This window comes from Antennarius striatus, chromosome 6 (genome assembly GCF_040054535.1).
Source record: "Antennarius striatus isolate MH-2024 chromosome 6, ASM4005453v1, whole genome shotgun sequence".
Lineage (NCBI taxonomy): Eukaryota > Metazoa > Chordata > Actinopteri > Lophiiformes > Antennariidae > Antennarius > Antennarius striatus.
Window position 1 is genome coordinate 4,537,524 of NC_090781.1, and position 60,948 is coordinate 4,598,471.

A 60,948-nucleotide genomic window follows, 5' to 3' on the forward strand; every position below is an offset into this window, starting at 1 on the left:
GCTGCACACTAAATAATAAATTATGCTGTTAGATGTAGAACACAGTAAGAGGTAGTCCTCAAGAAACTAACATCTGACTTACAAACATTTGTAGATGCAAATTACGCGCCGCCATGTCCGACTACTGTAGTTCCCTTTTCTGCCACAATCCACGCCAAGCAGCCTAATAGTAACACCCCATAGATTAAGATTTTACATCATGTCAAAATAACTCAGAATGTAGAAGAATAAGTGAACAGTTTGCTCTGATGTCAGACTACATGTGGACTTTTCAGCTTCCCGTTGACATCGTTTCGTCCTTCTTTTATCCACATCTCTGAGAACTTCTGAGCAGGAACCAACACAATGTATTTACGTGAATGGGGAAGTTTGCAAAGATTGAGATTGCAATTTGGATGAAAGTGTGGTGGAATACAGTACCTCAGTGGCTTAAAGCTTGGCTTAGCCTCTACATCCCCGAGGATAAATTTCATTCAGCAAATGTAGAGATGTAAAAGTTACATTATGGTACTACAGTATTTTATTTTGTTTATGTGTTGTTTTTATGTCCTATAATTCTTTCTGGCAAGTCTTTGGGAATAGTACCTTTGTATTTAGAAGAGATATTTAAATTACATCAAATGACGATTATAGATTGAAATTTAATAAATAACAACAACCTCTCTGAACCAATTATGTTCTTAGATTGAGGCCTCCCCGTAAACGCATGATATCTATAAACCTTTCAACTTAGAAAAACACTAAACCCATTGTCAAGGGAAAAGAATATCAAAGTATTAAATATTGCAAAGTGTTTTAACCTGTATTAATTACATCCCGGTTCAAAGCGGTGACGTAATGTAATTGTCAGTGTTTGTGTGTTCGTCCATCTGTCCGTATGTATACATGTATGTCCAAATATCTTCACAACCATTGCAGAAACAAAAAGATGAAACAAAAAGGGCATAAAAATGAGACCTTAGGAAAAACTAGGTCAAATTTACATTTTTGTACACTCAGGAACCGGATAAGATATAAAGACGAGGGAGAAGGCAAGTGTAAGACCACAGATCAAAGCTAGTGCTTCAACAATGCTAGTATGTCAGAGCACTAGCTTTGATCTTTGACCTATGCAAGTAGGTCAGGGTAAAAAAAATTATTTCAGGGGTGTTGCGGGATGTTGCCGTCTGACTGCATTGGTTCTTGTTACATCCCGCTTCAAAGCGGTGATGTATTGTAATTGTCAGTGTTCATGCGTTTGTTTGTTCATTTGTTCGTTCGTATGTCCACCAAATATCTTCACAACTGTTGCAGAAAGATGAATCAAAAATCAGATTACTCCAGCGGCAAAGGGGATGAAAATGAGATGATGACCTTGACAAAAATAGGTCAAGGTTAAAATTTTAACTTTACACTCAGGAACTGGATAAGATAGAAAAAGGAGGGAGAAGGCCAGTGTGAGTAAGACCATAGATGAAAACTACTGCTTGTTTATGAAAGTCAGAGCACTAGCTTTGATCTTTGACTTATGCAAGTAGGTCAGGGTAAAATTTTGAATTCAGGAGTGTCCCGGGATCTTGCAGTCTCTGACTGTATTGGTTCTTGTTTAAACTGATACTGCCCTGGCTTTAGCTTCCTCTTGAATGTTTACATCAAATGCATATGGCTTAAAATGAGTCACCAGCACCTGGCATGTGTGCTGTTAACATTAAGAAAAAACTGAAATAAACAAGAATAAGCAGTACAAGGTGACAATCAAATAAAGGATTATTAAATTAATAACCATTCTTAACGTTAGTGTTTTTATAACATTTGGTTTGTACATGACATGACGTTATGCCTGTGGCAAAAAGCAGCATAGTTTTCTTTCATGTAATTTTCAACCACTATTATTCAAAAGCTATGCTCTTTCTCTACTCATAATAAGTTGAGCATGCACACTGCACACATGCACAGAAGCCATCTCAGAGTGAGAACACAGTGTACCAGAGGAGTGATTTATTACACAGAACTGATGATTCCCAGGACAATTACAGCCAGCAACAGGCTGAAAATGGCTCCTCAGAGTGTGTACGCAAAAACACAGAAACACAAGATGCACACAGCGCACGTGTGCATTGCTGATTCAAGCACAGACCCAAGCTGTTCATAAATGATAACCTAAGTAATGGAAAACAAGGCCTACTGTCCCTGTTATGACTCATTATTCTGATGTCAACAAAGAAATCTGCAAAGCATAAATATTAGAATTGTATGACAGTGACTGCTCAGGAGTAATGGAGACAATCAGTTTGACTCCAAAAGCAAGCATCTGAAATATAAAAATGCAGTAACTAGGCCAAAATTAGTAGTAGTGATGGGGATGAGACGGTGATTAACTGAAAGCAAAAACTACAATTAGATTAGGTTTGAAAGTAATATTAACCCAAGTCCACAAAAATGTAAAGTTACTGTGAGACTTTTTAAAAATAAAATATTGCCATTTTAAATTATTGGCATTTTGCAAAATAATCGAGTCTTGCCATACCCTCAATAAATCACACTTCACAAAGAGAGCAGGCCCTCTGGACGATGGGAAACACCCTCATTTGCTATAGTTAACATATTGATAAGATACTGTGGGTTTGGTGTTAATTGTAATGGACTTTGTCATTACATTTGACTCATAGTTAACTACTTAAGTATGATGACAAAAGACAGGAGATGGAACAAAATAAACCATTAAATGCTTGCCAGTATGGTACATCTCGCAGGGCCAATCCAGATAATAATTAAGAATCCAGATAATAATTAAGAATGAGAACTCCAATGAATGATTTGAAGAATTCCATTCCACACACTAGAATACAAGAATGTATCCAGACAGTATGGTGATATCTCTATCATACAAATTAGTGGCAAAAGACTTTTTCCTGCAACATAAACAAAAAGCTGACATGGGGATACAAGAGAACATCACATGAAGATTAAGACTGGATTACATGCTGTTTGCAAATGTAGTTGCGATTCCAGTTTTGTTTGTTTTAACGATTTCCAACAAGCTTTTCATTGAGAATCAAGAGTAACCATTTTAGTAGCAGCATCACCCAGTTCTTTGTCTATTTTGGTCAAGCAGTTAATAAAGATAAACCCCAGAGCACTTTCTTGTTCCTGAAAGTGACTACTTATTGCAAACAATAATACATGCAAATGTGAAACACATCTTCACTGGTATCTGCTTTAAACTTTTTATTTTATGAAACCCATCATGAACGCACAAGTAGGGTTGTGAATTGCAGTTCTGGAACTTTGCTTCAGTTCCGATAATTAGGAAACTTTTACTTTGCTTCTTAACAGTTCTTAAATAAACAATAAAAAAATCACTTGCTCTGAAGGTTAATGTCACTGCTTGTATAGGTGATATGCAACTTCTGTCCCACAGTTTTGATGATCACAACAGAGTGGTTTTACTTCATATTGAACAATGTTGGGTCTGCAGAATTTCAGTGTGTAAAACATTTCAGGTAAGGGAGGATTCACAACCAAAAGTAAAAACCTTCATAGTGCCCAAATCAACAAGTGTACCATTATATCACCCATCTGTCCTCACCCTCCTCTTGGTCAGCACTTGGTTAACAGCCAGCTGCATCTTTTCTTAATAATGTAAGTGAAAATCAAAGTCTATCTCACCATCGATGGGGCATTCATAATGGGCTTTAAAAATAAAGATCACACTGGACAATGTGCAGTATTTGTTCAATCAACTGCGCCATGTGCATTTGATCCTCCAGACACACTCAAGGACTCAGTATTTACATCACATAAAACTCCACTGTAAAAAAAGGGGATAATTTCAAATTGACATGGTCTGTATTATACCATATTTGCAAAGCCCATCTCTTCAATCAACCAAAACGGTGACAAATTGCTTTCAAGTAAAGAACAAATCAATACCTTTGTCAATGCTTTCCACCTACGGCCTTGCATGACATTAGTGCCATTAGACAATCAGTTTTAAGAGCTATATACATACAGACGCTTATGGACACAAACATTACTAATTAGTAACTGAATGGAAAGAGATGCTAACACAAATGCTCATTCGCTAACACTTCCAGCCATTCTGGAATGCAAGCAGCATGAATGATGAATCTGCTCTGACAAAGATCTGGGGAACAAGCGGGAAGTGACTAGAACTGTTAATTTAAAGTTTGTATATGCTAGAGGAATAACAGAACTGCATGAAATATTTATAAGTATATAAATGAGATAATGGTGCAACGTCCATGCCCTGTTTTATAATAGCAGTATGTTGTCTGACAGTGTGCACACACACATATAGGCCATGCAAATTACGTAATGCCATTGGACTTTGCTGATTGAAAATGTAAGAAAAAAAGGGCGTATAAATGAGTACACATGTATGCATTAACACTGTGCATGTATTTTGTTTAACATCTGTTTATGCTGATGGCTGTTGTTCAATTAGTTATGAATCTGTGATTCAAATTAAGATCAGCTACAGTTAGAAGTGGGAGAACAACTTGAGGCTCCATTTAAAGCTAATGTCTTCCTTACAAGATGTTTTGTCAAGTAGAGCTTGACAAAGAGGTTTACTTTTCAAGATTGGGAGGTTTTGGAGATTTTGCAGTAAAAAAAAAAAAAAAGGATTTCGAGAAAGGTCAGTACCAAAAAACATTCATATGCATCTACGCAAATGCACTTCCTCAATAAAATCACATGTTAAAGATGTGAACATGAATTATACATTGTTTTCTTCAAGTGCATGATTGTATTTGCTTAATAAGAAAAAAATGTTGCCAAATGGCAGGAAGAGAGCAGGCAAGGATGAGGAAGTGGCCATTCCAGTCAAGTTCTGCAGGGCATGTAAAAAGGGTGTTACATACTGAGCATCTGGAGCCAGGAATGCATGAAAACAATGTGTGTGTGTGTGTGTGTGTGTGTGTGTGTGTGTGTGTGTGTGTGTGTGTGTGTGTGTGTGTGTGTATTATAGTTGGAAGTGAGAGGCAAGGTGGTTTTGTGATGACATGAAGCGAGATGCAGACAACATGATCCTGGCGTTCCCACCACATACAGATAAGACAATGACGCAGCATGGCTTCGATGCTATGGAAGTGTGTGTGTGTGTGTGTGTGTGTGTGTGTGTGTGTGTGCGTGCGTGTGATGCTTGCTGTGACGGACACAGAATATCTCACACACATGCACATATACACAGACACAATCATCCTGCAGAAAAAAACAACAGGAGGGAGAGAGAAATCTGAGAACTGTGATACTGAAAGTGAAGGAGTGAACAAATGGGTAAGACTCCCCAATGTAAAGCATATATTTCATTTCTTTCTCTCTATACGTATGTTTGTGTTCATTTTTCTTTTGTATTCAAGTTAATTCCGCCCTCTCCACTTTGCTATCTATCTCTTTCCTTATGTGCGTATTATTTCTTACCCTTCCCCCTCCAAGTAGCAGTTTAGTTTGGGTTTTGAAAGACAGAAAATGCCTGTAAGGCAAATGAAAAAGAAGTAGCAGCTGCCCATGTGAGGTGTGAAACCAGTGAATGTCCTTAGGATCATCCCTTCACCCCATTCATACTTTCTATCATAGATAAAACAGACACCAATGACTGAAAGAGATAATCTATCACGTCTCTACTCACCATCATTTAATGCACAAGAAATGGACTTTAAGAAAAACCTGGATGGTGTCACTGATCGATAAGGTGTAGCACATGGGTAAATGACGAGCCCATTATATTTTGAAGATGATCAAGAGGTGAGGTGATCGGTCTATACTACATCATCTAGGCAGCTCAAAAAGGTAAAGCTCCAGCTTACTACAGAGAGCACTCATTAAAACAGCACTCTGAGAAAGCAAAATTTCAAAATTTATCGGAAAAACAAGGCATGATATTGGATTTGAAAATTTGAAAGTTTATAAGCTTAAAATATATTTGTATAGCTATATATTATTGAACATACTTTCATAAAGTACAGTAGAGAACTGGGATCGGTTATTTTGGTTCAGCCTGGAGTCAAGTCAATTCTATACCGTTTTTTAGCTTACGTTGTGTCTTCTGGAACCAATTTATACATACACACACACACACACATATATATATATATATATATATATATATACCAGTATATATATACATACAGTGCGCCCTCGTTCTTTGCGGTTAATGCATTCCAGGAACCACACGCGATTAATGAATTTCGTGATAGAGCGACTAACTACTTATCTTATTCACAGTAATTTTAAATGTTCATGAACCCTCCCCATACTGATGTTAAAACACGTTCTATCCGTTACCTTTTCCCACACTCTTATCAACTGTTTAAAGCACTTTTGTGTCTCACGTAAGTCCGAGACTCACAGAACCCAGCACACTTTCGGATGCCGTCAGCCAATAAAAATGCACATACGATATCATGTGACTGACTGCCTACCAAAAATCCGTGATGAGGTGAGGTCACGAGCTTTGATGCGCGAAAGCGCGTGGGCGCACTCTATATATAAATTTTAGTTATTTTATAAGTTACTTTTTTGGTTTTAACCAATTCCTGAGTAAATTCTCTATTTCCCTGCTAAACACACATTTTTTTCTTGGAGCACCTGTCTATAGGAGAAAGGTAGACAAAAAAACTATGAAAGTTGTTCTTAGGGTTAAGGTTAATTGTTTTTAAATTTATTTTATTTTTTATTCATACTTCTGCTCTTTCTTGAACATATGATGTGGTCTTAGTTTCAGAAAAGGCTATCCTCTCTTTAGAGTTGGCTTCTTTCTAAAGGCGGAGGATGACCTAACAGACATGCCAAAGGAAAAGGCCACTCACCTGGGTTGGAGGAAGTTACTCGACTTAAGTTCTTCACACCAAGTCTTATTAGTAACTTCTCTAATTACATTAAATGTAATTGAGGGCTCCTGGTCTATTGCAAGCTCAGAAGATCAAATAAAATGAGGACTGGTCAATCCAAAACCAGGGTAAGTGGAGGTCAACCGCTATCACATTCTACTAGACAGGTTGTGTGTATAGAGGGCATGGTTGGGGTAAGACAAAAAAATGTTTGTTTAATGGTGTGTATCTCTGAATGAGTGTGTTTCCTGCCATTCTGGCCCCAGCTGTACCCAGATGGCCTGAGAGCACAGTGTGCTAAGCTAACAGACAAGACAGACATTCACACTGAGTTAGTGAGCTGGAAGAACACTGTGGTCTGACACATAATACAGATCCACATTCCATCCACACAAGTCAGTCCCTATTATGCTCTATAGTAAAGATGTTAAGTGGGTTTCAACTTAACATCATCGGGCCAAGAGTTGTAATTAAAGCTAATCGAGTACCTTACAACAAGATCACAATGAGGTATTTAATAAAAGATCTTAATAGATGGATCACATTGGGACTAAATATTCGTTATCTCAAGCTAAACATGTCCTCACACTTAAAGGTGTTTAATAAATTGCTATATTAAGGTTCCTGGACTCTACAAGTCATTAAAAGTTATGATGCATCAAAAAATCTGAATCAGAAAATCCTACTTCATGAAAACTGCAGACATTTTGTTTTCAGCTAAATTACTTTGAATATCAGAATCATATTGTCTGAAGGTTGTTCCTCATCATTATATCGCATACAACAGACACATCATGGACAAATAGTTAATACACTTACAATGTATTTCAGCTGTATGTCCAATGTATTACCACTAAAGAAGCAACATAACCCAGCCGAGAGTAGTATCCATGCAGACATCTTGGTTCAAAAAACCTCAAGAGTTTTTAGAATGCCTACCCATATCCTTTAGTAGATTTTTAGTATATCCCTTCTCCCCTGTGATCAATCTTCTAGCCTACCTTTCCACACTCATCTTTCATACTTTCTTTTTCTCTGCCTCGTCTCCTAATCCTGCTCCAGTTTCCTTGTGTCTTTAGGTTGGTCAGTTCACCAAGGCCAAGTTACATTCCTGAAATGCCTTCTACATATGGTCCACATTCCGGTCTGCTGAGAGGCCCATTACTCTTCACCACTGTCTCTACAGAGACTAAACCAAAAGCTGAGTATAATAAAACTTTTGTAAGACTAAAATAATCTTATCTTTAGTTTAGCTCAGCCTGTTCAAGTAAAACTCAAATCCTTCAAGACATATCGGAACCTGCGCTTACACTGGATCACTTACAGACACATATCAGATGTAACGACATCATCTCATGGCAACGCCATCTGGAAAAAGTACTCCATGCCTACAATTACAAGTACATGTATGAATTTGAGGGTGAGCAACTGACAGGTTAACTGATATGTTTAAGAGATGAGACCAATTTATTGCTGGTTTTACATTTTAGATACTATGAGTATGTGGTTGAACAGGTACTTCAGGCTCTGTATGTTTTAGAAGCATCTCTGCCTGTATGACAAAAAATAATTTATTCTTGGATGAATTTGGAATGCTGTCAGCGCTGCATCACCATAAACTACATATCAAAACTTTGCTTTACTATAAACATCTCTACATCCCCCTTTCTGTGCAAGGACACACATGCAAGTGCATAGACTACACACCACTCCATCAGATAATATACACACTGCACACACAGTATGAAATCTGCCAAGGAGCTTTGGTCAACTTACCTGGGCACCAATCCCTGAAACATTTGTAAAAGTCAAAAGTAACATTTATATAATCGGTTAACAGTGCAGTAATTGTTCAAATGCATTTACACCCCCCCCCCCCTAAATTCATCAGTTATAGCTCTTTGAGACTGTCTGGGTGTGGCTATAAAATGTGCAACCTCACTGCAGCTGCTGCTCTTCTACCACAGACCCGCCCCCCCTCTCTGATTGGCCATCAATAACAGTTGATTTTGAGTCCCACTCTGTTCCGCCAGGCCACTTGACCTGCTAGTCATTCATAACCTTGAGTTTGTAGAGGAGTGAGTCATCAACAGAGACGTTTTTATATTATTTTGTTCTTAACAATGTCAGCAACCCTGACAGGTCAAAATGGTTCCAGATCTTTCTCCGATACATTTGAAAGGTTAAGGAAACTCATAAGTCAGACTTAACCCATCCCAATTTGCCAATCCACAAATGTACTTAAATCATACCTGATATAAGTACATTCACAAATTTATCAAAATAACTTTCAAGATAATTTGACATTTAACTTTTTAATTTAACGTAAAATGAAAGATTTTTTTTTTTTTGAGGAGAGGGAGAGCGAGCAAGAGACAATTACAGCTGTGAATAACAGTAAGCCCAGTCTTTCTCTGCCCTTTGTGCATTTCAATCTGTGTCTATAGGGAATGGCGCAACCGACGTCACTGCTGGATGCCTGTATCAATCACATCCAGCCACACAGTGATAAAGACTATGCTAGCTATCAATCCATTGTGGCACAACAATACAGGCCGGACAAAGCAAACACTCAAATAACATGGCAAGGACCAGCAGAGAAAGACAGAAGAGAAGAGCCCAAAGACACTAACTTCTCAGCAGGAAATATCCTTTACAGTACATAACTGGAGCGTACTTGTTGTTTGGACTAAGCCATGTATTCAAGTGAGGATTTACTAAATCAATCAATTCTTCACAGGTCAACATTAAATGCTCTTGACTTGAAATCACACATGAGGCTGCAGATTCAGTGCTTCTTTACTTAAATACCTGAGATTGGAGCATGTTTAAACTCGACAAAACTTCATGGAGTTCAAATCTCTCGGAGTTTACCTTTGGCGATGATCTTTACACATCCTTACGGTATACCAGTCTTTTAACGCCCAGAATAGAATATAGTATATCACTGCAGCTGAAGTAGTGGCTCTTAATGCCGTAACACAGCATTTGCTGCATTGAGGGTGGGTGGCACATATACTGGGCACATATTAACATCAAGAATAATTCAGTGCAACAACCTAGGGTCTGCACATTCGGATGTTTTCAGTGGCATGGACTCTAGCCAGCCAGCAGCATCATATATAATTTAATATTCATATTCAAAGCAGGGATGATTACAGAAGACTGGGCCTTCTTGATGAAAAGGAGAAGCAGAAGGGGAAGCTGAACTGAGACCTGTGCAACTAATAAGGCTGAGAAGTGTATTTTATCTGTAACATACTGTAGAAAATAATGAGGAATTTGAATATTAATTCAGCAATATAAACAAAAAACATGGTTGGAACTAGGCATCCCATTTGAAAATAAGCAGCAACGGCAGTGTCACAGGAGTCTTTCACAATACAATTCTGGGGTTAAAAATGCAGGTGATCAGCCTACAGTAATGAAAATGAGCTCAATCCAATAAATCTTGGGCTGGGGACCAGAGGGTGGCTGGTTCAAGACCCATCTGGGCCAAAATTTTGACCTGTCACCTCCCACTGCCAGTTCACCTCTAGAGCACTGCTGAGGTACCTTGAGCAGGGCCCCATCCCCATACCAATTGATCATTTGGTGCGCCCCATGCAAGGGCTCCTCACCACTCTACCTCCCATCATCTGCATGCCTAACGGCCCCTTATGTATGTGTTTGTAAGGGCCTGTACAATAAATATACATGTGAGATATAGAGTGGAATAAAGAAATTTACCTATGGAACTAAATAAATATTATTATCAGTATTGCCTTGTCAGTTGAATAACATAAATGGGTTACGGGAAGGGCAATGGTCACTAAAGTAAATATGAAAAGTTGAACCAGTCCTTTCTTTAAAAAAATGTAAGCACTCAACAGTTGTCTCCCAATTTGGACTTTAAAGCCTGAACTTTGATAAGGTGTTATATTTCAACTCAGTTCCTTCCTTATAGTGGACTTTTTAAGCCAACATTGGAAGGAAGGAAAATAAGGAAATAAGGAAAGAACCCAGAATGCTGCCTATAAAATGACATAACCCTGCTACTTAAATTCTTGGAAAAAAAATCGGTTCAGGATAACACTGTTTTAATTTGCAACAGGTTTATGAGGACAGCAAAAGAACCTGAGTAGCAGCAAAACAAATTTAAAGCAACAAATTAAACTAGAAATGCACATACATACATGTTACACAGGTCCATTTCTTGATTACCTTTACTCATTTAGATTAATTTTTTTTGGAAAAAGTCATCAATACAGAATTGCACAAGATGACACAAATGCAACTTACCTACAGCAAAAAAAAACAAAACAAAACAAAAAAACCCCTCTCTGTAGACCCCTGGATATATCCTGATGCCATGATAGAAAGTTGTTTAGAAGACAAGATGTAGGCATCTGGAGATACTGAGGGGAAAAAACCAACACAAGCAAGCTTTAGGGGAGAGGATATGAATGACGCGGAGAGAGAGAGACGGGGAGAGAGGAGGAGGTGGTGGGGGCAACTCTCCACATCCATGTTGCGCTACAAAGGGTGGGGCCTTGAAGGAATTCATTCTATCTGCTTTCGTCCCGATTTAAAGCTAATCTTAATTAGACTATGTGCTCAGTTATGACATGTTATGTTTTAAGCGAATCGGAAAGTGTGAAACGAATCCTTATATTCTCTTTCACAAGTCGAGCAGACTGCTCTAATATACAAGGAGTGTATATTCCATGCCTTCCCTGAATTTACATTTATTCAATACCCCAAACGTTTGCCGTGGTGAAGACACACCCGCTTCTGTCCTGCTCCGGTGATGTCCTCACACCCGATCAGAGACAGACACAAATACAGACACAGATTTTAGGCCTTAAACGACCGATACACCGACTCCGGTGCGAGAACATTTCGGGGTTTTATTCTGTTAAGACCGATGTGATCTTTTATCTCAAACAAATTGACAAAATGCGTTGGGGGGGTAACACCGCAGCACGCCCTCTCCTGTGAGCTTTTAAATGTCACCTCTGCTATTAAAAAAAAAAAAAAAAAAAAAAAAGTTTGCAAAATGCTATTTGAGTGTCGCACTTACTTCGGTTCGGTTAAATCCACGGGTTTCACCGACGTGCTCGTCAGTGTGGTCGCGCTACTTCAAATATGCGCAATTACTGCGCTGCGTGAACGAGATTTGTGGATTATTAGGATCTGTTCGGACTGTTTCCCCCACGCCCAGTTTGCCTGTGGCATTGAGCAGGGCTGCTTACAGTAAAGTTGCCACGTCTGTTACATTTCACAGACTTATGAAACCAAGAAGATCTGCTAAGCTGTAACACACAGTCGATTCGATTTTGCTTCTGCGTAAATAGACCAATTATCCTTGGCTAAAGCGTTACAAATAGGAAAAAGGTGCGCACATGACGATGGTAATAGATTTGTTATGTAATATGCTCCAAGATGAAAAAGACTGAACACAATCTTTAAAGCCATCGGTAGATATAAGAGTCTCAGACCCGACTGGCCTCTCTTGAGCAGATATTTTTTAACCTAGAAGCCTTAAAGAAACGCCTAAGCCACACCTTAACTCTCAAATAATTTCTGACAGCATCAGAGATTTCGACGAGCCGCGAAGCCCCTAAGTTCACCCTGCGGTTCTGCGTATTTCGCGCACGCCGGTGTTAACGTAGAAACCTTTAAAAAAGAAGCGTAAAGACGGTCCAATCTGTGTATCCGGTTGGCCGGTCCCACCCCGTGCGGCTGGTCGCTGTTCGGGGCTCCCTCACGATCTCTCTCTCCAGTCCAACTCCTCTCTACAAACCGGCTTCTCACTCCGATCAGCTGGCAGGGTCGTGACGTCACACCGCCAAACAGCCAATCAGACGCGAACCGGAAACAATTCTTGCTGACGCCCACTTTTACACGTCAGTGACAATCAGGTATTTCCACCAATAGAAACACTGACGTTTGTGAAATTAAGGCGGGACCCTGTAAAAATGACCAATAGAATCACATCCGCCCATGGGAGGTGTTTCCTCTTCTAACCTATGAGGTGTTAGCAAGTTGGCTGTTATGTGTGAAGAGTGAATAACTTTTATATATCTGCAAGGCACTTATAACATTTGATAGAGTGGAAATTAATCATTTTAGAAATTTGAACTATTGAAGTGTCTAGACGTATGGTGAATGTGAACAAAGTCGTTTACGAGTCAGCACTAGTTTATTGATGGATTAGGTCAAATGTGAAATATGTTCCTTGCTCTGTCCTGTTCAATTCAGTTTGAAGCAGCTCAAAACAAACCTTTTCTCTCTTGTGAAAGTGGTCATGCTTCCATATGTAGGGCAGGTTTGTGTTCATTCTCAGCATTCAACAACTGGCAAAGACTGACTGATCTTTGAGATTAGGCTTAAGTCTGAAAACACAATTTGCGGTAAAATAGCCACAACACCTTTATCAAACAAATCTCAAATTTTCACTTCTTTGCTAAACTAAATCACATCTGAAACAGGCATGAAATTTGAAGAGAAAATAACATCTGCAGGAATGCCATGGCTGGGGCAACATGACCTGAATTATGCCTTTGGCATGCTGGATGCAGGGCACTTCACCATAAATTGGAAATGTGGAGAATGCTCATCATTCCATGATAGTGGTTCAATGACATCCAAAGGTTTTCCAATGTGAGGAGTATGACTGCTGTAGCTGTTGTTGATGAACCTCCATTAAATGTAAAATGTTTCATATACACTGCATGAACACAGCATACCCTGCACGGAATACCCTCAGAACGGTATATTGTAAAGCTCTAACTATTCTGTCCTAGTCAAGCAAATGCCTTATTGTAACAGTCATGAGTCAGGTTCAGATAGATATAGCACTCCAATGTAAAATCAAACTTACAATTGGATGCAGGGGCTACTCAAATAGGATCTTTCAAAATCCATCTTAATAACAACAATACAATTGTTTGTTTGTTTTTTCAGAATCTGCTCCACATCTCTGAAACTGTCCTTCATGAAACATTAAGTTGCAAAAACACATCGTCCTCTGAATCTCGTCCTCAAACCCCATTTCATACCTCTTGGATCTGTTTAATTCAGCTGGTGGCCTGCCATTTTCTTTTATTTTCATAAATTTTGAAAGCAAAAGTTAGAATATTTTAAGGGTCCATTAGCGATTTACTGTGTATTTGTTGCACTGGTTAAAAATCAATGGAAGATGAAAATACCTCTAGAGGGGTTACTATACAGTATGACACTTTGTTCATTACCAAAGGGCACCAGGCTAACAGAGACTTTTTGGTTTTTACTCGTCACAGTTTCGTCTCTAAACTTTACAGCTTTGGAATAGATGCCTTTTTTGATTTTAATTATTATCCACGTCAAAGAAGCACAGCAGACTCCACAGTGTTCCAAATTCTTCTTATGTACATTTTTCCAACCTATTCAACAAGGAATATCAAACAATCAAATCACCGCCATTTGAAACTGTTTTTAAAAACGTTTAGCATGTTTTTAAGCAAACAGCATTCCCGTGGTTTGGACTGGAATGTAGTCTACTACCAAATAAGTGACTGCACTTCTCATGAAGGAAAACCTCAATTTAGAGGCTTGTTTGTTGAAGTTAGAGCAATTACACGTTTCTAAAGAAGAATCAGTGTGCCATGTAGTCTCATCAAAACCAGAGAAACAATGAGATCTTGACAACATTACCCTTGATAACGTCTGGACACATAAATATATTTTTTTAGAATTTATTGTAACATGTTTTCATGAATAGCAGGTTTATTCTGGAAAGTCTGTAAACTGACAAATAGTGGTCAACGAAGCACAATTAAAGATAATTTTCAAGCTACTGCAGTGTGTGTACAAGAGAACGCTTTTGCTTATTTTTCTCATGACTTTTGTTATGTACCTAAAATAGGAAACTGTTTTTTTTTAGATATATAGCTTGAGTTAATCAATGCTGTTGGCAGCAGTGTTGAGTGGCATTCTCCCCTCCCTTAGGAAAAGAAATCACACAGCACAGATATCAGAAAAATGCTTTAATATCAGTGTAGCAGTGCAGCATGTTGGAGGACACTCATTTCTCATTTTCTCTTTGCTGTGGCCAACTCTTCCTGTCCTCCTGATCTTTTTAAAATCCTAAATTCTGTACTTAAATAAATCTCTTAAATAGATTCTCGGAAGAAAATGGCCAATCTGCTAACTCTTCAAGGCAGTTTAATGGCTCTCCGAAGGCAAACAGAAAAAATAACACTATGCAATAGTCACAACAAGGTCTGGTATTTCTCTGTTCTGAATGAATGAAGCTGACTGTCACAGATGACATTGTGAGTCCAGAGTCAAATGTTTCCTCTGACAGGTAGCAGGAGGTATTACCAAGTCCCACACTGTCACTAAATAACAGGCATTCCAGGCCTGGATAAATCACACTTATCTTGGAGAAACTGAAATCAAAACCCCTATAGTATAACATTACATTCATAATTCACAGAGTGAAGCAGTAGCAAACTGGAATACTTCTTTATATTTGTTTGTACTTGTTTATACACACACACACACACACACACGTAAAATACTGCTCAAAAAAAATAAAGGGAACATTTAAACAACACAATGTAACTCCAAGTCAACCACATTTCTGTGAAATTGAAGTGTCCACTTAGGATGATTGACAATCAATTTTCACATGCTGTTGTGCAGATTCTGACAACAGGTGGAAATTATAGGCAATTGGCAAGACACACCCAATCCAGACCTCCATGGGTTGATTCATTCGACTGTCATTGATACATTTTTTGTGATTTTATTGTCAGCACATTCAACTATGGAAAGAACAAAGTATTTAATACAAAATTTTCATTCATTCACATCTACAACGTGTTACTTTAGTGTTCCCTTTACTTTTTCCTTCTCAACATTTCACATGCGTCACTTTTTCTGTCAGTCATCACTCCAGGATGTTGGCTACCTCTCATTTTCTGATTTTACCGACAGAATTTTCCATTAGCCCTACAGATCAAACACCTTCCTCTCTTTCCCTCTACCCTTGACTCTCACACAACTACTCTCCTTTTAAAATCATCATGACTCAATTTCTATTGGCTTCTTTGGTCTCATCCACTCGGAATGCCAGTAACACATCTGTCACATGAGAGTAAATGGAGCACTTCTGTCACTTTAAGAAATGCCTCTAGTGAATAGAAACTGATTAGTAGTTCTGGCAGCCAACCACAGTGTGCTGTGTGGAGAGCAAAGCCAATGAGAAGCCCTGCTGAGTAGAGGTTACAAAAGCAGTCTGAACTCAATGACTCAGCAATGTTGGGCGCATGTGACATGACACTACAGCAATTTAAAGGGCCAGTGTTTTAAGCCTTGTGAGGTAGCTGAAAAATGCTTTTCAAAATTAGGCCAAGTGTTCACTCCCTCTTGATTGCGCAAATCATGATCATTTATGGTAACGTTGTTCTGCTGGGTTACTGGTAGAGGCCCTGCAGAGTCACGCAACTAAAGTCACACAGACTGAGGTTCTGCCATTGCAATGATATAGATGTTTAACAGACAAGACAGGGTGATATACATACATGCGTTAAAATAAAATGCTTTAGCAAATGGTATTAATCTGAGTTCTACAAACCATGTTTGTAAAATTTTCAGTTTTTTTCAGAATGTTAGATTTACAGTAAATGAAATCTCTTTTAGTGCAAACCAACATGCGGCACAATACAGCACCTCATGGGGTTAGAGGTTATTGCTAGAAAGCCATTAACAAAGAACTCAAAGTCATCTCACTTTATAGACTGCACAATTCTTACATGCCGCCATTAGATCTGCACCACAGTGCACTGGTGCGCCCGGAGCTACCCTGCCTCATGCCCCAAGTCGGCTGGGATAGGCTCCAGCACACTGCGACAAGCGACAGCGGACAAAACGGGTATTGATTAATGAATGAATGAATTACATTTTCAGCTTGGAATTCTATTTTCCAAGGGTATTAATTTACTAAGAAATTCCTTATGTGCAATTTATTCAGAGAGACTAACAACAATTTAAGTATAATGCATTTCACACAACACTATATTTTTCACAAAAACATAACAAGAAGAAACAGATACTGAGGAAATATTAAAAACATGTCAGAAATGATAATGTACACTTCAGCATGTTCTAGGACAAAATGGATTACTGGGGGTTTTGAGTTTTTCATTCTCAGCTGCAAACAGTTACTCATTCTCCAAACCCTGAACTGCAGTGATTCACTTCTTTAACTATTTGTGCTGCACAAATTACCACTAGATACTGCAACGAGTGTGGACCCCTAATTTACCAAGTAGAGTATTACATGTTTCAGTTTGACCTCGTTTGTATTTTAACTCACTCTCTAGAGAACCTTGCTTGATAGTATTCGTTTCTCAAGATAATTTCACCCTGATCTGGATTCAAGCCACTTCCTCATCTATGACTGGAGAGGCCATCCCCACATTACACACTTGGTACACAGATATGCTGTTAATAATGACTTGGACCATTCAGTTCTGTTTCTTGATTGAATGATAGACATCATAAGCTGTTTTATCTCTGTTCCTAATTTCATTCAAATACCCCTGAGTGTGGTCAGGCATACAACAGTACCGGACCGCACATACTGTATGTGTAAGACAGTAACTATACTGTATATAAATACTGTTACTAGTCTCTTGCATCCTTGTTTATGTAACTGCAAGTAAAAAGGAGGCCTTTTGAGTTCTTTCCAAGATCAGATATTTTTGGAAATGTGTTCATTCACTTCTGAGACATGAATCCATCCATCCATCCATGCATCCATCCATCCATCCATCCATCCATGCATCCATCCATTAGTTTTCCTGTATATGAGATGATTATAATCATCACGTCTAGAGGAAGCCTATCCATGCTGACTATGGGCGAGAGGCGAGGTATATCCAGAATGCACTGCCCTGCATCGCGGGGGCGTGAATGGACATATCAGTATTAATATCTGTTAATTCAATATGAAACTGGAACCAGGAGACAGCTTATCTTATTTTTGTCAGAAGGGGGTTATTAGCTTGGCTCTACCATACAACACCTCTTTGGCCATTGGTGATCATCACAGTGCAGAGTTATGGTTAGGCAGTAGTAGGATTGAGAATGTGTGATGACGCTGTCCATAGAAGGGTTAGCTGTTGTTTTGTATGTTTTAAGGCTTCCCAGCAGCATAGATGAAAGTGTGGGGGTGTCCGTGTGTCATTACAACATTTATTTTGGCAATAGCATCTCCACAAAGACCAGGGGAAGTGAAAGCCCTCTCAACTCTACGAAGAGCTTTACAGGTTCAGGTCAGCTGACAGTGGAGTGACCCACATCCACCTGTTTGTTGTGGTAGTGATATCAACTGTAGCCAGGATTAATTTTTAAAAAAATATTCAACTGTGATCACAGTTTATTCTAAACTCTGACCTAAAGCTGCAGCAGATTTTATGGACAAAATGTGTCCTTCATCTGTGTGTGTATATCATTCTCTTACCCAATACCCGCTATTATCCACAGCAGACAGGGAACTCTGATCCTTTTGCATGTGAGGACAGCAATGTCTGATCATGCACAAATTATTGGATAACAGCGTTTCCATAAGGTTTATTTTAGTTGCCTTATGCAGGGCCAAGGCCTACTTACTGATATGATTGGACTTGTGGAAAAGGAACACATTGTCCCAAGACAGTCTGATCCAACCTCCATTCTTTCAAAACACTGTCATTGGCTAATGCTTTGAACTACTAATGATAATAGTCTGAATGCACTTCTCTCCTTTCCTAGATTGACAAAAATGACAGCATTTGAAGCAAATACTAGGAGACAGGCAGGCACAACTATGGCTCCACAAATGATGACATCACTCTGACAGAGAGATGTAAATGAGAACTGTTACTAAGCTGACAAGCCACTCCAAAGTGTTTTCTTTTTTCTAGTATTGAGCTGCCAGTGCTTGCTTTATCACACCAGCAGGTGAAATATTATCACCGTCCAAAACTTTTATGTAAATTAATTCCAAACTCTCACACTGACTGGAACAATTTCAACATGTTTTAGCACCTTCAGCAATAGTCTGGCATGTATGGTTTCCATGCTGTTACACCATGTGACAGCATTGCGGCAGAGAGGCCGGTGGAATGCCTCAGCCCCAGCTGAAACTCAGTATTTCGACTTGCACTCTCATGGATCAATAACCTCTTACATAACACTCTGGTTGGCACTAGAGGAGAGATTCCAGCTGACTGGAACATTTGACAGGGCTTTAACTGTGTTGACCCACATTTTCCCTTCCTCTTGAGAACTGCCCCTCCCCTCCCCTCCATGCTGTACGTCTCCTCTCCCCCAGCACGTTCTTCCTTTAGCCCCTAACTCACTACCCCTTCACACCCCTCAGGAAAGCAGTCATGCAGGCAGTCAGTTCCAGACTTTTAGGTGGGTCAGGACTTTCTACGATGTGCCCAGACATGTAGCCAGACAGAACAAATAACACCACACAGGGAATAGCTGGTGGCTGAGCTTTGGTGTTTCGTATGACGGATGACATGACATGTAGGACTGGTCATGGAAAAAGTTGCACTTCGTACAGTATTATGCTGAGTTTAAGCGTCGATCCCTGATTCGTTTAGTAAAATTTTTCATGTGTCTCTCTTTTCACTGCCAGGCAATAATTAGTGTTATATTCCAATTTAATACTTTCTGACAATGGTTTCTCACAATAATGGAATTATTCTTAAGGAAAATATACTGTAGCCACTAGCAGTAAATCTTTCCATTTTTCTGCACAGAGGATCAAACTGTTGCTCTATTATGGGATGTTTTCACTAGTCACAGGCATTTAGGGTGTGATAGGAAGATATGCTGCTTTTATGCTATATAAGCTCAATCAAAAAATAAGATAAATGTCCTGTTTTTCCAACATTAATGTACAGTATTTCCTAGGTAGAAACATGTTTTGAATATCTCATATTAGCTTATTTAGAGTTAGTGTCATTATTTTTATTTATGTCTCTGTAACAATAGAAGCCATTTTGTTGCAATTTTATTGACAGTTTGTGGTTCTATTCATCAAGTGAGATGAATAGAACCACAAAGTTCTAGTAGAAAAACCTTATTCTTCATATCAAAGTACATGAGGATGAAGTAAATGATACAAGATGTTGACGAGAGTTGATATTTTTTGGATGTTTGTTTAGCTTTCTCAGACTGTGTTTAAGGTGTTCAAGCTGAAGTTTCAATACACAACAGAATCTTGTTGTGAATGCAGAGGAACAGGGAGCTCATACTGCGTGGAGTGTTTGGGCAACACCCACCCACCCACAATGTGTCTCACACACACGCACACACACACACACACACACACACACACACACACACACACACACACACACACACACACACACACACACACACACATACACACACACACACACGCAAATGTTCAATAAAATCAGCTGATTGCTCTGAGCATTAGTTTTTCAAAGTCCTCTGAAGTTCTTCAGTCTGAACAATCAGACAATACTACCTGAGACAGAGCTTTGAGGTGGACCTCACCCTGGTTTCCTGCCACGTTAGCCCGTCTGTCTTTGCATTACAGTAAGCTGATTACAGCACCATGTGTCCTATTTAAATGCTTCTTTCACTAGAATGTCCTCCAGACAAGTTCCTCTGAATCTTTTAAGTTTACCATCATCAGCTTTGGCACAGTGTATGGATAATTAGTTGCACTGGACCAACAGAGTTGAGTCTTTGGGAAGTAGAAGTGACTCATGAGAGGCTTGCTTCCTGCTTCTATAAATAGCCACTAGCTTGAACACAAAGTACCAGTAAGATCACATAACCATTTATTTTATACTTCCTTCATTAGGAACTTAGCTCATCACTCCATGTATTTTCTCTCAGAAAAGAGTGGTTTGTTCTCATAAAATGAAGTATTTTTATTAATTAAATGCTTTTTGACACCAAACTTAAGGTTGAATGCAAAGTCTGAAATATTTTCTACAAAGTCCTGATCAGGGAAATTGTTGTGCTCTATTTTGTTTTAATTTTTTAGACTTTCTATCAGCCCAAATTTACTTTTTATCTTTAGCCTAAAGGAATCCGAGTTTGAGAATATTTTTTATCTTTAAATTTCCAAGGTCAGTATACCTGGTTTTCTTTGTGGATGTAAAAATAAACACATTCATAGCTATCTTATCACAACTTAGCTTGGAAAATGCTACATTTTATAAGTCTGATGTATAGATTGCTCATCCCAAGTTCACTAATATTTTACAGTTAAAAACAACATTGAAATTTAAATGAGTACATTTTAGAAAAGGTGACATTTTTAGTCCGGACTACATTTTTTAAAAAAACACTGAAATAGTTGTAGCATGAAGAAAAAGACAGGAATCTGCAGGGAGGAAAAGAATGAATGGAATGAAAAACTTGGAAAGGAGAGGGGCAGGGTGGTGGTGGTGCATAATGGGTGTGTAGCAGGAAAACCAAACGAACTGCGATGAGACTCAGTCAAGACAATGACAAAGAACCCAAGTATTTTTCCAGGGAGACTTCCTCTGTACATGCATGGACACACACACACACACACACACACACACACACACACACACACACACACACACACACACACACACACATACACACACACACACACAAACCTGTCTTGTCACCCTCTTGATCTTATTTACTCTTCCCATCCTCTTATTGGCACCAAGGGCGAGGAAACACTCTGGTGATGTCCAGTTATTGCTCACACTGTCAGGATATGTTTAAAAAGGAGGCTTTTGTTTCTGTGAATGCAGCATAAAAACATCTTAAGAAAGGTGCAATATCTGCATGCCAGCATGTATATGTGTTTGGGAAGAGAGGAGATGAGAAGAGACTGCAACCTGGAGTCCATTTTGAAAGCAGCTGCTCATAGCGTGTTCACTTATGTAAGCCAATAGGCCTGTTGTAAAACACAGCAGAACAAACTGGCTGTCCAGGACAAAGGTCCTGCCCTCACTGCTGCACTCTCAGACGTGTTTTTTTGTTTGTATGCATCACATGGACTAAAGATGATAAGGGAAAAAATGAAGAAGACAGACAAAGAACAGATTAAATCATTTGCAGGATAAGGTGCAGAAGTGTCATTGGACTAATAAACCACCTGCAGCTCTCAGACCCTTAATCTGGTGTTGCTGTGTCATACATACAGTCTTGCACAAGACTCCATGGAGAGAAAGAGAGAGAGAAAAAAAATCAAGATTACATTACAGGCAAAGGAGGTAACAGGTGAAGTCTGAATAAGATAACATGAAATCAGTTTGCTGTGTATTTGTGACCTATTGTGTGCCCTACTTTCTTATTGTACAATAAAAACCATTTTAATACACAATTTCAATCAGATTGCTAGTCTGTACAATAAATTTACCACAATACATTTTATAATGTTTATGTGGCTTACATGTCATAACATCCTGTGGTTTTATTTCTGTGAAGCAGACACAAAATAAACCAGGACTGACTCAGCTTCCAGGGGATTCCTGTGGCATTGTCGTGTTTTGAGAGATGGTTTGATGTTAATTGTTTGGGCTGTTTGCACTGCGTGCTGAGACAGTTGGGTGCACCAGGCTAGTTGTCATGTTGCATTTGCTCCTCCAACTTCAGCTGACTCCAATTTAGCCAGAAGGAGGGGTGGTTACTGATCAGCAACCTCCATATACACAGAAAGGAACATGGACAGAACTTGGCTGAGAGACATGCACTCACTGCCGTACATGCCTGATGGGCAATCCATGATCTCCTTTCTCACACGCATTCCCTCTCCTGCATCTGCTTCTAACCTTCCCTTATCCCACTAAGAAACTGGCATACAAATGCTGGTGTAGGCCTATACACAAAGTTAAACTGTTTCCTAGCAGCAGAGACTGGCCACACCCTAAACACTATAACCCATGGTAATGGGACAGTTAAGGAATTTGCTGCAGGCTAGCCACAAATTCTTGCAACCTGACTCTAAGACACTTGTACGTCACTTGTGGTGCAAAGCACATGAAAATTGCTAAGCGGGAGTCTGACTTGCTGAAAACTGTTTTCAGCATGTTGGCTCCTTTTACTTTTGCAGGTGCTAAATAAAATATTTGACCTTTTTGATATACAGTACTTATATTTATAAATGGGTCATGGGTAATAGATGTGGGAGTGCAGATCATCATAGTATCAGATCATCAAAGTATTTTAAAAATGACGTTGTACCCTATAAGCTTTTAAGTTGTCTTTGTGATACAGGTAGAGGGTTTTAATTTTAGCAAAGGTGACTGTACGTTTGTCATTGATGGAGACACAGAATTTCATGTGCCTTTTGTAGCACAGTATATTTCTGGAAGCAACTCTGATGCCATTGTTGGCTAAAGTGGTAAGAGTCAATTTTTATTATTATTATTATGCAAATGTTATTTAGTATTTTAAGTTATTCTGACTGTTACCCACCCTGCTTTGGAAATGTATGATACAGAAACCACTGGGTCACATCATTTGAAGTGTCTGTGTAGGTTCTCAGTCATCCAGGTCATGGTTATGAAGAAGTCTCTCAGATGAGAGACGAGACGTCTTCAAGAACTTTCTTAACGTCCAGTGGATCGACTCAAACAGCTTTTAGATCATTTGAAGTGTAGTGTTATCACAAAATAATATTATGCTGCACAGACACAATAGTTGGAAGCCACAATATACAGTACTATTACATTATAAATGTGCTTGTGAGTGTAAACTCACATTTAGAAACGTGATTTGTTCAGCCCAGTGAGATGAGGCCACGCTGCACCATAAGAGAAAACAGCTGCAAGAATGCAGACAATATCAAGTTTTCAAAAACATTCATTATGAAACAGTAAAATACCATATCCAGTTTAGTCTTTGTTCAAATTCCCAAGGATAGTAGAAATAACAGAGATATTTGTTCTGTGTCATCAAATTGTAGTTTTTGTTATTTTTTTGTCGACCTTGGATTTTTGTTGATTCACACAGATTTAGACTAACATAATCTTCTAACTACGACATAAAACTAGATTGTATTTGCCTCACTTAATGTAATTTAAGAATGTTAATGCTCTAATTCTGTGATAAAGAACAGTTTTGAAGATGTTCAGATTTTTTGCTCTACATGTTTAGTTTTGTTAAAAAATTCTCATAAACCCCAAGTGAGGGGAAATGTGTTATTAAATCAATAATCCATCATCTTATTGTCATAGATTTGTGAACACTCTAATGAAAAACCTGCATTAATTATTCTGGTCCTTAAGTTAAGTTTTATGAAGGTTTTGCAGTATAAACATGAAATGTACAAATGCAAACACAATAATAAGATTCCATTTTAGGATTCTTAACGGGACTTCATTGCAATTACATTTCAGCCAAATACTTAAGTAATTTAGTAAATAATTAAAGTAAGTAAATAAGTAAAGTAAGTAATTTAAATATAAAGTTGAATAAGTAAGTAAGTTATACAGGATGTACTGCCTCTACCTTACAGGCCACAATCCAAGGTGCTCACCCACACAGAGGTTCAGAGTCCAGCCACATGATGCACTAACAGCAAAGTACACAGTTCACACGAGATGATGTTGGACACATGCTGAGGACATGCTACACTAGCAACCCAGAATGTAATGATTTATATTCTGGTATTCATTTACCAGCACATAACATTCTTAAAATTGAAATAAAAGAAGAGTTAAATATACTTTTTTGTCATTTTTCTTTGGTTGTTTTTTTTGTTGCTACAATGATTTTGTGCCCTGGCCCTTAATCCCTAAGAACCCACACCCATTTATCCTTAAAATAAAAGTATGTGGGTTATAACACAAACCAAGTGGACCACATCGAACAGGGACATTCAACGTGCGTGTTACACTGGTCTCATCATGGGTTCTCTTGAGTTAAGTACTGGAAATGTTACTGTGGAGCCATATAACAGAAGTAGTCAAATAAAAGGGAAAAAAGTGTATAACCACAAGCCGTTTGCATTATAATTGCCTTGACTCTCTGCTTGTTTAATCTCCTCACTATAGGGTTGTGTGACATAAAGTAACCTTTGTAACATTTCATTTCATGGATGTTGAGTTTTTCTCGAAGTTGACCTGTCCAATTCTCTGCTTTGCAGCGAGAATGGTGCTCAATACTGAATGTGTTACACTCTGAAATCTTACTCCCTTGAGCATTTAACTCCTCCTTTGCATCTGCACAATTTTATTGGAAATTTGTGCGCTGAGTCAAATTTGTGTGACTCAGCAAATATCTATTTAAACTGTCATGTTAATTTATTCCCCATGTGCTGAGCTGTAATTTTAAACAGGGTTCTAAATATACAGACAGTTTCCAAGCCAAAAGCAGAGATAGCTGCGTCATTGTGTCCACCAGACCAGAGTCAACCCCCGGAGAATTTAGTGTGGAACATTCCAGGCATGCTGCCATCTACTGGCTGCTGCCAGTAGATGGCAGCATATCTCTCTCTCTCTCTCTCTCTCTCTCTCTCTCTCTCTCTCTCTCTCTCTCTCTCTCTCTCTCTCTCTCTCTCTCTCTCTCTCTCTCTCTCTCTCTCTCTCTCTCTCTCTCTCTCTCTCTCTCTCTCTTCTCTCTTCTCCCTCCTCTATGAGGAAGAGCAAACGTGATCATACTAGCAAATACATGACTTGATTAACATTTAGAATGTTTAATGTAAAAAGCATCTTGCTATACTCAATGTTTTTATGTCCAATTTTTTGTCGTATTGTAGAGACATATATTGTTAACTAGTTGTTAACTAGCCACTATTTTGATTAATGTATGGTCCTATGTCAGAAGTTATCTGGATGATATGTTATTTCTTCTTAGGCCCTTGTTTCTGGATAACATGCGGGTGAGTTATACAGATAACTCAAGCTGGCTTTACTTCCAATTTTCCGTGTGAGATTTTTTATTTTACTTTTTATTCTTGCACATTCTTTGTGTTACATTTTGACTTTATTTTGTCACATAAACAATGTAATATTACATGTGGCTAAGTACAGCTCAAACTAGCCTTTTCCGATAAGTAGATTTTCTGGAGGTCAACGTCTTCCAATGTGAGATTATTTATTTATACTTGGAAAGATATGATTTCAAAGTCAAGTCCATAACAGTGGCTGCAGAAGGATGGGGGTATGTCTTCCTGTCATTGTTCATTTGTATGGATGGGTTAAGTAATATTGATGTAGAAATCAATTGTTTCACCAGGCCACAGAATGCGGACAGGACTACATTAATGACTTGTGTCTGTAAAGCTTCAGTGAATAATAATGGGCTTTCAACACTGCAGAGTTTTAGTTTCTATCAATGCTCTTTGATTCAGTTCAGCCGATCTTTTTATGGCTGAAATGTGTGATTTCCTTCAAATTTGCTCTTTGTAAGTTGGGTAAATGAATTAGTTGTAGGAGTTGCACATAAAATGAAAGGAAAGGTGCACAAAACTGTGGTGAGACCAGCGATGTTGTTTGGTCTAGAGACAGTGTCACTGAGGAAAAGACAGGAGAACGGGCTGGATATAGCAGAGATTAAGATGCTGAGGTTCTCTTTGGGAGTGACCAGGAAGGATAGGATCAGGAATGAGTACATCAGAGGGACAGCACATGTTAGAGGTTTGGGGATAAAGTCAAAGAGGTCAGACTGAGATGGTTTGGACATGTCCAGAGGAGAGATAGTGAATATATTGGTAGAAGGATGCTGCCAGGCAGGAGGCCTAGAGGAAGACCAAAGAGGAGGTTTATGGATGTAGTGAAAGAGGACATGAAGGTAGTTGGTGTGAGAGAAGAGGATGCAGAAGACAGAGTTAGATGGACGCAATTGATTTGCTGTGGCGACCCCGAAAGGGAAAAGCCAAAAGGAAAAGAAGAAGATGCACTGATCTCTTAATCCTGTGTTCGCAAATGACACTGGAAAGGCCTTTCTTCCCAGTATCCACAAGATGGTGCACTTGAACAGGAAATATTATCTTGGACTTTTATTTTTTTTGAGTCAAAATTATATTTCTTAAATTTGTTTTTGAGAACAAAATTATAAATAGATAAAATTCTAAAAAGGAATCCCAACAGGACAAAATGTTTACATTTCCTGAGACAAAACAGAGGTCCTCCCACAGCCTCTGTTTTGTCTCCATCACAACCGAGGCTGCAGTACTTCTAGCCTGTCGGTACCCGGTAACTGCCTCAGGCGTCCCCAGGAACAACATGTCCCTGAAAGCCTCCTTCTTCAGTCGGACGTCTTCCCTGGCCACCACAGTCCACCACGGTGTTCGAGGGTTACTTCCCCTTGTAAGCTTTGAGTATCGACCACTCAGGTTTGATGTCCCCAGCCTCCACAGGGATGCACGAGAAGCTCCGTCAGAAGGGGGAATTGAAGGCCTCATGGACAGAGCCCTCCTCCAGACTTTCCTAGTTCACCCGCACTGCTCATTTGGGCTTATCAGGCCTATTCTAAGATTTCCCCCGCCAATGGACTAAACTCACCACCAGGTGGTGATCAGTTAACAGCTCTGCCGCTCTCTTCACTCGAGTGTCCAAAACGAACGGTTGAAGGTCAGATGGTATGATCCCAAGCTCGATCATTGACCTGCAACCCAGGGTGCTCTGGTACCAGGTACACTTATGGGCATCCTTGTGTTCGAACATGGTGTTAGTTATGAACAATCCATGACGAGCACAGAAGTCCAATAACATAACACAGCCAGGGTTTAGATCAGTGAGGACATTTCTCCCAATCCCACCCTTTCAGGTGTCTCCATCATTGCAGATGTGTGCATTGAAGTCCCCCAAAACAACAATTGAGTCCCCTACAGGGATCCTGTGAAGAACCTCATTTAGAGACTCAAAGAAGTCCGAATACTCTGAGCTGCTATACGCACAAACAGTTTTCCTTCCCACAGCCTTAGGGTACAGGGAGGCGACCCTCTCATCCACCAGGGCAAACTCCAACACCGTGGTGCTCAGCCAGGGGCTTGCGAGTATCCCCACAACCGCCCTGCGCCTCAGGTCTGAGTAAAACTAGAACCAATGCAGTTACAGACTGAAACATCCCGCGACACACCTGAATTCAAAATTTTACCCTTACCTACTTGCATACGTCAAAGATCAAAGGTAGTCCCCCAACCTACTGTCATTGATCAAAGCACTAACTTTCATCTATGGTTTTACCCACACTGGCCTTCTCCCTCATCTTTCTATCTTATCTGGTTCATGAGTGCACAAAAGTTTAAATTTGACCTTGACCTATTTTCTCAAGGTCAAGGTCAGCATCTCATTTTTATCCCCTTTGCGGCCGAAGTAATGTGTTTTTTGTTTTATCTTTCTATCTGCAACAGTTGCGAAGATATTTGGTGGACATACTAACAAACGAATGAATGGACGGACGGATGGATGGACGGATGAACAAACACACAAACACACGAACACTGACAATTACAATACATCACTGCTTTGAAGCGGGATGTAACGAGGTCCAATCCCTATCCAGGAATTTGGTTCCAGAACCAAGGCAGTGTGTGGGGGTAAGCCCCACCAGATCCAACTTGTAACGCTCCACCTCCAACACAAGCGCCGGCTCCTTCCCCGCCAGTGAGGTGACATTCCACGTCCCCAAGGCCAACTTCTGCCGCGTGGGTCTGGTCTCTCGTAATGCCTTATGGTCACTGCCATCCATATGGCAGCGCACCTGCCCTGCAGGTGGTGGGTCCACTGGCGTGGAAAAAATCCAATATAGTTTTTCATGGGGTCTTCTGAACCATTCTTTGTCTGGCCCTTCACCTGAGACCTGTTTGCCTTGGGTGACGCTACCAGGAGTACAAGACCCCCAACAACTTAGCTCCGAGGATCCTTAGGGCACACAAACCTCTCCACCACAATAAGATGATGGTTCCTTGGAGGGGAACATAATAATGTTTATCTCTCTTTTATTTAGATGTTAGACACAAGTCAAAAATCCTCTAAAATCCCAGTCCATACAGATAAAGATTTTTACGTTGACAGTCTGCTTAACTGAAATCATTACAATTATTATACTTAATTCTATAAGAGTAAATATTTTGTCCTTGGCACTCAATGAGACATGTTACTTAATGTTTAAACTGAACCATGTTGAGTTGGGGAAGTGGATCAGTGAGTCAATTGTAGAAGATATAAAAAGTTCAGTGGAGTCCCTTTCTATTCATAATACAGTGGTACCACTACTTACGAATGTCTCTACTTATGAAATTTCTCAGCAGGAAAATATTGCCTCTAGTTACGTAGAAATTTTGACATACAAAAGGTAAAAATACAGTATGGGCTGATTGTCGCAGCTCCCAAAGGTTCCTGAATGCAACATTCTCATAGCTGCTCTGCCATTGGCTATTACCTAGTATCTTCCTGGCATCCCATTGGCTAAGAGGGACCTCTGTGTGGAGCTAGATCGGTGTTTATGCAGGGAATGACGAGGACCCTGCATAAACCCTGCATAAACACATTATCAGAGCACTATCGGGTGTTCTGATAGTTTTGCGCAAATATACTGTATTAACTTTTTGAGTATCCGCTATGGACCCCAAGAAAGTGACGGAGAAAAGAGGAAAAGAAAAGACGAAGAAAAGAGTTTTTTTGTCCAGACAAACAAAACAAGAGGTGATAGAAAAGCATGAAAAAGGGATGCGTTTGGTTGATCTCACCAAAGAATATGGCCGCAATGCATCTACAATCACCACGTTATTAAAACAAAAGGATTTTTAGGAGTTTAAGGCATTGCATGGGTGTTTGGAGAAGTTCAAAAGGACTGGAATTCAGTCTGTTGTTCGGCATCGTGAGACAAGAGCTCATGAACCAAAGAGGGCACAAAACAATGAGGACAGCAGTTAAAAGGAAAATGACCATCATTTTTATTCTTTAGTCTATTCTTTGTTTTTTACATTATGCACAACTCTCATTTATTGTGTAATAATCTAATTGTGACATGTATTTGTTACATGTTCTGATACATTTTTATGCTTTATAAAACATTTATGTCTGAATTTTTGGGGGCTTGGAACGGATTAGGGCATTTGCATGGAAAACGCGTCTCTACTTACGAAATTTTCTACTTACGTAATTTCTTCCGGAACCAATTAATTTCATAAGTAGAGGTACCACTGTATATGTTGAAACAAAAATCAATTTTGGTTTACATTTTAGGAAATATAAGTACTGTATTTGCTATAATGCTTACAACAGAATCTAGAGAATCTACAGAACCTATACAGACAGCTGAGAAAATAAGAGAAAGCAGATGCCTTTCTGATGTGTAGCTGACATGTAAACGAGAGCCTCCTTAGAAGAACAATATGATCTACCGGCTCCTTGAAAGTTCATTTGATATTATTCCTTTTTTGGTTAATCTGTACAAATCTTAAAATCACAAAATTCACTTTTATGAGAGCTATGTAATAATTATTGACTGGGAGCAAGAACTTCATGGTTTTTTTCATGATAATAAACTGAACATTACAGTTCAACAAGTGGGAAGTTGGGATGATGGCAATTGCTGATTGATTACATACAGTAACTTAACTATACTACCTGGCCACACTTTCTGCAGATGGTGAAGCTGATGTCCATCTTGTAGAACCAACCAGATGATGCTAGTTTCCTAATGTGCTGTTAACCCTCTTTGCAACAAAATAAAAGAAAATCAGTGATGGTAACAGTTTTGCTGATAGTGTGCAGCAGGGAACAGTCACAGGTCCAGATTATTCAGCTCCATGGACAGATGTACATGCAGACTGACACAGATGGAGAGTGTTACCGTAGTTAGTGGCATGCATTTATTGAATGTGAATAAACAGATGAAGAGGGAGGTGCTCAGTGTGTTATGAGAGGTTCTCCCAGCAGTCTGGGTCTAGGACAGCATAGCAATGGGATGGATTAACTATAAAGTTAACTATAAGTTTATAGCAGCGTAGTTTGTCAAAAACAGAATACAATTAAATAAAAGTCAATTCAATCTAAAATGCTACTGGAAGTAAGAAAATGCAGGCGAAGTGCAAAGATAACTGAGGAGGGAGCCCTTTCCTCACCACAAGCTTGCCGCACAAGTGCCAACTTTCTTGGACTTCAAAATTATATCTAATTCGAGTGTTGAAAGTCATGTCACTGGTTCTTTTTGAAACTCCTAACTCCCTCTTTGCAAGAGCACCTCTTCAATGTTGAGGAAGTGAACTAGTACCTTGCCAGTTTGTGAACATTGAGACTGTCAACAAACTGAGTCACGTTGAAAGTTAGTGCCGGTAATATAGACGCATAGGCTACCTGTAAGAAAACTCTTGCTAGGATTTGGTTTTGTCTTGTGCTTGTTTTCTGTTCTCCCCTCACTTTTCTGGTTCTTCCTACAGGTGTTATGTAATTCACATAACAAGGACGCATGGTGCTTCCCTGGCTGAAGGCTGAGACACACCTTTGTTTCTAATTATAGTCCCTATATTAGACAAGTCTTTTGCCATTTGCACCTGTGCAAATAAGCTAAAAGTATATTTTGAGCTTGCCAGTGGGTAATTTGATCCTTTAATTCAGATAATGTGCATTCTAAACAACTATGAAAGTGAAATTGTAATCTGTTCTACTAGTAGTAGAGTATCAAAGTAAATGACCATTTGCTTGGTTATATTTGTTCATTGTCCTGCAAGTGCAGGAGACACAGTAGCAGACAATCCTGGGTCACTTCTATGACATGATTTGGTCTATAGAACAGCAATCATTTCATGTTTCTGCTTGACAGGATTACGTTTATTGGTCAAGGTACAGAGAGACAGGTACCTCAGATGATTTGATGATGAGGCTCTATTCCTTGCGACAATCTTTCTACAATATGTCATCAAGGGAAGAACCTTGACCATTTCTAGCAGTACAGCGGTAAAGCGGTTGGCCTGGACAATCTCCTCTCTTGGTACATGGGGGAACACATACATCATGTTCTCCACTTCTGCACTTCAAGGAACAAAGTAATGGAACTGAGAAATCAAAATGAAAGGGAAGGTGTACAAAACTGTGGTGAGATAAATACTTAAATTCTTTAATCCAGTATTTATTCGTTATATAATGCCTGAGCAGTGGATATGTGCAGTTTCCTCCGGGATTAATAAGGTGTCTGTCTGTCTGTCTGTCTGTCTGTCTGTCTGTCTGTCTGTCTGTCTGTCTGTCTGTCTGTCTGTCTGTCTGTCTGTCTGTCTGTCTGTCTGTCTGTCTGTCTGTCTGTCTGTCTGTCTGTCTGTCTGTCTGTCTGTCTGTCTGTCTGTCTGTCTGTCTGTCTGTCTGTCTCTCTCTCTCTCTCTCTCTCTCTCTCTCTCTCTCTTTCTCTCTCTCTCTACTTGACAGGCATAAATCTACTACTGAATGCACAAAATCCCCTGTACTACAGGTAGGTTAATCGATGTAGCGTGATCACCTACAGCCAGTGATGGCTAAGGGGGGCGTGTCATCACAAACTGACCGGTGTGTCAAATGTACACAGTGATTCGTGTATGTTCGGCGATAACCTCCGTCTCAGCCGAACCCCTGAGACCGACTCACCGAACCCTTAGGGTTCGATCGAACCCAGGTTATGAACCACTGCTCTTAAACAAATGTACCAAAAAAAGAAGACAAAAAATCTGAATGTCATCCTCATCCACCCATCCATTTACTTCGAACACGACATCAGTGCCAAATGGAGGACAAACAACCATTCATGCACACAATCACACCTACAGGTAATATGGAACGAGTAATTCACCTAAGGTGTATGTTTTTGGAGGTGGGAGGAAGCCGGAGAAGCTGGAGAGAACCCACACAGACACACCCTTCACAGAACGGGACTCGAACCTGGAACCGTCTTGCCAAGAGGCAACAGCACTACCTACTGCGCCACTGTGCCATCCCTGAATGTCATTTTGTTCTTGTAGATAAATAATAGAGATGCTTTTCGAATTCATCGAATTTTGACTCCATACAGTATTTATTTTTTGGCATAGTTTTAATTTGTAAATTACAGACTAATATGCAAAAAAGGATCCATTGACATTTTGAGAAAATCTGGAATTATTACAAAAAAAGCAAACAGCAAGTCACATCTTCACATCCTAAAGAGTCAGGATTTACAGTCATTCAGGACATGGTGGATCAAAGAAGCTGTTCCAACAAGTCTGGCGACTTTGTTCATGAAAAATTTAATTCTGCTACTCATAAAGCTCTCATAAATAAATACTATAAATCCTATGAATCACAAAACATTTTCTAAGAAAGTTTGAATGGTTTTATATGTGCAATAACAACACTGAATTAATTCATTCAATTAATGTGATATTCAACTAGAATTACTTTAATTTTTGCTGAATCTTTCAAATCTAAAAACATGACTTTTGGGGCTCTCTCTCTCTTGTGTATTTCCCTCTTTGTGTGCATGTAACAGGTAGTTCTCAAGATACAAACATTCAACATACGAACATTCATAGATATGAACATCCATGCACCAGCATATCTGACTACTGTAGTTCCGATTCCTATTGAAACCCACACCAAGCAGCGTAACATTAACACCCCACAGATTACGATTTCACATACTGTAACATGTCAAAATACCTCAGCAAATATAAGACTAAGTGAACAGTCTGCTCTGATGTTGGACTTCATGTGGCCTTTTCAGCTTTCCCATTGGTGTGCCACCTGCAGCATTTTGTCCTTTCTTCATCCACACCTCTGTAAAATTCTGAGCAGGGAACAATGTATTTATGTGCGTGTGGACGTTCAAAAACATTGAGACTGCCGAAAAATCGGGTCATGTTGAAAGTTAGAGCCGGTTTGGCAACCTATAAGAAACTCAAAAACTGTATGTTACTTCATATATTTTTTAAATTATGGACAGGATTGTCCTCCTGTAAGATCTAAATGATGCAGGAACCAATGTTGGCTGGGCTAGGTTTCTGCCCAGAAGCTAAGGATGAATAGTAAACTCTGTAGTGTGTGAGAGGGTGTGTGTGTGTTTGTGTGTATGTGTGTGTATGTGTGTATGTGTGTGTGTGTGTGTGTGTGTGTGTGTGTGTGTGTGTGTGTGTGTGTGTATGTGTGTGTGTGTGTGTGTAGTTGTAAACAGCAAAAATGTAAGATACAGTAGATATTTTGTTTCTTCATAAAACAGCTGACAGTGTAAATATTTGTGTCCATTTCATGTGTCAATTTTGAAAAATATCTAGTCACCCATCTTCTAGTTGAGTGTCATCTGTTCAGTGGTTAAACAGAAGTGTGATTGACTTTATGGCCTGTCTTGATTTTTCATACCATCTTCATGTTTTATGTCTCACATCAAGTGTGTGGGAACAACACTTCCACATTAGCAGAGCAGACCTTCTGATTCCTAATCCAAGCACTATCGGAAGGCGCCAGTGTAGTCTGTTAACTCCCATTAAGTTCACTCACCGTGTATATGATCTCTGCCAATTATAAATCGCATGGATATTATGGGAACACACTGCCGTTTGTTTACAACTACTGATGCTGCTGGGGTAAAAAACTCTTCCACTCAAGCCTCCCCCCAGCCCCCTTCTCCTAGGAGGGAGTTGCTTTGCTCTATCCTCTGTGGCGAAGAAGTCTGTGGTTGCCCTGAAGAATTCCAGCATTGCTTTGTGGCTCCAGTTGATGGGTTGGCTCTCCACCTGACTATTCTGCACAGTAGTGGAATTAACTGCTCCAAATTCTCTACTGGCTCTTCCTTCGGACTGGGTGGAGAAACCACAGTGACCTCCACGGTTGGTTAGCAGGAGAAAAAAATGTGGGTTTGTCTCAAAGAGTTCCATGGGTACAGTGGATTGGGTGTGACCACGGACAGGATCATCCTGAGCACACACGCTCAGAACAGGAATAGCCACTTCATCCACATCTCTCAAAGGTTCGTTACGTTCCCAGTAAGCATCCCAGGCACCTGAGGGGTCGCTGCTGCTGTTGGGCCCTGCTGGTGCTGCTGGAGGAGAGTTCGTCTGGCAAAACAAAGACGCCTCCAGTTCACGCAGGGAAGAGCTGGAGAACAGGGTGTCCATTCGTATGGTCTCATTCAAGACTGTCTTGTACCTATGCAGGTCATCCAAATATATGCACACACACATGCACGCGCGCACACACACACATCCACACAAAGAGCACAGATACACAAAAAAGATATCAAGAGGCAGCAAAGAAAACAATTTTATGGAACTGATTGTTTAACCTTTACCTGGATCACGATGTCTCTATGAATCAATTATTTTTCACTGAGCAGACCATTTGCTACTATCATAGCTTGCTTGGATACATTATTTGGATGTCTCCAATAGTCAATAGTCTACTTGCATCTGGTTTTTTTTCGTATAATCCCTTTGTAAACACACCTCAAGTGAATGGAAACTGCAGACGATAATAGCAGTTAGAAAATGAATCATGTCTTAACAATTGGTCATCTTAGACCTGCTGAACCTCAAGTGTGGTAAACGTTCTCACTCAACAATTAACTGTTCACATATCAGAAAGACAGAAATAAAACCATGTCAAGAAGCACATTACAGTAGTATTACAGTACTATCATTCTGTAATACTGCAGTGTCTCCATCCATACCTGCTGAGACACATCTTCTGGTAAAGCAGTAAAACCCATTGCATGGGCCAGCTCAGCCCCCGCTCGAACCAGCTCTGACAGCGGAACACAGGTGATAGGCAGACCGCTGCAGTTACATAACTGGATGAGCCACACTCCCCCAGGTATGATAAGAGAAGGCCAGACCCAGTGCTTTCGCTCGCTGCATACAGTCTCCCTGCTGGATGTTGGTGGCGAATGTAGCGCACAGCCTCCCGCAGATCTGCAGGGTCTCCAAACTGTTGCAGTTTGAGGGTGGTGAGTGGGGAGCCATTGTGGCTGCGGCGGTTGAAGACTGCTGGAAGGTAGCCATGAGACAGAGCTGTTTCACACAACTGTAGAGATAGGAACCGAAAAAACATAAACACAGTTAGGGGTTTGGATCTGTATTTATTATGAATTAAATACAGACTTTTCACTTGTAAGTCAAGACACGGCATTGATGTCAATCCATTTACGCAGTATTACATTATTACTATTATTGGTCAGTTTACAAAGGACACATTCATTCATTCAAATCACAAAATATATATCTGCTTAAAATAGTTGCAAAAACATATCTAAATATATCCAATATTTAATGGAGATAAAAGAAATTCTAATTTTTGGGAATTAATGAACATGCTATTATATTTACATGTAATTCAAATTTAACATAATCCGGTGTATGGATTCATGCAATCAAATCAGTTTTATTTCTATAGCACCAGTTCATAGCAAATGTATTACAATGCATCACTGTAGCCAATCTAAATCATGCATTGTATTGTACAGAGACCCAACACGTTCCCCTAGAGCAAGCACTTGATAGCAGTGGTGAGAAAAGAAGTGCCTTTTAATAGAGAGAAATGCCAAACCATTCCCAGCTCATGGTGAGGGACCCTTTGCCTTGAGTAGTTGGGTTAATAGAGAGAAAGAAAAAGAGAGTGAGAAAAAAGAAAAGGAGTGACAGAAAATGGAGAAGAGAAAGCGGGTTGAGGAGGAAACATATGTGGCAACAAGAACAGCAGCAATATCAATTAAACAATTGTAATGTATAGTCTTGTATTATGTTAACGTTATTACCACTTAATACTTCTATCAAGAAGAACAAAAACTAATAAAACAAAAACAATTATTGCCAATCATCATTTTAAGAAGACTTACGTAAATCATAATAATAGTAAAATAGCAATCCATGCATACACTGTGGGAATAATTCTAGAAAGACTCAGAAATTCTTATTCTGGATAGGGAGTGAATTTCAATTAATTAAATTAGATTGGAAAGCACTACACTCAGAGTGGGAATAGAAATGAGACATTATTCCAGGAAAAGCTCCAAAAATTGCTTTGAAAATTAAATATTAAAATTAATTTGATTGTCCAAATATACATTTCCCCATTACCTCATAAAAAGCAGTATCTCTCTGCTTCCTCTGAACAAGTAGGTTTTCAATACAAACATTTGTCATCACGGAGTGTGATGGGGCTATCTGAAAGTCTGTGTAAATAAAGACTGAACCCTAGAGAACACACACCCATTTATCCCTACAGGAAAATTATGTGGGTTATACCAGTGGACCATATAGAACACATTCCTGAAGATTTTTTTTAACAATAAAACTTAGTTTTATTATTATTTTATTATTATTTTATTATTATTTTGGAGAGATCACTTTCTGTCACAGACACATGATTGCCACATGGTAATGATACCAGAATGTTGAGTATACGTCGCTTAGGGACTAAACGAGTTAAAATCCGACATAAAGCTTTATAACGAAGAGACAGACATTCAAAGCGCTTGTGATACCGGTGTTACCATGGGTCCTCTCTGGTTAAAATCTGCAGAGGAGGATGAGTTGAGATGAGTCTGTAAGAAAAGACCAGACCCACGACTATGTAATGTACCAGAGTGTGAATCAATCTCATCTTGCCTATGCATACTGAGGTATTAATTATGTATTAATACCGTGACATAGTGTAAATAAATGCATTGTATTGTATGAATCCATGATTTAAAAAAAAAATCAAATTATCTTAATGAACTGCAAATATAACTTTAAATATAAATATAAATGAAAGTCAGAAAATGTATCATCTGTCTGTGTCAGGAGGTCCATGCTCTACCAATCTGCCAAGGTAGGAGGAAATCCAACTAGTATTTTTTGCTTAATCCTGCTAAGTAACAACTTTATAGACATAGGTAACTGTACATTTATCAATATTGTGGACAAATATTTGTAAAAGTGTCTTAGAGTTCTTCATTGCTTTAAGAACTTGTAGACTAAAATTGGTGCAACTTTTAGCATTCAAAGTTATCTAATAGTCACTGTTTGTTCTGCACAGTCCTACACCATCATACTTAATCCAAAAGGTTTTTCCGCAATGATTTTGGAAAATATCCTCTCAGCAATCAGAAAGTCAAAGGGATTGGTTGAAAAATTAGTGTTGAAAAGTAAATTACAGATTATGACCTGCTTATGTCACAATTTATGAAACTGCATGAATGAAACTGCATTTCCAAAGGCACATTGTATAGTACAGTTATGGCTGTAACTAGGTCACAAAATGATGATAAAACTGCTGACAAATCACTAATCTATCTGATCTTTCGGGAAAGTGTGACACATCTGACAAGACAGCTGCATCAGGATAGTTTCACATTTAATTAAAGTTTTCACATAATTCACAACATTCTTACAGTCCAACTCCCCTTTTAGTAATTCTTTAAGGAGGGTTAGGGTTAGGCTTCCATCTGTAGCCCCACCTGGGGAAAAGACTACAGTTAAACGGCATCATGCTGTGACTCTCAAACATGGGCTGTAACCTGAGACCTCACCTACTGATTGTAGAACAGGGTGTACAACCTGTAGCAGGTCTCACTTCATGTGAAACACTGAAGTTAGTCAGGAGAGTTTTTATGGTGACACAGTGCCACACAGAACAGTATGTTTTGAGGGACTTGGGTGCTTGCCAGGCTTGCTCAAAATGTATTCAGGTGAAAATGTGACTCATGTGTTTCATGCATGCAGGAAGGTTCCATTTGTTGTCAGAGACAAACTTAAGCAGAATCTTGCATGCAAGGAGACAATTTTTTTCAAACCGACTGAAGGGGTAAGCTCTCTTGTCACTTGCTAATGACTGATGGAACTTGACCCTAATCCAAAAGACAAATAAGGTGACCAAAAGAGAGCAATTTAAGTTGTCCGCCAGAGAAGAAATCACAGTTTTCTGGAACCAAGTGGTTCAGCAACTCAATGCATCATCAGTTTACTGGAAATGGAAACTAGATAAGACCAGCTAAAAATTGTTTTTCAATACATCTGATGGTTGATACCACTTTCGTCACTTGCCATACATATCTTCTGTGAATCAAAGGTCTATTGGAAAACAATAAAAAAATTAAAAGCAGATCCAGTCAAGCCATGTACTGAGAATAAAACAAGACATAGAACAAAGCCTCTATACTCAGACTAAGTCACAGTGCAAGCTTGATTCTAATGGAATAGAGACATTGCTACTGAAAGTAGCCAGGGGTAGTAATATTGGAGTTACTGCCTTCCTGAAAGCTCTCTTTGACCAGCATGGTGTCCCATGGGAAGTGATCTCAGACAACAATCCCAAGTACTGAGTTTGTATCCTTTGCCAAAGGATTGCCCCAGCTCCAGAGGTCTTGCAGAGTTTGGTGAAAGTGTTAAAAAGGATCATGACGAAACAACATAGCAGACATGAGAAACTCCACAAAAGCTTTATGATCTACCGCAGTTTATCACTGAAGAACAGTTTATCTCCAACACGGATGTTGATGGGAAAGTAACCACAAGAGCCAAATCATATTAATACTTCTGAAGACATAGCAGGACATACTAGCAGTTACCAGGATAAACTTCAGCTCACTATTTGTTTGTGGACATATACATAAAAAATATTTAAGTCATAGATACAAATCTGAGTTTATGATAAGTGATAATCTTGTTTTTCCTAAAAGAAGATTTCTTGTTGTATCACACACTCATGAGGAAATGCATTGCCTTCAGTGCTGCGTGTTGGTTGATCGTAGACTGAAGATGTCATTGTACTATGTGGAAAATAGTGGAATCACATCTCTTTTTGCTTCTATAAAAATAAACAGGACTAACGCATAAACAAATTGAGTAGCATTTATTTTTTATTGTACGGAATGTGCTGGCAACTCATTTGGTGTGTACCTTGTCTCTCGCCCACAGCCAGCTGGGATAGGCTCCAGCAACACCTGTGACCTGCTAGGTGGAAAAGCAGTTGATGATGAGACAATTATCTATCCATCCACTGTCTTGAAGATAATGGATGGATGGATGGATGGATGGATGGATGGATGGATGGATGGATGGATGGATGGAGCAGCGTCTCCATACTTCTTCCCATGTCTCCTACATTGACATGCTGTCTGTGTAAACAGACAGCTCTACTGTATCTGCATTCTTGACTCTCTCTGTCTCACTGTGTGTCTGTGTATGTTTGTGTGTGTGTGTGTGTGTGTGTGTGTGTGTGTGTGTGTGTGTGTGTGTGTGTGTGTGTGTGTGTGTGTGTGCGTGCGTGCGTACGTACGTGCATGCGTGTGTGTGTGTGAATGTGGAAATGTATTCGACCCTGGTGAAACTTTCAACAATAAATGACAATAAATGACCACATGACCTCATGACATACAATCTGTGCTATATAACACTCCGGTTTTGCCAGACCTCTTACATAGCTGTTACTTCTGACACCAAGCTGACAGTTAGCCTGTGACGAATTCACATACAGAGCTAGTCGTAGGCTTTGGAACAAAGTGAGCAAGCACCATGGCAGACACCCACAGTTGGGCAGGAACCAGGAGGCATTCATGTGAAGCAGCACTTCACTTCCTCAGTCCCTGAAGTCAACCGATGCTTTGTAATACTCCACTCAATTACCTCAGTGTATTGACAGAGCACTTGAGAGAATCGTGCTGCAGTTTACCATTGTATAAACTCATGCTATTACCCAAACAGCCTTGTTGATTTAAACTAGCGTCTTCTCATGTCTCTTTTAAAGAAGTGAATGAGTGATTTTTCTTTTGCCTATAGCAGAGGTCCCCAGACTACGGCCCGCGGGCCGGATGCGGCCCGCCTCCACTTTGGCACAACCCCCTGAACACTACCAGAAATATGCCCCCCAACAGAGCTGATCGATCCAGAATGGAAAAGGAACCTTTCACATTTAACAGAAGTGTAAGAAATGCTGAACAGTCTTAACTTGCAGCTACAAGGCCAGAGGAAACTCATTTGCAACATGTATTCTCACATAAAAATATTTGAGGTGAAACTACTGCTGGTTTTGGAACAAGTGAACAAGCACAACTTCATCCATCTCCCTGGTACCCAAAACATCTCTGAAAAGAACCCAGCAGTCCCGTTCCCAGCTGAAAGGTGTGTGTAAGCACTGGAAATGCTGAAAGAGGAGTTTGCCGTGCAATTTGGTGAACTACATGTTAATGCAAAAGAAATCTCTTTTCCAGAATCGCTTTGTTGCTGACATAGATAAAGTCCATCCTTCTTATCGGTTTGAGTTGGCCGAGAACTGTGATGTCCTGAAAGATGCGTTCAAGCCTGATAGTCTCACTGACTTCTATGCCGCTCTCCAGTGACGTGTGGTGAGGGTCATGGCTGGTGAGGCACTAACTTCATCACAATCAGATTTACAAACATATGAACCTAAAGTGAAGATTATTCACTATTTAATTAGCAACAGTGAGTGGGTTATGTTTAAAGTCTCATAGCAGAATTATTTACACATACAAACTATAACATACAAATAAGCACATTTGATTAAAAAAACGTTATGTTGTTACGTACATGTTTGATTAAATGTTAATTTTGAGTTGAGATTTGCAATCCTCCATTTTTATAGTAGGGCGAGGTGAGTGGGAAAAACAGATTCAACTCAACTCAAGAAAAATGTTACACACATACAGCTGTTGACAAAAAATACTGTACATTTTATACATTAGATAAACAATGGAAATTTAGCTCATAGAGCAAACGTGTTTGAACATTCTAAAAGCGACATATAGAGAGATAGCATTACGGTCTCTCTGTTAGCTAATAGCACAGCCAGTCCAGCCATTGTACAATCCATGGTGAGGCTTAGCTGTCTGGTGCCTCACCGCAGGTCTCTTCTCAGCATTTTAGAGGTAAATGTGAAAATTCAGCCATTTTGAGTAAGAATAATCTAAAATTGGTGACGTTAAACGGAAAATAACTTTATAATACACATCACTGGATAAATATAACCATTTAATTTATTTCTTCTATATTCCATGTTTTTTCTGTCATGATGGCAGGTGAGGCTGCCCCTTACCTCATCATGATCATCATGAAAGACTGCGTCACTGCCGCTCTCCTAAATGGCATAATAACCGGAAGGAGTTAGTAACATTTGGTTCCGGAAGACAATAAATGTTTACATTTAGGCACCCCTGCGATCGTTTTTTTGCAACAAACTGAACCCGGGCCCCCCTTCATGAAGAGAAAAGTTATGTGCGCTTACAAGAAAAAATTTGAGGATCCCTGGACTGTCATATAACATTTATATTTAGATTATAATATATATTAAAGCACTAGATTCCAAATCTAAAAAGTGTACATTTGGATTTTTTTTATGTAAACATGATACTAACATAGAAATTGACCAAAAGGATCCAAAACATTGTCAAACTGCTGGGATTTTTATATTACATTGACTTGTGTTGTGAGAGATGTCAACGAATGATGCAGCTAAAGTTCATGATGTAATGACAAATTTACACAAAGAAACAACCTTATGATAATGTCAGAGTCTACATCCACTGTTGTTTTTTAAATTATTTATTCTTGTAACTCCTTATGTTTGCTTGATGTATTCATAATATTGTTTTGTAAATATTCATTCATTCATCTTCCTACCGCCTTTATCCGCTTGCGCGGGTCACGGGGTGCTGGAGCAGATCCCTGCTGGAATAGGGCGTGAGGCGGGGCAAACTCCGGGCGCGACGCCAATGAACCGCGGAGTTACAAAGACATACAAACACGGGCGCGCGCGCACGCGCACACACACACACACACACACACACACACACACACACACACACACTCCTACGGGCAATTTGGAACGGCCAATTAACCTGCATGGTTGTTGTTGTTGTTTTTTTATTTTTTTGGAGATGGGGTGAAGCCTGAGAACCCACGCAGACACGGGGAGAACATGCAAACTCCGCACAGAGTGAGACTCGAATCCGAGTTTATTTCCCGGGTGCGGGTTCGAACCCGTTTTGTAAAGATTCTGCAGCATATTACCTTCAACACATTTCTCGTGATCTTTCCAAAAGAGTTTGGGATGATGAGGAGAACGGGACTGGTGGAGTGACTTGACGTCCTTCTTCGTTTCTGGTAGGCGGGTACTGCCCAGTCCAAAGCCACCAGCCCATTGTCGCTCATCTGCAGGTAGTCCCGCACAAACTGGACCGGGCTGTCGTGCGGCCAGCACGTCTCATACACGGTCTGCAGCACGGAGCTTGTCCGCCACGTCCACCCAACACTGGGACAGTAATGTGTGAACGTACCACAGTGATGCAGGAGGTAGTTGGCCAGCGCTGACGGTTTGCAAATTAGAGCCACGGTGCGTGGCTTCGCTGCACCGGGAGTCGCACAGACCGCCTGGTCTCCATCTCTCCGGTCTCTGTCGGAGACAAGACTCCTAGTGTTGTCTTTCGTCGGTTGTTCTGAAATCCCCACCCCTTTAAGTAAGATATCTGGCTGGCTCCCCGTGCCAAAGTATTTGGAACCTGGCCATATTATGACCACCAAAATCAAAATGCAAAGAGCCACAATCCAGTTCAACATTGGTAGTTTTGGAGAGTGCGATGAGCACAAACGGAATAATCCTCAAAGCTTTTCAAGTTTCAATACATAAATTTTCAGTAACAACAATAGTCGTCGGAGGTATGTTCGGGGTTATTCACAGCAGATCGTTTGCCAATTTCTTCGACTCCTAAGAGAAATTACGCGCGTCCGTCTCTCCGGTGCCAAATGGCGCACCAGGTCCCTAGATGTTGAAGGCGTACTGTTTCAATTATACATCGTCCAGTCTCATTCCAAATTCGTCTTCCCGTTTATATTTGAGTGTGCACCGAAGATATTCCGTCCGTATTTCATAACCAACCCGTAACCGGGTCTGTTCCGCCGCGTTTGGCTGGTCCTTCAACTGAACAGCTGGTATAGAAGCAAGCGCTCCTGGTGTTGGCAGTGTATGGTGTCCAGACTCCCTCGGACTGAACAGGTACGACGTAATCCAAGGTGTTATTAACTCCCCTCTTTAATTAATTCCAACACTCAACAGTCTTCAATGAGCTGCATCTCAAGCGCCTTTCTTTTCTTTTGCCTCCTGAGAGGCAATTTTTCGCTCTGAGGATCTCTCTCTCTCTCTCTCTCTCTCTCTCTCTCTCTCCCTCTCTCCCTCTCTCTCTCTCTCTCTCTCTCTCTCTCTCTCTCCCCCCCCTCTCTCTCTCCCTCTCTGCCCCCCCCCCCTCTCTCTCCCTCTCTGCCCCCCCCCCCCCTCTGGGCTTCACGCTTGTTCCTGTCGGACCTTGTGATCAAAAGGGCGACAGATATGAATGCACATCTGAAATCTGTTGGGCAGGTTTCTGCTCAAGGTTTGCTAATTTTGTTTCGCTGTTGAAGGAATGGTCGGAATTTACAGTAATGCTTTTGAATTGATTACCTTACTGTGAGGAAGAAACACCTGATAACTATGCTTCCTTCATGCAAAGGTGTTTAAATAAATCCACTGAACACTTCTCAGAACTTAAGAAGCCTCTTGGATGAGAGGTGAATCGTCATCAAGGAACTTTCTACAACTCCAGTGGATTCATTTTAAACACCTTTGGACAACCGTCATAGATATCTGTACTTCCCTTACAATTCCTAACAAGGCAGTCAGAGACTGCAACATCCCGCGACACCCCTGAATTCAGAATTCTACCCTGACCTACTTTCATAATAGTCACAGCAATGAATTCTATATTGTATTATCTAGTATGACATTGACCTAGTTTTCCAAAGGTGGAGGTCATCATCACATTTTTGAGCCTCTGGCTTCCTGAAAATGTTACTTTTTGTTTTGTGATTATATCTCATCAGGTTTCAGAGGGGTGTACCGAAAAAAGTATAAAAGTGAAAATTTGACCTTGACATAGTTTATCAAGGTCAAGGTTGTGATCTAATTTTCATCCCCTTACCTCCCTGAATGTAACGCCTTTTGTTTCGTCTTTCTATCTTATCCGGTTCCTGAGATATGTGCAAAAAATGTACAAAAGTTGAAGTTCAAGCTCGGCGGTTCGATTCCTGCTCCCACCCAAAAAAAAAAAAATACCCGGAGGTGAGCTGACAGTGGAGCACTGCAGAGGCACCCTTGAGCAAGGTGCCGTCCCCTTTACAAATGGCTCATTTGAGGCGCACCAAGAAGGAGCTGCCTGCCACTCTACCTCCCTTACATGCCTACAGGCCCCCTTGTGTGTGGTGTGTGTATTACAGGGGCCTGTACACACTAATGTGCATGCATGTGATTTGATTTGATTGACTAACAAAAACTAGAGTGTGCGTTCTTAATTTCCCTTTGGGGATTATAACAGTGTATTAAATTAAAATTAAAAATTAAATTTCTATCTGCAATGGTTGTGGAGATATTTGGTGGACGGACAGGCGGGCAAACGCACAAACAATGACAGTCACAATACATCACCGCTTCGCAGGATGTAATTAGGTATAACTGAGATAAACTATAGGAACGGACCAGGAGATCCAGTGAATAATATGATCCAGTTAGTTCTCATGGATAGATCCTGCTAACCACTTTCCTTATGAATCATTATCCCAGCCCAACCAAACTTATAACAACCCTTTCATTGTTAATTAAGAAACATAACTTGCTCCGTAAATAGCAACACAATTTAATTGTGGTATATTTGTGTTTTCCTTTCCCCTTCTCTTTATACGATGAAAACCAGATTATAATGGAGGCTGCAGTAATCGGTTCAGTGCACTCTATCTTATCTTCTTATTGAATGTATTTTTTTAACCACATTTAAATAGTGCATTGGTTACATCATGATCCTGTAAGTCCCATTGTTTGTCCACATTAGCAAACAGAAGTCATCTGGAACTGCCTCAGTTTGAAGAAACACAATTTCACTGATAATATAGTGGACAAATACTAGTTCAATCACATACAGAACACTTGTGATAAAGATATTACAGAATACTGCTGTGGTCCATCAATTGAAGAGCTACTGGAGTGCCTCTCCCAGCAAAATTACCAGCACTGAATGAATAGGTGCCGAATAGTGTAGAAAATGTTAAAATGACACAGGGTGGTCTCTACACTGTAGAGATCACTTTATATGATTGTATATGTATATGATTATCTGAAAACAAACAATCATATACAAGGCATCCTTTTGTCCTGCATGTAATGGTCGTGGTGAGCTCAAGGCTAAAACAACATAGCCTCTTGCTTTTACTTACATTACTGTGAGCTTCATCTTTTGAGGCACACAAGCTGAAGTCATCATTGTTATTGTGGTGGGGGTTTCATTTTTCTTAAGGACAGGAGACCATGTAAAATACAAGATATTTATTTGTCAATTGAAATGATGTATAGGTTGAGTAGCAGTACAATAATATCATCAGTAGGTTGAGTATGAGTCCAATAACATCATCGATGATATTGACAAACAGACAGGTTCAACAAACAGACAAGTTCAACAAATACTTATCTAAGCATGATGAGAGCTCTGGGGACGATGAAAAAGTCCTCCGGTGTGTTGTTGCAGAATATTCTGGGTACAGGAAAAAACTTCAAGTACAAACTAAAAAATTGATCACATATCTTTTTATACTCTAAAGGCGTGACTAGGGGGAGGTATTAACCTCGGCCCATCTGCTTTCAACCAGTTCTTTACGGGCTTTCAGTTGGTACGTCATGACCTCCAGACGTTACCAAAAATATCAAGTCGACAGTTTCACAAAACTGTTTGATGACATAATATAATCAGTCACGCAAACCCTGTGAGGATCTGATGCAGACATTCTTTGGATGACCCTGTGCAGAAACATACATTCTAATTTCAGGTATAGCATATGAAATGATCTGGCTAGCTGCTTCTGTCAGTGTCTAACTTCTTCCAGGGATACCGACAGTCATGCAAGCATTTCCAAATATGTTCTAACGGTAATTATTTTCATGCAGCGTCTTCATGACGTCGAGATATCCTGGGGCCACCTTCACGGGTGCTGAATAATTTGACACACACAACACTCCAGATCTTTGGTTCTATGAAATGATATTATTTTGTTATATTATTGTATTATTTTATTGTATTAAAAACTTTCCACCACATTCCCCCCTTCCATGGCTTTTAAGCCATGGACCAAAACTGGGAAATTTAATAAAATGCAACAATCCAATTTTTAACAAAGATGCCACAGATCTATGGCTACTATCTCACTATTCTTCACTACAGACGGAGGCGAAAACCACGATGATTACAATCTTGGGGAAAAATTCCTCCGTGACCCTCACTGAGCGATCGCTTTCTTAGCCTGCAGAGAAGACAGTCCAACCTTAGTAGCCTCCAAAACATTTGAACGTGACCCTTTCATCTATAGATGCATCATTGCTAAATTTTAAAATAATTCATTATTCATTTTATTTCATTATTATTAAAAAAGATTTTTAAATGATTTTAAACTACTGATCAATCAAGTAAACACACTTCTAATATGAATTATGACATTCTGATTACTGAAAAACAAAGATTACTGAAAAACTGAACAATATGTAGTAGTGAGTTTATGAATTATCACTGAAAAACTTATTGGTGACACAAAGTTATCAGTCCTTCACAGAGTTCTCGTCCCGTACTTGGCTGCATGGCAATAATATTGTATTAAAAACTTTCCACGACGACAACCCGGTCAATTACCCTCATCAAGGTTACCTTGTGTGTGTGTGTGTGTGTGTGTGTGTGTGTGTGTGTCTGTGTGTGTCTGTGTGTGTGTGTGTGTGTGTGTGTGTGTGTGTGTGTGTGTGCGTGCGTGTGTGTGTGTGTCTATACAAGTACCAGTGACTGATGAGACCATGGCATAACAGATGCCAAATGACAAAACATATACAGTACAGCAGATAGTGAGACGAAAGCATCCATACGTCTTAAATCTGTAGGCTAAATATGAAGCTACTGTGAGCAACCATTTAGCATAAAAATTTACAATAGTGAAAAAGTAACTTCTCACCTGCCGGTGCTTCTAAATCTGTCAAAGATTTTTGTACTTTTTTATTATTTCTATTTATAATTCCTTCATCTATGGCACAATAGAAACTTGAATTACTTCCATTACAATAGTTCCCACATTTTTATAGAGTATACTCCCACACTGTTCTGGAAGGGGCTTGAGTGGTAAATTATTTCATTTGACCCTCTAGCATAGATTTCAGATAGCTTAACAAGTGATTTGATTAATTTCAACATGTGTTGAAATTAATCAAATCAGAAACTAGGTTAATCAAACACTTTAAGCCGAGCTGAGTCACGCTTTGAGACCAGACAATTCTATAAAGTTACTGGAAAAAACCCTCCAACAAGGTTAATGCAAACACGTCACACTGTGTTAATAAGTCAGCTGTAGGACCATGTTTTTTTCCCGTTATACTAAGTGAGTAACTGGCTGTGGCCAAAATAGTTCACTTCAGCTTTGTACAGTATTTTCAAGTACTGAGTGGTAATTATCTCCTCATTAAACCGTCTGCAGGAAAGTAAATAAGGCAAAGTTGAAAAATGTCAAACTGTTCATTCAAGTCTCCAAATGTGCAATGAGTTCATATGCTTTTTTAGTATAACAGTTTTAACTATCTATAATTTGTATAATATGATAATTACAAACTTCCTGACCCCCTTCAATATTTTCCATTATCATAAATAATAGTGACACACTGAGACAAAGACTTGACACACATAACAAGTGGTTAAGATAACAGTGACTCTAATACAGGGAGCCTCATGAGTTATGTTTTATGGATATACATGTAATTTGTGAGTTCATCCAAATATTCTTTGTCCCTGGTTTAAACGGAATTCATGTCTTCTTGGTGGGGATGAAAAAAAGTTATGGTCATTTGAGATGATTATCAGTTGATTTGATGTTGACCTTTGGTAGTCTGACCTCACAATGTCTCAATATGAAAAGAAAATACCTCTGCTGGTGTCACTTTGTCCTTTCCTTCCTGTCTCTCATTGCCTTCCTCAGTCCTCTTCCCCAGGCGTAGCTCTGTCACCATGGCACAGCCACAGCGATTAATATCAAAACAAACAGTGACTCTGCTACAGCTTCAAATTACTGTGTGTCAGGGGATTGAGGCATCTCACCCCTGCTGTGGCTTTGCTATTTTATATTTTTATTATTTATGTTTGATTGCTTTAACCCATTTTAACCCAAGTTAACAATTTTTAGATTTTTGTAATGATTTTCAGAACATTTGCATAAAATGGGAATACAAACATGTTGGAACTTCCAAAACTCCTTTATATCAAGTAAGAAAAGAAATACAGGCTGTCCTCAAATGAGGACACTGGGTTGATACTGTATGTATACATTCCGGCCAAATAAAAGAATATTTCCATTTTCAGAAGACAATAAATATAAACGGTTTCAACTTCATAAAAAATGAAAAATGAACAAAAAACACTTAATTTAACATGTTCAGAAGCTGCTCATTCCTTAGAATGATATGGAACAAACATTCAACACCTAAGGTTACAGTACAATTTTTACAATAAGTTATTTGGTTGAGGGACATTTCCTTTTGACTTAGATTCTTGCCGCCAAAGCTGTACATTCTTTATTGGTTGCACTGTGTCATGATTTCTACCAATTGTAACACATTTTTTGTCCACCCATTTCACAATGGGAATTTCTTCATTGTGATCAAACCTGTGTTCACATGTTCCTCTCGGTTCTTTTTTCATTGCAATTAATTCCTTCAATGGACACTTGCTGATCCTGTTTTCCCTCATTGCTCCCATGGTATTGAATCCCAAAGTCCTCAAATGAACATATTATCAAAGTATACATTATAAGAGAATGGGTTATCTTCAACCAAGAGCATATCCAGCACCGCCTTAGAACCTAGCAACAAATCGCTGTCTTCTTCATTAGCATACCCTTCGCCAATACAGATCAAAATTGTACCAGAGGAGAGATAGTGAATATATTGGTAGAAGGATGCTGAGTTTTGAACTGCCAGGCAGGAGGCCTAGAGGAAGACCAAAGAGGAGGTTTATGGATGTAGTGAAAGAGGACATGAAGGTAGTTGGTGTGAGAGAAGAGGATGCAGAAGACAGGGTTAGATGGAGGAAATTGATTTGCTGTGGCGACCCCTGAAGGGAAAAGCCGAAAAGAAAAGAAGATAAAGCCTGATTTGGCAAAGCACACTGATCAGCGAATTGCACTTATTCTCAAAGACATTCATTGTCAGTGGGACAATGAATTTGGTGAAAGTAGAAACATGACCTGATTTGCATATTCTGACGTTTCTATGAAAGGATTAAAATCATGCTGTAATTATGCAGAGATATCTTGACTGTTTCTGTTGCCCCATGATCTTCCTCTCAGTCGAAAACAGATCAAGTGGACATTTGCGGGTCTGTGATGCCAGACCAACATGTTCTTGTAATGAACATGTTATATCACAAATCTCAATACACTAGTACAGCAGCACTAGTTAACTAGATATTCTAGAACCTGAAATACAGCAGTATCAGTGTCATAGTAGAATCACTGTGTTTTTGATTCCAGCATTTGAGCCTCTCCTTCGGAGCCTGCGAGTGAGGAAAACAGCAACCCAATGAATATGGTGAGTGGAATCATCAATATACAATTGGGCTGAAAACATTAGAATAGTTTGCTGCATTTGTCATGAGAGTACAGTCATCTACTTGACCGAGATACAGATGGTACTTTCCCTTATGCAGCATTACTTTGTAAAGAGGCCAGCAATAGAACACAAAGAAAGAAAAGCAATTCGCTATGAGCTGTCAGTCAAAGTGGGAGAATTTAAGTCTTGTGGCTAAGGTCAACAGATATTTGAATTATCCGTCAATTATTTGTAACAAAGCAAATATAACATGTAATGGTGTAATGTGTTTTCATTGTTTGACCTGCTACATTATGTTTGATTGAAATGCATGTCAAACTCAATGTCATCAAAAGTTACAAGCAATTGTGTTTTTGGTTTTTAGAAATGTAGTACTATGTTGTTACTGATCTTTTACTTACAGTGATTAATGTGTGCTGTGGACAAACATCCTTGCTAGTGAGAACACAGTAAGGGTTTGGGTGGAGCTTGTGTGACCTGGATTAAGTTGTGTCAGTTAATAGGTTAATTTGGTTAATAATACAGGAGTTTTGAAATCCCAAACAATTCAAATGAAAGTCGCATTAAGCAAGGAAAAACTTTACTTACAGTTTATGATAATTTAAAGATAGTCCTATCCAAAAAAGCAGTGCACTGCATCACATGGTCTTTGTCTTATTTACTCACAGATGGGCTGATATATGTAAAACTAGGCTATTTAGATGGAAAAAAATTGTATTGTAAAGAGAAAAAAGTGCAATCCTGGTCTGGCAGGTTTAGATATGATCCCATGAATTCAACATGGTGGTTGCCACGGTGATTTGCCTCACAGAGTCACCTACCTGTCAGTTACATAAAGCATGCTGTCCACCTGACACCTGATAGTGACGTATTGCCACACTGTCAGGTCTATAAGGGTTGCTTTCATAATAATGTTGCAGTTCAGGACCAAAATGGACGTGAAAATCGAGATGAAAGCTCGTCATAACACCAGATGCATAATGTTATCGGTGGAATTCACTTTGTACACTAAAAAGCAAAGAGAGTAAAATGCTCATTAACAGTCTGTGTAATTAGCAAAATGAAAGCCTTTCGGCGATCCACACTGGTCTTGTACTGATCCTTCTCTGGTCCCCTAGCCGAGTCCTTTGCAGACTGACCTACTGCTACCCTTTAGTAAAGTTAGAAACACGTGAAGATTCAATCAGGTGGTTGTAACGCTTGGTTTGTTTACCTCCATTGATGTGGACACAAAGGACATCTCCATCTAAATTCTATTTGTGAAAACAGAGGCCAGATATCATCTTACTGGCCAACACTGAAGGTGAACTAAGGGCTGATAAGAGCATTCCAGAAAACTTTACATAATGATTATTTTTTCCATTAGTCAAAATATCAAACTAAACACAACGCAAAAGAGATGTTTTTTTATTCAGATGGATACTTTTGAATATTTGTACATTTCAGTTCACTTATAACAATACTTAAAAGTTGATCATGGTTTTGTTGCACATGCTCTGCCTACAGTATCCTGCCTGTGTTTACATGTTCTTCTTTACATTTTCAAGGTTTTAGCATTTCTTCACTCACATGTCAGAAGACATATTGTATATTTGGTGCCCACTCCAGTTTTACCTCTCCCTCAAACAATGACCACGCAATTGTTCACTTCATTTTGTGATGTGCTCTTGAAATAGCAACAATTACATCAATAGAGAACACCAGGAAGGAAGTTCAAACATAAATGATTGAATACACATAGAAAATGGCCTTTAACAGACTCTCAGACAACAATAGAGCCGCATGACCCCATCCTGTCCCAACAATAATGTGTTGAATTGCAGGCCCATGGTCAATTTCCAGCTGATGGAAGAGTTAACTGAAACATCTCCGATGAGAGCCCCATTCTTCCAGTCCTGACGTCAACAAAGTTCCTCCATGCCACTGGAGGCAGACTAAACACTGCTGTCCGCACCTCCCCCAGCAGCTGCAGTGGCCACTCCACAATACACCCCCCTCAAACAAGAACAGTGGAAAAGTCAGAACATTAGAATAGAATAGAATAGAATAGAATAGGATAGAATAGAATAGAAAGCCTTTATTGTCACTATACATGGTATAATGAGATTTGGGCAACTCCTCACAGTGCAATAATAAGTTTATACAATCGTTACACTGAATACCAACTATTTACAGGTGTATACATCAAAATACAAGAAGAGCCATGGCCAGCACGGCGTATTGCATGTCCCCGATGAGGAATTGCACAGTATGTGTGTGTGTGAGTGTGTGTGTGTGTGTGTGTGGGTGGGTGGTGGGTGGGGGGTATCAGTGCTTGCTTGAGTTAAGCAGAGTAATGGCTTTCGGGAAGAAGCTGTTGTGGAGCCTGTTAGTTCTAGTTTTGAGGCACCTGTATCGTCTGCCTGAGGGCAGCAGGTCAAACAGGCCTGAACCGGGGTGGGGTTTGTCCTTTGCTATGTTCATTGCTCTGCTGAGGCAGCGGGAGGAGTAGATCTCCAACAGGGAGGGCAGAGAGCAGCCAATGATCTTCTCAGCCACCTTCACGACTCTCTGGAGCCTCTTCCTGTCCTCCATGGTGCAGCTGCCTTACAATACTGTGATGCAGTAGGTCGGCAGGCTTTGGAGGTTCAGGTTGTATTTTTTGAGAACCCTCAGGAGGTGGAGCCGCTGCTGTGCCTTCTTGATGATGGCAGTGGTGTTGTCCGAGCAGGAGATATCAGAACAGATGAGGACGCCAAGGAACTGGTAGGTTTGGATCCTCTCCACGCGCTCACCGTAAATGTAGAGCGGAGCTGGGTCAGTGCTGAGCCTCCTGAAGTTGATGATGAGCTCTTTGGTTTTGCTGGTGTTCAGAGCCAGGTTATGCTCTGAACACCAGGCAACCAACTTCCGGACCTCCTCTCTGTAGGTTGTCTCGACACCACCGGAGATGAGACCAACCACTGTGGTGTCGTCAGCAAACTTGACTATCAAGTTGCTGTCGTGGGTCGGGCGGCAGTCGTGGGTGTGGAGGCAGTACAAGAGGGGGCTCAGCACGCAGCCCTGTGGGGAGCCGGTGCTCAGTGTCCATGTGGTGGAGAGGTGGGGGCTGAGTCTCACAGTGTGGGAGTCAAACTAAGAAGTTACTTACTATGAAAATTAGCTCTTATATTTTATTTTATAGTTCTTTGATTCACTGATTCAAGAGATCTTTTTAATTTGAGTGTTGATGTTTAATATATCTGCTGTGTTATGTTGGTTTGCTCTAAATCAGAGTAAACCAGTGTTTGTTCCTCTCTTCAGCTTATAGTGCTTTAAAGCCCATTGTCACGGTTCAGTGTGTCTGTGCTGGTGTGTGGCAGGGGGAGAGGCCAAACTTGTGGATGGAGCCTCAGCTCTACACCTGTTGGTCCTCTCCACGCCTGTTGGTCCTCTCCACACCTGTTGCTCATCACCACACCCGTTGCTGGTCTTCTCACCTGGATTCCATTAGGCTATTGACCATGAGGCTTTTTAAGCCAGGTGCTGTCAGAGCTCTTCGCCAGTTCGTTCCTGATGTTCTGTTCCTGTAGTTGTGTCCCGAAGTCTTGCCTGGTAGTTAGTGATGGGCAAATGAAGCCCCATGAAAAATTGAAGCCTTTCATTCCAATCGGTTCACGCTGGTTCGAAGCTTCATGAGGCTTCATTTGCTCTATAGTATGACTTCTACTGGATGGTAAAATATCAGGTGGCATGAGTTTGAAGTGTGTGGAATTTTGCAGAAAACCTGTGAATAAAACTGTCAGCAAAATAAAGAAGTATGCAAAACATGTATACTTTAGTGATTATATATATATATATATATATATATATATATATAATGCAAACCTCGTTTTCGAACAGCCGTCCGGAACAATTCGTTCCGGAAGGCTGTTCGAATAGAGATTTGTTCGAATTCCAAATACATTTTTCCCATTACAAATAATGTAAATGGTCTTAATCCATTCCAAGGTGCTAGAAAACCTTTTGTCCACGTCATTTCATAATGTCATTTATATATCAAATTGTCTAGTAATGAAACAAATGTAAAAAGCAAACATGAGAAAAAAAACCCCCCAACGTAATCAGGTTAGCCCAAGATATGAGTTATCGTTGTCTTTGGGATAGAAGTTGACTGTACCGTAACTCGTACCATAGGCAATGGAACGCAAATTAAGTGAAAAATTTTCGAATAAACTAAAATAAACACATTACCATTACGTTTTCCCTCAACCTCTCACCTTTTCTCGCGCTTGCGGTGAGAAAGAGGCATTTGTTTCGCGTTCGACTTCCAAATTTTGTTCGACTTCTAAGACAAAAAAATTCCAAATCTTTTGGTCGAATTCCCATTTGTTCGATGTCTAAAGCGTTCGAAAACCAAGGTTAGCTTGTATGTATTACATACACACCAGAAAGTGATTCTTTTCCTCATGTCTAAATAAACATGTACAGTGAGGGGAGGATGGTTGGGGTATGCACAATGATTGTGCTTCTGTAACATTTGAGATATGGCCAGTGATTATGCTTCGGTGACATCATTGGTTTTTATTTAGAAACAACAATTTCTCCCCTGTGGCAGGTTTCAGGAAATTTTTTTTGACAATATTTCCCCTGCCTCGAAAACACCCGCTCACAGGACACAGATGAGGCAGGTGTACACAAGAATTCCACTGCTAATTTATACAAATTAGGATATACATATTTCTGTCTCTCCCAATATTTAAGGGGGTCCTCCAGCCTTCCAATATTGGGCTCCATCATGTAGTGCTGGACCTCAATATGTGCGTCTGCCATCACATTTTGTGTTTGATCCTGCCTCACGCTGTCATCTAGGTGCCGCCACAGGTTGTTACCTAAGAAAAAAAAGGTTTTTGTGAGTTTACCAGTTCATGCAAATGCAGTTGAAATGGAATAACAATAGTACCTCGGGGAACATCCTCTAATGTTTGTGAAGTCGATGGCTGTGGTGGTGATGAGGAAGAGGTGGCGCTGGCCCTTATTAGACGCACATTCCGCTTTCAGTCGGGATTCTGCTTTAACTGCTCTTCCAGGGCTGAGAAACCCGATTTTCTGGGACCTTGGGTCCAGGAGTATTGCAAGGCATATGATACTCATTGACTGTATTCTATCCAGCCTCTCCCTAAAGAGAACCTTCAGCTTGTCAGCCAGAGAAGACTCAATGGATTGTAATCTTTCTATTGAGTCTGAGGCAATGATCCACCATGGTCAGCAAAGGTATGACCTTGGAGCCAGACACCCTATTTTCGTAAGAGCACTCAGTGGTTGCATCATTTAGTGATTCCAAAAAAGACCATCAGAAATTATTCTGTATTCCTCCGATGAAAGAGGGGAGATATCTGTTAGACTTGCTAACGCAGCGCCCACTGGCTCTTTTGCCTAAATAATCTCAGCAGCATGTTAGATGTGCTGTTCCAGCGGGTTCCACTTCCTGAATTAGCGGAGCTGAAGCTTCCCCAATTGTTCCTGCATGACAGCCAGCCTCTCCTTAAAAAATACAATTGAATTATGAATTGTCAAGACAGCAGATCTATAAACAACTATTAAAGAAACTATACTTAAGCCACAGACGTACCTTTGCAGTGGTACCGCTTCTGAAATAACCCACTATTTTCCTGGACTTGCAAAGGATGTCAGTGAGCTCAGGGTTCAGGTCAAGGGCCTTCTTCACCACCAAATTGAGGGTGTGCACTACACATACGACGTGTATAAAATACTTGGGTATGGAGATGATGCAGGTGGGCCGATTTGACAAACACTATGGCTGTGCGGTCAGGCACATGGAAACACTTAAGATTCCTTCTGTTTTAATCTATTATCGCTTTGGGGGCAGCAGATGAATCAGTAGGGCTGACAGCAATGAAGGCTGGTTTTTATCTAAACAGAATAGAAACTAAGGATAAGCATACAAGAAAGGTGCAACACAAATATCTCTATACAACCGAACAACAACACAAGGCATACGTCTATCAAACAACATGAAGTTACCAACTAAACAAATCATTAAAACATGGATACAAAGGGAACTCACATGATAACGCAGACACATTTCTGTCAGGTGTGGTAGGGATCTGCTGCAAAGAAATGGAAAAAGGACACACACCTGGTCTCTATCCAATTTATAAATTGTCCTTCCTCTAGCTCCTCCCACTTCCTGATCCTTCAGCTCCTACTCCAAACCTGCTCTTCACAACAGCGTGTTTCAGCTGTAGCTCTCTTACACAAGCCCCCATATTGGTGGCTCCATCCATTACAAGGTATGTAACTTTGTCATCTATCCCCCATTCTGTCATGAGTGACCTTTTAACTTGTGCAATATTGTCAGCGGTGTGCGCCTTGGGGAAATATTGCACTCCCAGAACAACTGTAACAACAAGGTGGAGTCTGTACATCTGTCAGCTGCTGGAGCCTTACATCAGTAATGTAACGCACCGCAACCACGCGCTGACAGTCCCGCAGACAGTGTGCATTGCACTGAGGTTTTTTGCCACAGGTAATATATTTCTTAGTGATGTTTGTAATTATTATGATGTGGTTAAATCCCTCGTTGAATGGGTTACAAGCAAGCCACAGATAAAATCAATCATTAATCAATTATTTGTTTAAGTAAATCATGGATTGATTCATTCATTGGTACTTTTATGTATTCTGTTGGCGATGCCGAAAACCTTGGAAAAAACACAGTATGTAGAGCTATTCATAAAGCCGTGGGGGCCCTGACTGAGCTTGTCGATGCATTCGTGGTGTTTCCCGGACACCTGCCCACGCAATGCATCAAAGAGGGCTTTTATGACATCGCAGGTAAACAAGGTTGATGTGTAATTTGCATAATATAGACTAAGCCCTGGGTTGTTTGCCGTTGTATATTAAATGCAGTGCATTCCTTTCACAGGGTTCCCCAGGGTACTGGGTGCCATTGACTGCACCCACATCCCCATTTCTGCCCATCTGGGTGAGAATGAGGCCGACTTTGGGAATAGGAAGGCCTTTCACAGTCTCAACATTCAGGTAGAGTTCATCTTACAATATTATATCTGTCATTTTAAATTAAACTGTCCATATGTATAAAAACATCCACACAATACTTTTTTCAGTAGTAGGCTTGCTATGTTTGAGTCCTTTTTAAATACACATTGCAGCATCACTCACTACAGTTTATCCCCAATGCTTCTGCAGATGACATGTGACCATCAAATGATGGTCAGCAGTGTGGTGGCAAAGTGGCCAGGGTCTGTCCACGATTCCCGCAGATTCAGGGAGTCTTTGCTGTGCCCAAAGCTGGAGCAGGGTTTGAAAAATTTACATTGGTAGCTATAGATTTTGATGATATCCCTAAGCATTTTTTCCACACTTTCCAATCAATTTCTTTTTATCTTTAGGACAGTTCAGTGGAGTACTCCTTGGGGAGAGGCTATGCCTGTCTGCCTTATCTCCTGACCCCCTATCCTGATCCCGGTGCAGGGCCACGAATGAGGTTCAATGTGGCCCATGCCAAAACCAGGGTTAGGATAGAGATGACCTTTGGGGTCATCAAGGCGCAGTCTTCATGCCTGCGTGGCCTGAGGGTGGCCCCAGACCGGGCATGCAGGATCATTTCTGCATGTGTGGTTCTGCACAATATCGCCACAAAGAGGAAGGAGAGGACCCCCCCCCCAGTGACCCCCCACCCCCGGATGTGGTGGACCCCATCACTGTTGATTTCCCTTCAGGCAGGGCTGTGAGAGAGGCCATAACTGAAATTTTTTTTTGGTTAAATGACAAAAGCAAACACAGAATTTTTTAATTTTTATTTCTTTTTCACAGTTTTAATTTTTCTCCCGCTCCTGAAACAGAACAGCACATTTTGAGTCTCGGTGTTGCCTATGTCTGAAAAACATTACATGAGATAGATAGATCGATAGATGTAATTTATTGATCCCAAACTGGGAAATTCCCCCGATGTTAATTGTTTAATTTGCCTGAAAATAAATCACTGAATTACCTTCTTCTCTTGTTGTAATTTTTCCACCTCAAGTTTGAGTTTTTTTCAATTTCAGTTCTTTATATTCAATATCCAGTGTCTTTGCTGCAATGTCTAGTTCAAGTTTTCTTTTGTACAGCATTCTCACACTGTCAGCTCCGACCTGAAACAAATTAAATTCATTTTATAGTTGCTTCACCATATAAACATTCCTGCTTTTAGTGGCTGGCTTTAAAATAATGCCAATGTCGCACTGACTATCCCCATAAAATTGAAGTTAATTACATCTTGCGACTGTCTCCTGCTGGACTGTCTGGAGGTGGAGGCCACAGGCTCGGGTTCTGGAGGATTTCCCTCTTCCTGTGACATATACATCATAGCAGCTAATTCATTTTAAGATAGCGAGCATTGAGGACACCAGTCAGTCCCATCTGCAGACCACCACCATTAGTGAGACATGAAAGATAACATCAGCAACTGCCAAGTGCCCACACTGGATCTATGTTAAAACAGGGTGAATGACATACAGTGTAACTGTTAATTATGGACTACAGTGTACCAGCAATGGTTTTTCTGAGCCTGCAGACAGTGTCTCCTCCTCATCCATGGCCTCCACCTGAGTACAACTCCCCCAAATCTATGATCAGCAACCACAGATGACACATGTAAATGTATGTGACAGGTTGACTTCACTATTACCTCTGCATGGGACAGTGTTTGTGTGGGTGGGGGCAGCAGCGTGAGAGTATGAGTCTCGCTATCAACTGCTGAGAAAATACGTTACACTCCCACAGTAAAAATATTGGATAATTGTGCTCTGTAAACAACCCAGTGTTTTAACACTGAGATGTACCCTGAACAAATAAGGTGCTGCGGGAGCTGCCACTTCCACCGGGGTCTGATGTCACCCCCCCCTCTATACCCTCCAACAAGGGTCGACCCTCATTGTTGGAGAGGGCCAGTTACTCTGCAGGTGTGTAAAGCTGAGTGGGAGCCCCCTCCCCCCGTCTTTTCCCGCAGAGCTTTTTTCCTGTGGGCTGCAAAGAATATCAATTCCATTGTGATCATTCTACACAGACAGTGTGAAGAAGTAAAGCCTATCACAGGTTGGAGGCTATATAGCCTCCAACATGTACGCCGACATATACATATGCTACATGTATATACAAGATGTAGTAAGATATAGTAAGTGTACTGACCACTTTGAAGTATATTTTCATACTTATGTTTGATTTGCTCCCATGTTCGCTTTGCTCCACTCAGGTTGCATCTGAAATAATAAGGCTACAATCACATGCCATAACGAAAAATTTCACGCACACACATACATTTATGGAACACGCAAATGTTACTGTAGTCAGATATACTGTACATGTGCAGTCATAGTGGGGAAGTAATATTATAATGGCACTAACTTCCGCATTGATACAGTCGGCGATTTCTTGCCACCAATCCTTGCGCTGCTTGGCAGCTGCAACTCTGTTGCTTTTTGCCTGGATTATTGAATTTTATTGCTCGTATTTATTAATTATGATTGTTTGCTCCTCCGTTGTGAAATATGCTGCTCGGGCAGATTTTTCCATATTTGCAATTGGTCGCATGCAGCAAACTCCGCCCTTTTTATGTGAGTGCGCACAGATCTAGAGTGGACAAGCCTGAATTGAATTAGTGAGTAGAAAGCCGGCTTTATGGTACCAAAAATCTGGAGGGCGGAGGTCTCGTTAAGTGAAGCCAGATAAGTAAGAGGAAGCCCGGCTAGGTTAATAAAGCTTTATGGCACAGGCCTCTGGTCTTCATCGATTTGAGATTTTTCTCCTGACCAACGATAATAAAGAAAAATGCACAAATATTAATATCACACACTAAGTCATTGCAGGTGTCCAATATATTGTTATATCTATTTAGTCACTGTACTGCATGCTATATTGTCATGGCATTTTTGATGGCTCACCTGGTCTTGGTGCACATTCGGTGTTCTCGTTGTTGTCATGCAATGGCTCTGTAGTGCCTAAGCATGGATGAGGTGTTGCTGTTATACCACAGCTCCTTGGCATGTACAAAATCAGGGACAGCTGAAGGTAAATTGCATTGTGCAACCAATATCAACCAATTTTAACTATGAAGGAGGATGGAAGGATCTAAGGAGATCGCCTTTATGAAATTGTACTTTAGTAGGTGAGCTTCTAATTCAGTGTCCCGTCAAGTAGTCCTGGGTCGAGTCTGAAGCGAAGGAGTCTGCATCCTTGTAAGCCCACACATCCTTGCCTTGAATGCGCTGTTTATACCACTTAGCTCCCATTAAAATAGTTTTAAGATGTGCATAAACACACACAGATCACCCGAACAGTAGGGTCAGAGCGGAAATTACCTGCTTTTTGTGATAAAGGTTTATTTTACCCCACAGTGGTTTTCTAAGAAGTTGAGATATGAGCACCATGCACTGCAGTTCTCAGAAGTAAACGGATCACACACATTCATGCCCAAATAAGATTATGCTTCCATGTGTACACAATATGTTATGATGTGACATTTTTGTACTTGTGGCTGTTCATAAAACCTTACT

General features: G+C 40.1%; 2 protein-coding genes across 3 annotated transcripts; one reads left to right on the forward strand and one right to left on the reverse strand.

The window, feature by feature from the left end:
• Positions 1-32,752: 32,752 nt before the first annotated feature.
• Positions 32,753-43,746, reverse strand: abhd15a (abhydrolase domain containing 15a). The gene is made up of 3 exons (XM_068317876.1): positions 42,778-43,746; positions 35,442-35,794; positions 32,753-34,921 (listed from the first exon to the last, which is right to left on the reverse strand). The coding sequence occupies exons 1-3, from the start codon at positions 43,321-43,323 to the stop codon at positions 34,270-34,272; spliced, it is 1,551 nt and encodes a 516-aa protein (XP_068173977.1). The 5' UTR covers positions 43,324-43,746; the 3' UTR covers positions 32,753-34,269.
• Positions 43,747-52,804: 9,058 nt separating this feature from the next.
• On the forward strand, positions 52,805-58,020 carry LOC137597091 (putative nuclease HARBI1). Of its 2 annotated transcripts, XM_068318030.1 has the most exons (7): positions 52,805-53,155; positions 56,567-56,682; positions 56,751-56,918; positions 57,110-57,226; positions 57,318-57,433; positions 57,602-57,713; positions 57,805-58,020. In XM_068318030.1, the coding sequence occupies exons 1-7, from the start codon at positions 53,094-53,096 to the stop codon at positions 57,873-57,875; spliced, it is 762 nt and encodes a 253-aa protein (XP_068174131.1). In that variant the 5' UTR covers positions 52,805-53,093; the 3' UTR covers positions 57,876-58,020. The 2 variants fall into 2 exon arrangements, with proteins under 2 accessions (XP_068174131.1, XP_068174132.1); XM_068318031.1 differs by lacking the exon at positions 56,751-56,918.
• The last annotated feature ends 2,928 nt before the right edge of the window (positions 58,021-60,948 follow it).

Excerpts from the sequence above, each read along its gene's own strand:
- LOC137597091 (XM_068318030.1), top strand. The coding sequence starts at position 53,094 with ATGATGGCAGTGGTGTTGTCCGAGCAGGAGATATCAGAACAGATGAGG. Across the intron at positions 56,683-56,750 it reads GTGGCTCCATCCATTACAAG|CGGTGTGCGCCTTGGGGAAA; the intron begins GTATGTAACTTT and ends CAATATTGTCAG. Across the intron at positions 56,919-57,109 it reads ACTGAGGTTTTTTGCCACAG|TATGTAGAGCTATTCATAAA; the intron begins GTAATATATTTC and ends GAAAAAACACAG.
- abhd15a (XM_068317876.1), bottom strand. The coding sequence starts at position 43,323 with ATGTTGAACTGGATTGTGGCTCTTTGCATTTTGATTTTGGTGGTCATA. Across the intron at positions 35,795-42,777 it reads TCACGAGAAATGTGTTGAAG|TTGTGTGAAACAGCTCTGTC; the intron begins GTAATATGCTGC and ends CTATCTCTACAG. Across the intron at positions 34,922-35,441 it reads CAGAAGATGTGTCTCAGCAG|GTACAAGACAGTCTTGAATG; the intron begins GTATGGATGGAG and ends TGACCTGCATAG.